General features: G+C 55.7%; 4 protein-coding genes across 8 annotated transcripts in view; 1 reads left to right on the forward strand and 3 right to left on the reverse strand.

Annotated features, from left to right (window-relative positions):
* The window catches only part of BICDL2 (BICD family like cargo adaptor 2), a 5462-nt gene extending 2887 nt beyond the window's left edge, over window positions 1-2575 (reverse strand). Inside the window, 5 exon segments of the mRNA XM_065591125.1 lie at window positions 3-149; window positions 304-420; window positions 873-1088; window positions 2061-2276; window positions 2279-2575. Of these exon segments, the coding sequence (XP_065447197.1) occupies window positions 3-149; window positions 304-420; window positions 873-1088; window positions 2061-2276; window positions 2279-2335 (753 nt within the window). The 5' untranslated portion in view covers window positions 2336-2575.
* Window positions 2576-7671: 5096 nt separating this feature from the next.
* Window positions 7672-23492, forward strand: MMP25 (matrix metallopeptidase 25). Of its 2 annotated transcripts, XM_008177733.4 has the most exons (10): window positions 7676-8221; window positions 9994-10126; window positions 10324-10459; window positions 10609-10904; window positions 12227-12400; window positions 12577-12673; window positions 12837-12919; window positions 13670-13822; window positions 22260-22520; window positions 22871-23492. In XM_008177733.4, exons 1-10 carry the CDS (start codon window positions 8120-8122, stop codon window positions 23125-23127), a joined length of 1692 nt encoding a protein of 563 aa, XP_008175955.1. In that variant the 5' UTR covers window positions 7676-8119; the 3' UTR covers window positions 23128-23492. The 2 variants fall into 2 exon arrangements, with proteins under 2 accessions (XP_023969914.1, XP_008175955.1); XM_024114146.3 differs by lacking the exon at window positions 13670-13822 and having other exon boundaries at window positions 7672-8221; window positions 22871-23410.
* Window positions 23493-25125: 1633 nt separating this feature from the next.
* LOC135982829 (caspase-14-like) lies at window positions 25126-37643 on the reverse strand. Of its 2 annotated transcripts, XM_065591126.1 has the most exons (6): window positions 36695-37643; window positions 36003-36228; window positions 32147-32266; window positions 29392-29498; window positions 26397-26513; window positions 25128-26091 (listed from the first exon to the last, which is right to left on the reverse strand). In XM_065591126.1, the coding sequence occupies exons 1-6, from the start codon at window positions 36830-36832 to the stop codon at window positions 26086-26088; spliced, it is 714 nt and encodes a 237-aa protein (XP_065447198.1). In that variant the 5' UTR covers window positions 36833-37643; the 3' UTR covers window positions 25128-26085. The 2 variants fall into 2 exon arrangements, with proteins under 2 accessions (XP_065447199.1, XP_065447198.1); XM_065591127.1 differs by lacking the exon at window positions 32147-32266 and having other exon boundaries at window positions 25126-26091.
* Window positions 37644-58488: 20845 nt separating this feature from the next.
* The window catches only part of LOC112061274 (caspase-14-like), a 12057-nt gene continuing 2415 nt past the window's right edge, over window positions 58489-68130 (reverse strand). Inside the window, exons 2-10 of one of the 3 annotated variants that reach the window (XM_065591129.1) lie at window positions 68075-68130; window positions 66589-66735; window positions 66070-66295; window positions 65809-65922; window positions 63208-63314; window positions 61338-61457; window positions 60800-60840; window positions 59980-60093; window positions 58489-59233 (exon numbers count right to left, since the gene is read on the reverse strand). The exon at window positions 68075-68130 is cut by the window's right edge and continues 70 nt beyond it. In XM_065591129.1, the coding sequence (XP_065447201.1) occupies window positions 59086-59233; window positions 59980-60093; window positions 60800-60840; window positions 61338-61457; window positions 63208-63314; window positions 65809-65922; window positions 66070-66295; window positions 66589-66735; window positions 68075-68130 (1073 nt within the window). In that variant the 3' untranslated portion in view covers window positions 58489-59085. Of the gene's footprint in view, window positions 59234-59979; window positions 60094-60799; window positions 60841-61337; window positions 62596-63207; window positions 63315-65808; window positions 65923-66069; window positions 66296-66588; window positions 66736-68074 lie in introns of those variants that run through there. The other 2 variants (XR_010600333.1, XR_010600332.1) reach the window with 2 other exon arrangements.

Below are 68130 nucleotides of genomic sequence, written 5' to 3' on the forward strand. Positions count from 1 at the left end.
ACCTGCAGCTCCTTCTCGTGCACCTCCCGGCGCAGCAGCAGCAGGTTTTCGTGCAGTGTCTCCACCAGCCCCTGCACGGCCTCCATCTCCTCCCGCAGCTGCCGGGTCTGACGCTCCAGCTCCTGCTTCCGCTCCTGCAGCATCAGGTTCTGGGGAGCGAGAGACGGGTCAGAACCGGCGCCCCCTGGAGGGGAAAGGCCCCAGGTCCCATTCTCCCCCATCCCGTCCCCCCAAGCCAGCCAGTCCCCGCCCTGGGGCCGGACCGGAGCCAGCGCCCTCTGGAGGGGAGCGTGCGTATCTCACCTCGGCCTGCAGGCTCTGGGTCCGGGCCGCGTGCTCGGCGCTGCTCATCCCCAGGGTGCGATTCTCAACCCGCAAGGCCATCAGCTCGTCCTGCAGCCGCTGCTCCAGCTGGGAGGCCTGGGGTGGGGGGGCCGGACAGATGGACAGACGTACGGGGGGGAGTGAGCTGGGGACGCAGCATCGGGGGACCTGCCTGCACTGCGAGCTGGGAGGGATACAGGGGGCTCCCTGGGACCCGGCACTGGCCCTTTAAACCCACCCACTCGGGAAATTCTCCCCCTGACCCCCCAACTCCTCCCCTCCCAGGATCCTGAACCGCTTAAGGGATTTCAGCCCAATAGGATCATGGGATACGGAGAGGATGTCCAGGCAGCCAGTACTACCCACTCCTCCCCTCCCCGCCCCGAGAACCCAGGAGGCCTGGCTCCCAGCCCCCCCGCCCCCACTCTAACCACTAGACTCCCCTCCCCTCCCAAGGAACCCAGGCGTCCTGGCTCCCAGCCCTGCCCCCTCTGCTCTGACCTCTAGGCCCCCCTCCTCTCCCAAGGAACCCAGGCATCCGGGCTGACCTGACTTAGCTGCTCGGCCAGACGCTGGTTCTGTTCTGAGAGCTCCTGCGCGACTTGGGAGCTCTCCCGGCTGGTGTCCTGCTGCTCCAGCCGCTGGTGGCCCAGCTGGGCTCGCAGGGCCGCCAGGTCCCCCTCCAGCTCCGCCCCCCGCGTCTCCCACTCGGCCACCTCCGACTCCAGCCGCCGGCGCAGCTCGTACTTCTCCTGCTCCAGCCTCTGGGGGGGGGGAAGGGGTGAGACCAGCCCTGGGCAGCCCCCCCAGCTCTCCGCCCTGGAGGGGAACCGCCCCGTGCCCCATTCCCTGCCCCCCTGAGCCAGCCGGTCCCCCCAGACAGGAACCGCCCTGTGCCCCATTCCCTGCCCCCCTGAGCCAGCCAGTCCCCCCAGGCCGGATCGGGGCCGGCGCCCCCCAGACAGGAACCGCCCCGAGCCCCATTCCCTGCCCCCCTGAGCCAGCCGGTCCCCCCCGGCCGGATTGGGGCTGGCGCCCCCCAGACAGGAACTGCCCCGAGCCCCATTCCCTGCCCCCCTGAGCCAGCCGGTCCAAGCCCTGGGGTCACCCTGGGCTCCGGTACCGGCTGCGCCCCTGGGTGGTGCTGCTGGCCGGACCAGTCGGACCGGGTGCCGGGGGGCGTCGGCCCCAGCCAGGCAGGGAGGGGGGTAATTATGGGGCAGATGAGAACGAGAGCAGGGGAGTGAAACCGAGCAAAGGAGGGCGGGAGGGTGAGTCACGGGGGGGGGGGGGGGGGAGCGGAGGAGAGAAAGTCCCAGGGACCAGCCCCCCCTGCAAGCCAGGAAGAGTGTGTGGTGATACCAGGTGGGGGTGGGGCTGGGAGCCTGGATGCCTGGGTTCTCTCCCCGCTCTAGGAGGGGAGTGGGTCTGGTGGGTGAGAGCAGGGGGGGCTGGGAGCCAGGACTCCTGGGTTCTCTCCCCGGTTCTAGGAGGGGAGTGGGGCTGGTGGGTGAGAGCAGGGGGGGCCTGGGAGCCAGGACTCCTGGGTTCTCTCCCGGCTCTGGGAGGGGAGTGGGGGCTAGTGGTTAGAGCAGGGCGGGGAGCCCGGACTCCTGGGTTCTCTCCCGGCTCGGGGAGGGGAGTGGGGTCTAGTGGGTTAGAGCAGGAGGGGCTGGGAGCCAGGACTCCTGGGTTCTCTCCCGGCTCGGGGAGGGGGTGGGGCTCCGGGGTCTCACCTCCAGGGCGCCCGCGTGGTCCCGGGCCAGCGCCTGGCAGCGCCCCCGCAGCTCCTCGTTCTGCTCCAGCAGCATCTTGCCCAGCTCGGCGGCCAGCAGCACGTCCTGCTCCTTGCGCTGCAGCAGCACCCCCAGGTCCTCGGGCTCGGGAGCCCCGGGGCCCCCCCGCCGCTCCGTGGGGAAGGGGTAGAAGCCCTCGCCCAGCGCGGGGGGGCGTCGGCAGCAAGGGGGGGCCCCCGCGCCTCCTCCTCGGGGGGCGACGGGGGGGCTGACATGGAGGGGGGGGCTGGACGCCTGGGCTCTACCTGCTCCAAGAGGGAGGGGGCGGGTTTCTGCCCGCTAGGAAGGGGGGGGGGGTCAGGACTCCTGGGTTCTCTTCCCCTCTGGCTCGGAGCAGCAGGTGCCCAGGGCTCAGTTCCTGTTTATTTCCTGATTCCTCCCCCCCCCCCCGCCCCAAAGGGGCTGGCCCAGGTGAGCGACTCCTGCCACACCTCCGCTGGCTCTGCTCCTATCCCTCCTTCGCCAGCCCTGCTCCATCCCTCCTTCCTTCCTCCCTCCTCCGGCCCTGCTCCCTTCCTCCTTCCTCCCTCCTCCGGCCCTGCTCCCTTCCTCCTTCCTCCCTCCCTCCGCTGGCCCTGCTCCATTCCCTCCTTCCTCCCTCCTCCGGCCCTGCTCCATCCCTCCTTCCTCCCTCCCTCCGCTGGCCCTGCTCCATTCCCTCCTTCCTCCCCTGCTCCGTCTCTCCTTCCTCCCTCCCTCCTCCTCCGGCCCTGCTCCATTCCCTCCTTCCTCCCCTCCGCTGGCTCTGCTCCCATCCCTCCTTCCTCCCCCGCTCCTTCCTCCCTCCTCCTCCGGCCCTGCTCCATTCCCTCCTTCCTCCCTCCTCCGGCCCTGCTCCCTTCCTCCTTCCTCTCCCGCTCCATCCCTCCTTCCTCCCCTCCGCTGGCTCTGCTCCATTCCCTCCTTCCTCCCCCGCTCCTTCCTCCCTCCATCCCTCCTCCTCCTCCTCCGGCCCTGCTCCATTCCCTCCTTCCTCCCCTGCTCCATTCCCTCCTTCCTCCCTCCTCCGGCCCTGCTCCATCCCTCCTTCCTCCCTCCCTCCGCTGGCTCTGCTCCATTCCCTCCTTCCTCCCTCCCTCCTCCGCCAGCCGTGCTCCATCCCTCCTTCCTCCCCTCCTCCAGCCCTGCTCCATCCCTCCTTCCTCCCTCCTCCGCCAGCCCTGCTCCATCCCTCCTTCCTCCCTCCTCCTCCACCAGCCCTGCTCCCATCCCTCCTTCCTCCCCTCCTCCGGCCCTGCTCCCGTCCCTCCTTCCTCCCTCCTCCTCTGCCAGCTCTGCTCCATCCCTCCTTCCTCCCTCCTCCTCCGCCAGCCGCGCTCCCATCCCTCCTTCCTCCCTCCTCCGCCAGCCCTGCTCCATCCCTCCTTCCTCCCTCCTCCTCCTCCAGCCCTGCTCCCGTCCCTCCTTCCTCCCCTCCTTCCTCCCTCCTCCTCCACCAGCCGTGCTCCCATCCCTCCTCCCTCCTCCTCCGCCAGCCCCGCTCCCGTCCCTCCTTCCTCCCCTCCTCTGGCCCTGCTCCATCCCTCCTTCCTCCCTCCCTCCTCCCCTCCTCCATCCCTCCTTCCTCCCTCCTCCTCCGCCAGCCCTGCTCCATCCCTGAAATCCACAGCCCCAATCCCCCCAGATATCTGCTTCCAGCCCCGAACCCCTGTCCCTTCACCAACAACCACAAACATGACCTGACCCCCCAAACATGTCCTAAATTCCCCCTCCTGCCCCCGCACATCGCCCTGCCCCAATGAAACCTCCAAATCCCCCCTGGCCCCACACGTGAGCCCCCAAATGCCCCCTCCCTCAAACCCCCAGCCCCAATCCTCCCAGATACCTGCTCCCAGCCCCCACAAAGCCCCGACCAACTCCCAGGCCCCCAAAGCGCTCAGCCAGGCCCCCCAACACGGCCCCCAGCCCCCCACCTCCAGCCCAGTCCCCGACCTGCCTCAGCCCCCTCCCCCCCTGGCCCGGCCCTGCCAGCTGCCAGCGCCCAGTCCATTAGTGGGGTCCCCTGGGTGCCCGCCAGCCGCGTCCGGGAAGCGACTGCATTAGGGGAGCGATCGATGGGAGCCGGCGGTGGGGGGGGAGACAGGTGTGAGGGGGGCGACCCAGAGCCGCCGGGCGCTGTCCTGGGGCCGGAGGGGGGCTGGTGCCCCCCAGAGGGGAAGGGCCCTGAGCCCCAACATGTCCCGACGGCTTCACCTGCCTCATAGCCCTCCCCCGATACCCCTGCCCTGCCTGTATACCCCTCCCCGCCTCATACCCCTCCCCCGATACCCCTCCCCTGCCTGTATACCCCTCCCCCGCCAATGCACCCCTCCCCCTCCTCATACCGCTCCCCCGCCTGTACACCTCCCCCGATACCCCTCCCCCATCTGTATACCCCTCCCCGCCTCATACCCCTCCCCCGATACCCCTCCCCTGCCTGTACACCTCCCCCGATACCCCTCCCCTGCCTGTACCCCTCCCCCGATACCCCTCCCCCGATACCCCTCCCCTGCCTGTATACCCCTCCCCCGCCAATGCACCCCTCCCCCTCCTCATACCGCTCCCCCGCCTGTACACCTCCCCCGATACCCCTCCCCCATCTGTATACCCCTCCCCGCCTCATACCCCTCCCCCGATACCCCTCCCCGCCTGCGTAGCCCTCCCCCACCTGTATACCCCTCCCACACCCAGATACCCCACCCCCACCTATACACCCCTCCCCATCCTGATACCCCTCCCACACACTCCCTGCCCCCGCAGCCACACTTACCTCCCCCGCGTGCCCCCCCGGCGTTGGGGGCGATGGGGTAACTAGCGCAGCTCCCACATCCTGTTGTTCTCCCGGTGTTGCCGAAAGAGCGGCTGTTGGGTAAACCCAAGGCCCAGCCGCAAACCTGCGAAAACGCTGCAACCCCGGCGCTGGGGGGGGGAGTGGGGACTAGTGGTTAGAGCGGGGAGGCTGGGAGCCAGGACTCCTGGGTTCTCTCCTGGCTCTGGGAGGGGAGTGGGGGCTAGTGGTTAGAGCAGGGGGGGCTGAGAGCCCGGACTCCTGGGTTCTCTCCCCGGCTCTGGGAGGGGAGTGGGGGCTCGTGGGTTAGAGCAGGGGGGCTGGGAGCCAGGACTCCTGGGTTCTCTCCCCGGCTCTGGGAGGGGAGTGGGGGCTCGTGGGTTAGAGCAGGGGGGCTGGGAGCCAGGACTCCTGGGTTCTCTCCCCGGCTCTGGGAGAGGAGTGGGGGCTGGTGGGTTAGAGCAGGGGGGTTGGGAGCCCAGACGCCTGGGTTCTCTCCCCAGCTCTGGGAGGGGAATGGGGGTTTGGTGAGTTAGAGCAGGGGGGGCTGGGAGCCAGGACTCCTGGGTTCTCTCCCCAGCTCTGGGAGGGGAATGGGGTCTGGTGGGTGAGAGCAGGGGGGGGCTGGGAGCCAGGACTCCTGGGTTCTCTCCCCAGCTCTGGGAGGGGAATGGGGTCTGGTGGGTGAGAGCAGGGGGGGGCTGGGAGCCAGGACTCCTGGGTTCTCTCCCAGCTCTGGGAGGGGAAGGGGGTGTAGTGCGGGGGCGGGGGGAGTTTGGTCTCATTGCCTTTCCCTTGTTCCCATCAGCCTCGGGCTGGGGTATTTTTATCCCCAGTAATCATTTTGGAGCCGCTGGCCCTGAGCTCCCTGCAGCCTCCAGCCTCGTAACTCGGGGAAACCTTCTTCCCAACACACTGGGGATGGGGGCCAGGGCTGGAGAAGTCAGGGAGACACCCCCCCCTTGGGATGGGGCGGAGGCTGGGCACACAGGGCCCCTCGCCGATGCAGCTGGCTCTGGGGGGGGCTGGGCACACGGGGCCCCTCGCCTGGGGCTGGGATGCAGCTGGCTCTGGGGGGGGGCTGGGCACACGGGGCCCCTCGCCCGGCACTGGGATGCGGCTGGCTCTGGGGAGAGGCTGGGCACATGGGGACCCCTCACCCGGCGCTGGGATGCGGCTGGCTCTGGGGAGAGGCTGGGCATATGGGGACCCCTCACCCGGCGCTGGGATGCGGCTGGCTCTGGGGGGGGACTGGGCACATGGGGCCCCCTTGACCCAGGGCTGAGATGCGGCTGGCTCTGGGGCGGGGCTGGCCACACGGGGCCCCTCACCCAGCCCTGGACACAGTCTGGTGGTCTCCGGCCCCTGGGGCTGTGGGGAGGAGGACGGAGCTGGATGGCAGAAGGGGGGAGGGGTCCCTGCCTTTGATCTGCCCGGCCCGGGGTTAATTTCCTGGCAGAAGCGCCTGGAAGTGGGGGGGGGGTGTCAGAGACAGCCGGGGGGGGGCTCCCCTCCCTCTCTGCTGGCTCTGCCGTCTTTAGAGGGCGCTCCCAAGCTGGGGGGCAGGGGGTGGGCATGGATCGAGGGGGGACTGGGATGGGAGTGGGGGGATTTGGGGCTGGGGAAATGGGGGAGGGTGTGGGGGGATTTGGAGGGAGCTCAGGCTGTGAGAAGCTCTAGAGGGTTTGGGGAGATTGGGGGCTGGGTAGGGGAAGCTGGGGGGCTAGAGGCAGTTCTAGGTGGTTGGGGTGTTTGGGGGGAGCTGTGGGGCTGGAGGCAGATCTAGGGGGCTGAGTGGGGAGATTTGGGGCTAGGGAAATGGGGGAGGGTGTGGGGGGATTTGGAGGGAGCTCAGGCTGTGAGAAGCTCTAGAGGGTTTGGGGAGATTGGGGGCTGGGTAGGGGAAGCTGGGGGGCTAGAGGCAGTTCTAGGTGTTTGGGGTGTTTGGGGGGAGCTGTGGGGCTGGAGGCAGATCTAGGGGGCTGGGGTGTTTGGGGGGCTGGAGCCAGATCTAGGGGGCTGGGGTATTGGGGGGCTGAGACAGATCTAGGGGGCTGGGGTGTTTGGGGGCCTGGGGACAGATCTAGGGGGCTGGGGTGTTTGGGGGGCTGGAGGCAGATCTAGGGGGCTGGGGTGTTCGGGGGCCTGGGGACAGATCTAGGGGGCTGGGGTGTTTGGGGCCTGGGGACAGATCTAGGGGGTTGGGGTGTTTGGGGGGCTGGAGGCAGATCTAGGGGGCTGGGGTGCTTGGGGCCTGGGGACAGATCTAGGGGGCTGGGGTGTTTGGGGGGCTGGAGGCAGATCTAGGGGCTGGGGTGTTTGGGGGCCTGGAGGCAGATCTAGGGGGTTGGGGTGTTTGGGGGGCTGGAGGCAGATCTAGGGGGCTGGGGTGTTTGGGGGCCTGGGGACAGATCTAGGGGGCTGGGGTGTTTGGGGGGCTGGAGGCAGATCTAGGGGGCTGGGGTGTTTGGGGCCTGGGGACAGATCTAGGGGGCTGGGGTGTTTGGGGCCTGGGGACAGGTCTAGGGGGCTGGGGTGTTTGGGGGGCTGGAGGCAGATCTAGGCGGAGGGGGTATTTGAGGTGACTTGAGTATGGGGAGAAGGTCGGGTGCAGCAGAGGGGGCACCTGGCCCTTTTAAGGGGCATGGTCTGTGGGACCCTCCATGTGACCCCCGCCTGCCGGGTGCTGGTGGGGGGCAGCCGGGTGTGACGGGAGGAAATAGAGGGAGATTAGTGGGGAAGGAGTGGGGGGATCAAAGCAGCAGGTGTGGGGGGGTGTTTCCTCCAGGGGGGCAGAGCGGCTAATTGGGGTCGGGATCTGAGAGCGAAAGAAACAGACCCCCCGCCATTCCCCCCTCCCCCCGCCGGCTCTGCGACCTGCTGACCGAATCCCCCAACCCCGAGCCTGGGGGGAGTTTGGAGAGAACCCAGGAGTCCTGGCTCCCAGCCCCCTCTGCTCTGACCCACCAGCCCCCACTCCCCTCCCCGAGCCAGGGAGAGAACCCAGGAGTCCTGGCTCCCAGCCCCTCCTGCTCTGACCCACCAGCCCCCACTCCCCTCCCCGAGCCAGGGAGAGAACCCAGGAGTCCGGGCTGCTGTGTGTGGATTGATGCAGGCTGGGGCGGAGCCAGACGGGGGGGGGGGGGCTGGTATATAGGGCAGACGAGCTCGCTGGGCAGCATCACACCCTCAGCGCCCCCTGGGGTGGAGAGAGCCTCCCCGCCCCCCCGCGATGCTGCGGCTCCCGGCCCTATGGCTCGGGCTAGGGACCCTGCTCTGTCTGCCCCACAGCCCGGCCGGCCGGCCCAGCACCCAGCGGCTCAGCAAAGGCGTGGTGAGTGCCCGGACGCCTGGGTTCTCTGGGAGGGCAGTAGGTTGGATGAGGGGAGCCAGGACACCTGGGTCCCCTGGAAGGGCAGGGGGAGCCGGGACGCCTGGATCCCCTGGAAGGGCAGTAGGGTGGAGGAGGGGCGCCGGGACGCCTGGGTCCCCTGGAAGGGCAGTAGGGTGGAGGAGGGGCGCCGGGACGCCTGGGTCCCCTGGAAGGGCAGTAGGGTGGGGGAGGGCAGCCGGGACGCCCGGGTCCCCTGGAAGGGCAGTAGGGTGGAGGAAGGGCGCCGGGACGCCTGGGTCCCCTGGAAGGGCAGTAGGGTGGAGGAGGGGCGCCGGGACGCCTGGGTCCCCTGGAAGGGCAGTAGGGTGGAGGAGGGGCGCCGGGACGCCTGGGTCCCCTGGAAGGGCAGTAGGGTGGAGGAGGGGCGCCCCAGTCTCTGCCAGATGCTCTGGGCCGGGAATCGACCGGCGGTTCGAGTCACTCCTCACCGCAGGCGCCGGCAGACTGGAGGCGAGAAACCCATTAACTCCTGGCTGCTTCCTCTCCCCTCCCCCCTCCCCCGGGAGAGACCCACTGGATCCCAGATCCCCCGGGATCCAATCCACGACCCTGCCCGGGGAGGCTCCCAGCAGCCACACACCCCTCGGGATCCGGTCTGCTTCCGCCAGTCACCTGGGAAAGGACCGACTGGATCCCACAGCTGTGGGTAGATCCCAGTGGATCCTGCTTCCACCTGCCTCAGCAGAGGGATCGGCTAGGTCCCATGTTTATTTGCTGCCCTAGGTGATCCGCTGGGTGGCTGCTTTGTTTGGCTCTTGTGGGGATCTCCTAGATCCCACCATATGAGGGATCCCCTCTGTGTCCAAATGGTCAAGGGGATCGACTCGATCTGATCTGTATCATGGGTGGGATCAACTGGATCCCAGCACTTATTGCCTGGCTCTGTGGGGAAGATCCCCTTGATCCTGTACCCCGCACGCCACCCCCTGGGAAAGCCCCAATGGGTCCCAGACCCCAGTGGGGAGAATCGACAAGATCCCGCTCACCTCCATCGGGTCACATTGCCCCCTGACTCCCGTGGCTGGGATCAACTGGATCCAACAACCCCCCAATCCCGGGTCTGCCTCGGAGCGTGGACCCACTCAATCCCACCTTCGCCCATGGCGGGAAGGATTGACTGGGCTCCCATATTGTTTGCGCCTTGGGAGGGATCTGGTGGATTCGAGTGGGTCTCCGGTGGGTGGATCAATCGGTCTCTGGTGGGAAGGATCCATCGACTCTCAGCTGTCAGATCCCAGCTCCAGGTGCAAGGGACCCTGCTTGGGTCAGGGGTTTTTTTGGGGGGGGGGTCGATTGGTTCCCAGGATTCCCGAGTGATCCTTCTCTCTGGGAAGGGATCCACTAGGTCCCGTCCCCCTGTGCCTTGCAACTGGGCCGGGTCGTTCACCCCGTTCCCTTCCCCGCCCCCCATCCAGCAGCAAGCTGGGGTTGGGGGGAGGCAGAGGAAATGGGGGGGGGCAGGGAAACCCGGGGGCGTCTGTTTGATCTTCGCTTGCCTCTGGCTGAACAATGGGAGCTCTGAGCCCACGACCGGATGGGGGGGTGCAGGGAGCGAGAGCCCCCCCACAGTACCCCTCCCTCTCCCCACAGTACCCCTCCCTCTCCCCACAGTGCCCCCTGCTGGGAGAGGCCAGGACTGGAGGAGCTGGGAGCTGCCCCCTCCTCTCAGGCTTTTAACCCTTTCCTTGCTATCCCCCCCGCCTGTCCCCCAGGACTGGCTGACCCGCTACGGGTACCTGCCCCCCCCAGACCCCATGCAGGCCCGACTCCAGACCGAGGAAGGGCTGCATGACGCCGTCAGAATGATGCAGAAATTTGCGGGACTGCAGGAGACGGGAATTCTGGGTAGGTGTGGCAGGACGCCTGGGTTCTCTTCCTGGGTCAGGAAGGGGAGTGGGGTCTAGCGGTTAGAGCGAGGGGGCTGGGAGCCCGGACTCCTGGGTTCTCTCCCGGCTCTGGGAGGGGAATGGGGTTTAGTGGGCTAGAGGGTGGGGAGGGCTGGGAGCCCGGATGCCTGGGATCTATCCCTGCTCTCTCTGCAGACGACAGGACCCTGGTGATGATGGACCAGCCGCGCTGCTCTCTCCCCGACATCATCGGCACCTCGGAGCTGATGCGCCGGCGGAAGCGTTACGCCCACAGCGGCAGCGTCTGGCCTGTCAAGGAGCTGACCTGGAAGTAAGCACCGGACACCTGGGTTCTTTTCTTGGTTTTCTCCTCTCTGGTCCCGTTTTCTCCTTCACCCCCTTGTTCTCCTCTCGCCCTCAGTCTCGTCTTCTCCCCGGTTTCTCATTCCCTCCTTTTCCTTCTCGCCCTCCCCCCGACAGGGTCCGTTCCTACCCCCAGGCCTCCAGCCTGTCCCCGGACCTCGTCCGCACCCTGCTTTTCTACGCCCTGCAGGCCTGGGGCAACGCCTCGGCCCTGACCTTCCGCGAGGCGCCCGGCGCCGGCGCCGACATCCTGGTGGATTTCAGCCGCTCCTTCCACGAGGACGGGTACCCCTTTGATGGGCCGGGCAGCACCCTGGCCCACGCCTTCTTCCCTGGGGAGCACCCCATCTCCGGAGACACCCACTTCGACGACGAGGAGACCTGGATCTACGACCCCCAGGCCAAGCAGCAGGGTCAGCAGGGAGTGGGGGGAGGGTTAGCAGGGGGCACTGTGGGGCAGGTAGTGGCGTGGGGGGCAGCAGGTGGCTCTGTGGGGTGGGGAGCATCCTGGAGGGCAGTGGGGGGCACCAAGGGGCACTGTGGGGTGGGTAGCTTCTCCCCCCTACCCCCCACACCACTACCCACCCCACAGTGCCCCCTGCTTCTCCCCCCTGCCCCCCACACCACTACCCGCCCCCCGGCACCCCCTGCGGTGTGGGAGGAAGCAGGGGGCACTACGACTAGGTAGCAGTGTGGGCAGGGCAGCAGGGTCGCTGTGGGGCGGGAAGTGGTGCGGGGGGCAGCAGGGGGTACTGTGGGGCAGGTAGCAGCGTGGGGGCAGTGGGCGGCAGCGTGGGGCACTGTGGAGCAGGTAGCGATGTGGGGGGCAGTGGGGGGAAGCAGGGGGCGCTGTGGGGTGGGTAGCAGCACGGAGGCAGTGGAGAGCAGCAGGGGAAACTGGTGGGGCAGGTAGTGGTGTGGAGGGAGTTGGGGGCACCGTGGGCCAGGCAGCGCCCGGGGAGGCATCAGGGGGCGCTGTGGGGTGGGTGGCAGTGTGGGGGGAGTGGGGGGCATCAGGGGGCGCTGTGGGGTGGGTAGCAGTGTGGAGGCAGTGTGGGGGAAGCAGGGGGTGCTGCGGGGCGGATAGCGGTGGGGGGGGCAGCAGAGGGTGCTGTGGGGTGGGTAGCAATGTGGTGGGGCATCAGGGGGCATTGTGGGGTGGGTAGCGGTGTGGAGGCAGTGTGGGGGAAGCAGGGGGTGCTGTGGGGTGGGTAGCGATGTGGTGGGGCAGCAGGGGGCATTGTGGGGTGGGTAGTGATGTGGAGGCAGTGTGGGGGAAGCAGGGGGTGCTGTGGGGCGGGTAGTGGCACGGGGGGGTGCTGTGGGGCGGGTAGCGGCACGGGGGGCAGCAGGGGGTGCTGTGGGGCGGGTAGTGGCACGGGGGGGTGCTGTGGGGCGGGTAGCGGCACGGGGGGCAGCAGGGGGTGCTGTGGGGCAGGTAGTGGCACGGGGGGGTGCTGTGGGGTGGGTAGCGGCACGGGGGGCAGCAGGGGGTGCTGTGGGGAGGGTAGTGGCACGGAGGGAAGCAGGGGGTGCTGTGGGGCGGGTAGCGGCACGGGAGGAATGGGGGCAGCAGGGGACTTTTGGGGGGGTAGCGACGTGGGGAGCAGCAGGGGGCGCTGTGGGGCAGGGAGCAGCGTGGAGGCAGTGGGGGGCGCTGTGGGGCGGGTAGTACCGGGGAGGGGCGGGCGTAGTGTCTCTCTTTCACTGTCATCCTCCCACCCCCTCCCCCCAGGTGCCGGCACCGATCTCTTCGCCGTGGCGGTTCACGAGTTCGGTCACGCCCTGGGCCTGGCCCACTCCTCCACCAAGGAGTCCATCATGATGCCCTATTACCAGGGCCCTGTGGGGCTGCCCCACCTCTACCAGCTGCCCCCCGACGACGCCCTGGGCATCCAGACCCTGTACGGTGAGCAGTTCCCCTCCTCCCCGTCCTCCTCTCTTCCTCCACTGATCCTTTCCCCTTCTCTCGTTCCTTCCCGCTTCCATCCCTTCTTCCCAGGCCTCGTTCCTTCGTTCGTCAGTTATTGGCTCGTTGATTCTTTCCCCTTCGTTCGTTCACTCCCTCGTTCTCGCCCCCTCCAGGGAGGAGACGACTTCGCCCGGGAGAGGATTCGCCGGCGCGGCCCATCCCCACCCAGCCCCGCATCCCCAATCTACCACCCCACAGACCCACCCAGCAGTGAGTATCGGCTCCCTGGCCACACGTCCCTTCTCCCCTCCCGCCTGCCCCCTTCCTCCTTCGCCCCATCACTCCCCAGTGCACTGAGTCTCCTTCCCCCCCGTGCCTGCCGGGGCCGTCCAGCGCATCCCATTTGTGTTGGTCTGTCTGTCTGTCCCCGCAGGCCCCGCCCGCCGGCTCCCGATCGCTGTCAGGCCCATTTTGACGCCATCGCCAACATCCGCGGGGAGGTTTTCTTCTTCAAGAGTGAGTCGCTTCCCCCCTGCCCCACAACCTGATTTCATGTGGCAGGGAGTCCCGTGGGTTAACCGCCCCCCCCCCCCCGGGGTCTCCTCTCAGAGGGGCATCACGGGAGTCGGTTCAATGTCATTATAATCCCATGTAGCATGGAGTCCCATTGGGTAACAACACCTTTTTGTAGCAATCTCGCTCTGATTTCATGAGGCAGGGAGTCCCACTGGCTAACAGTGCATGGTTTGGCATGGCTCGGATTCCCCTTGGCACCACTGTTTTCTGGGCATCTGTCAAACTGGTCTCTTGGTTAGCAGCACAACCTAATTAGGGCACATTTCCTGTGGTGGGGATTTCAGCGAGTTACAGGTGTATTTTTTTTATGTTGGTCATAGTCCAACATCCAGTGGCAGGAAGTGAAAAGAATCGTTGCAAATTTGTGGTTAATATTTTTGTAGCTCATTGTACATTTCCTGCGGGGGGAAGTTCCGCAGATGAATGCAATTTCTCCACAGCCCCAGGGGGAGGGGGGGTGTTTCTTGGAGGAGGCTTGGGGAGGGGAGAGTTTGGCAGGATAATAGCCCCTCTATGCCGCCTGCAATGGGAGGTTGCTCTGGAGGGGTGTCCCACAGGCTAAGTTCACTTGAATGTCCAAATTCATGTAGCGTGGAGGTCCATAGGGTAACGCCGCTTTCTGAGCCCTTTGGGCAGTGGGAGGAGGTCATTTATGCCCCCCCCAATGTCTGGGTCCCCCCTCCCTGACAGAGAAGCATTTCTGGAGGATGCAGCCAGCCCGTAACCTGGTTTCCCTGGAGCCAGCGCAGACGCAACGCTTCTGGATGGGGCTCCCCCCGGATTTTGGGGCGATCGATGCCGTCTATGAGCGGAGTAATGACAGCAAGATCATCTTCTTCATTGGTGAGGGGGGGGTGACCCCCACATTACACCTCGACCTCCTTGTATCTCCAGCCTGGCCCACATAACGCTGTATCCCATAAACCCTTCAAAAATCCCATATGACCACACAGCCTGCCCCACAATGTAGCACTGCACCCCATAACCCTCCTAGCCTGACCCCTATAGCCCCCCCAGCCTGCTCCACTGCACCCCATAGCCCCCAGCCTGCCCTGTATAACAGCACCCATAGCCCCCCCCCCCCCCCCGATGGGATTCCCAGGGTGCAGCCTGGGACCGGGGTACCGCTAACTCTCCAGCCTGGGCCCTCTCACAATGCAATGCCAGTGACATGCAGCAAACCCCTCCAGGCGCTGGGATCACTCAGCCGCCAGCCTGTGGAGCCCCACGCCCGGCTAGATGGCGTGAATGCTCCCAGAGCCGCTCCTGAATCACACCGAGAGGCACCAGCCAATTCCCCCAGCTCCCAGCCTTGCACCCCAGAAATCTTCCACCCGACACTGAGCTCGACTTGCTTAGTTCCCCTCCTCATCAGAGGCGAGGGGACACGCCCAGCCTTTGTAACCCGAGCTGAGATTCCCCCGAGCGCTTCGACCCGAAACCACCGCTCTAGATACAGCGCAAACGTGTAGTCACGACAGGAAGACAAGAGTTTGATGAGACGTCGCAGGCGCTGGCAAACCGCGAACTCCAGCTACCGCAGCTCCACGGCGCGCTCGGGTTCTTTCTCCTCGGTGCACTTTGTGCAACGCTAAACTGGAAACTGCCCCCCCCCCCCCTCGCTCGGCTTTCTGCTTTTTCTGTTCCTCCTTCCCGGTCCCCAAACCAGCAACCGGAAAATAACCAACCGGCTCTCGGCTGTTCCCAGCCACCGCACTTAAACCCTCTCTTAAAATCTCCACACCGGTGTAGGAAGTGCAAATCTCGCTCGGTACGACAAGCTGTGCGTTTCACCCCACTCGCTGCGGCACTGTTGTCAATACACCGGCTGGATTCCCTCCCCGCCTGGGACCAGTCTCCCCAGATCAAAGTCTGTGTCTTCCAGCCCAGCTTCCAGGTCTTGAGACGGGGAAGGAGAGAGGCCAAGTGATGATCCCTCCGTCCCTCCTTTATACTTTCTTCCAGCTGCTAGAAAGCTCCTGGCTGGGACTCGGGGTTGAGCAGCCCCCGTTGGGTCCATGGCCTCCCCAAGGAGTCCCTTGGAGAATGGATTCTTCTCGAGGGGCTGTCACCACCCGTCTGGCCAGAGACAGCTGCTCCTTTGTCGCTCCTGAAAGTCTGCTTGTGGGGGTCCCAACCTCACAACGTATTTCAGTCACACACACATGGAGCAAAACTTCCTAACTCCCCATCCAGTGACAGCTCACACCATCCAACAGGGAGTTCATGTTCAGCAGATCAGGACTTTTAAAACCATCCCTTACAAGGCAGGCTTTGTACAACCCCCGTCACCCTCACCTCACAGTGGTGAACACGGGGTTGGTTCCCAGGGTGTTATTTTAAGGTACGCCATCACACCTCCGCCCTCTGCAGGGGTGTGAATCACTGACTAATGCGGAGGCTGTGGGCTCAAGGTCCACTTTAGGTTTTGACCATACAACTCCCAAGCGTCGCTAAACATTGTGGTGTTACCCACAGGTGCCCTTGCAAAGTCTGTTAACACTTCGTGGCTCCTCTCCGGTGATCTCACAAGCTAGTGTGTGTGTCTTCCCTGGGTGGGTAGAGAACATCTCTAGATAGATCTGTGTTAACCAAACTCTTTATCACAGCTCAGTCTTTGCTAGTATCTTGGTCAGATCTGTTTAGACAGTGGGGTTTGCTCAATACCCATCGTGTCTCTGAACTCCTCCGCGAGCCTCAGCATTGGCTCCATTCCTGGGCTTTTTCCCTTCAGCGGGGTCCTCCATCCGCTCATCGCCGTGGGGCCGCGGGGGGTGTCAGGGGACTTTGCGTGTTGGCTAACCCCCTGCGGCGCTGTCTCTCATCCGCAGGGTTATGCACATGCAAATATTCCAGCTATTAATAAGTGAGTTCTTGCCAAACAACATGCTATTAAACTAAGTTTTCTTTTACATCTTTTAGGCTCTTCCCTTTCTCTAAAGGGGACGGGAATATCAGGACAGGATTGTGTTCCTAACAGCCCAAGAGCACCGTGTCACGAGTTTGAAATGTACAAATGTAACCGTTCACTTCTCAGCTTCCTCTGCTCTTAGCCAAAGGCCTCGGCCTCTCCCAGGGTGAGACGGCTCTGACACCGATTCTCTCTTTTCTATCTCTGACTAGCTAAACGACAAACAGAGACCTACATTCTTAAAGTCTAAGCCTTTGCAGGCAGGTCTGCCTATCTCTATCCTAACCCCCTTTCCCTGCGGGTCCCAGCAGAACGCTCCTTCTTGCTGTGGGCAGACACCTTAACAGCCTGAGCGAGGGGAGGAAATCATTACCAATGGGGATATCGTCACCACTCCCACCTTTAATTCCCTTTCCAGCCCACCAGTTCCCATGTGCATTTTGGCCAAAGGCACAAGAATCCTGCCACCTCCTCCTAACGAGAGCTCTGCGTCCGTCCCGGCTGCATGCCGCCTTCCTGAATTACACTCGGCTTCGCCACAGACATCTCTGCACCCGTATCTTCCCATATCCCCTGCCACTCACCCTGACCACCTTGATGGGCTCCGGGTTTGGTTCTGCAGAGCCTAATCCCCCAAACCCGTCTGATGAGGGACAGGCGCCCGAGGGGCAGTGACGTTAACTGCCGGCTTCCTCCTAGCCCAGGGCGTTTCGTCTCAGATGCTCAGTGGAATTACGCTGATAGCACCTTCTGGGCTCTTCTCTTTCCACAGGAGATTTGGGATGGGGGTGAGAGGAATGGCTTTGGGGAGGTGTGTGCCCAGCCTCCCAGACACCCTCTTTCTTCCCAGGGGTAAAGTGGACCCCCCCTTCTGGGATGGGTTGGACCCCCCCTTCTGGGATGCCACCTGATGTACTGGGGTTTCACTGAGCCCCTCCTGCTCCACCAGCCTGGGTTCCCTCCCCGTTTTGCTGAATTAGGCTCTCTGGCCTCTTGCAGCCCACACACGTAGGGCCACACCCCGCTGCAGACACAGACTGAAGTCAGCTCTGTGTGAGAGGATTCCCCCAGCACTCACGTGCACACCCCTTTTGGGGAATAAACCCCAAATAATACTGTCTGGCGCTGTATAGACAAATTTGCACAGCGCAAGCTCATAAAAATCCACCCTCTCCCTCAATGTGAAGAGAGATGTGCACTGCTTCTCCCCGCCCCCATTACAAATGGCACAAACTGGGTTTAATAATAAACAAAACAAGTTTATTACCTATAAGAGGCAGATTTTAAGTGATTACAAGGGACAGCAAACAGAACAAAGCGGATCACTGAGCACGTAAAACAAAACATGCAAACGAAGCTCGATTCACTAAAGAAACAGGTTACAAAACGTAACTCCTCAGGCTAAATGTTGAATTAGGCGGGATGCAGAGTTGCTGTCGCTCAGAGTTCCAGTTAGTTCTTCTTACAGCCTGGCCCCCTGTCTCCATCTGGACTCACCCCTGCCTTTCCCCTCAGGTTCGTTCCCTTGTCCCTCCAGGTCCTTTCAGCAGTCCCTCTTCTTGGGTAGGTCATGGAGGAGAGTCCCGATCAACTCCCTCCCCAGCCCTTAAAAAGGATTTTCCTAAGGCTGGAATCCTTTGTTTGATCCCAGGGGAAAAGCACCAGCCGTGTGCAAGGGGGTATTTTGCATCAGGTGACGTTATCAGTGTCAAAGCAGCATCCCAGGAAGCACCTCACTAAGGTGGGAGATTAGTGTCTCCAGAGCTCTCGTGTCCTCCTTAAATGGCCCCTTGCGGCTGATGGTCTGGTGGGCGCCCCCCCAGGTACGCTCACAGTTGTAATTGTTACACAGTCAATATCCCTAAGTCCAGCTACCGGAATGATACGTGCGTACAAATTAGATAATCACATTCCGTAAATCAGAACCTCTCCAATGATCTCTCGCATGAGCCATCTTGCATCGACTGTATCTCAGTTATGCCATATTCCGATCAGAGCCATCTTTCTCTGAACACTGGGGTGTGAGATCATCCCCTGCTTCCCACCAGCTTTCAGTCCCTCTCTGTGCTTTACTCGCAATAGACGCCGGGTCCGCCGAAAGGCGGCGGCGAGAGATGCCGTCTCCTCCAGAGGCTGCACATTTTTGTCCCATAGACACCGCGTCACATCATCTTTACATACGCTCGGGAAATGCAGATCAAAACGTTCAACCCCTTTTCCCCTCACTCATTTTCCCATTGGCTCGTTCACCCGGTTTGCACCCTGTCCCCATCCCGGCCTCTTCTTCGGATTTCTAAACTTCGCCTGCTACGTGTCAGGTGGAATCTGAAATCACTTGAAAACCGTGTCTTTGAATTTACAGTGATGGGACGCAGCCTGAGCCGGCATTTCATGGACTCTATTCAGAGCGTTGCCGGTTAACTTTGCAATGCGGGCGGGGCCTCTCCTGCATCACACACATGGCATCTGAAGAAGTGGGGTTTTACCCACAAAAGCTTATGCCCAAAGAAATCCGTGAGTCTCTAAGGTCTCATCACACACAGCCTCTCAAAAGCAGTAAAATATTCGGTGCCATCATCTGTCTCCTTGTCTGCGGGACACGACGGTTCCCAGGGATGGATGTTTGGAGAGGAGGGAATTTGTGGGGCGGGAAGGGTCTGGTCCTGCTTTTCTAGCAAGTCCAATAGACGTCTCTCTCTCTCTCTCTCTCTCTCTTTCTTCAGCATCTTCGGCTTGCAGCTCTGTTGAGGGGCGGCGAGTTATATGGGCCCGTGGTGCCCGGGCTCCAGCAAATTCAGGGCCCCCGGGGCCCGGTTCCACCAATGTTCGGGGCCGGGTCTCTCCCTCGGCCCCGCCTGCTACGTCCGCGCACCTCCTCCACCGAGCATCTCCTCCCCCACGCGTCCCTGCCTGCCCCGGGCGGCTGTCCCCTGCAGCTCCCTTGCTGACCGCTGCCGGCTACAAGTCCGGGGCCACCCCCTTCTCTTCCCCTTGGGGCAGCGCCTTGGCTAAGCTGTGGGGCACAGTGCTGTGTCCATTTCGATACTGCAGCAAGATCAGGAATAAGGAAACTCCTTTCTTGACTCCCATCGTAATCCCGCATCCTGCAAACCTCATTCAGCCCCTGGAGTCACTGGGGTTCCTGCTCCTAGTGTGAGTTTATTTCGAAGCTTCTTTGTCTTTTTATCATTTTTAATTTTCACAGTGGTGGGAAATTATTGGGGGGGGGGTCAGATCAGTTTTTAATGACAGTAAAGTTGAGATTCAAAGCGTTCAAGGCTGTGAAGACACAAACAGAGAGACAAGGTGTGGGAGGTAGTATCTCTGTTTGGACCAGCCTTGGTTGGTGAACGAGACAAGCCCTTTGGAGCTCCGCAGACCAGAGAAGAGCTCGGGGAATTCGAAAGCTTGTCTCTTTCGCCAACCAACGTGGGTCCAATTAACGATATTACCTCCCGCACCGTGTGGCTCTCGTATCCCGGTACCAACGTGGCCCCAACAAACCAGCACAAACCACTACGTGTCACCACCACATGTCAAGAGCTACAAAATAACGATCCGAAAACCCGCAGGGACTTGTTGATTTCACTCTTCGTTCCCTGTCCACGTGTAACCAGCCCAGCTCCGAAGTTTCTCTCACTGAATTTTGACTCTAACAAGTTCTCAAGCAGCGTTTTTCTTGCTTTCCCGAGCTGTGAGTAATGTAATGGTTACGGACGGAAATATCTATGGATTTGTGTGTATAGTGAAATCAACAACAGCTAATTTCTAAGTTATCCATACATAAAAAACCCTGGAGTTTTCACTACAGCCCCCCCCCCCAGCACCCACCGACTTCAACTCAAAGGTGTCAAAATACAAGTTCGCCCAGGGCACCATTTTCCTTAAGCCGGCCCTGCGGCTGCTGCCCCGGCAGAGGTGCAAGGCAGCCCCTCCCCCACCCGACAGACGACTTCCAGGGGGCGGCTGGGATGGGGGACCCCCTTCCCTGGAGCATGCTGCTACCGGTGGGGAGAGGGCTGGGGGAGTCCTCATCTCTGGCCCCCCCAACCCAGCCCCGGGGCAGCCTCACACCCCGCACCCCCTCCCGCACCCCCTCCTGCACCCCAAATCCCTTCCTGCACCCCCTCCTACACCCCAGCCCAGCCCAGAACCCGCACCCCTCCTGCACCCAAACTCCCTCCCAGAGCCCACATGCAGCACCCACACCCCCTCCTGCACCCCAACCCTCTGTCCCAGCCCAGAGCCTGCACCCAGCACCACAAACCCCTCCTGCACCCCAACCCCCTCTTGCACCCCCTCCTACACCCCAACCCCGTCCCAGCCCAGAGCCCCCTCAGAGCCTGACCCCAGCACCCAAATTCCCTCCCAGAGCCCACATGCAGCACCCAAACCCTCTCCTGCACCCCTCCCCTCCCACATCCCAAACCTCTGTCCCAGCCCAGAGCCAGCACCCAACCCCCTCCCAGAGCCTTAGGCAGGTGTGGGGGATGGGGGTGGCGGGACTTGGACCCGTTCTGAGCAGGGCCGGCTTCAGGGTTTTTGCCGCCCCAAGCAGCCCCCCCCCCAAAAGCCGCGATTGCGATCTGCGGCACTTTGGCGGCAATTCGGCGGGAGGTCCTTCGCTCCGAGCGGGAGTGAGGGACCCTCCGCTGAATAGCTGGACGTGCCGCCCCTCTCCGGAGTGGCCGCCCCAAGTACCTGCTTGCTAAGCTGGTGCCTGGAGCCGGCCCTGGTTCTGAGCACCAAAAATGCTACAAACCTGCCGCCCCGGCCCTATTGCCCGGTGAAGTGCTGCTCCCTCTGATGGGCCAACCCCTCGGCTTGTTCCCGGGCCCCTCGCTCCAGCTCTGTGTGCGGCTTCCCCTTTGGCCTTTCTGCTTCCCTCTCTGAGCTCGCTGGTAACCCCCACCTCCAGCTGCTGCGCTCCACGGCGCGCTCGGTTCCTTCTCCTCGAGGCGGTTTGTGCAGCGCTACACCGGGAACTGCATCCCCCTCGCTCGGCTTTCTGCTTTCTCTGTTCCTCCTTCCCGGGCCCGAAACCAGCGACCGGCCTCTCAGCCACCGCACTTAAACCTCACTTAAAATCTCCACACCAGTGTAGGAAGCGCAAATCTCGCTCGGGACGACAAGCTGTGCGTTTCACCCCACTCGCTGCGCCACTGGGACCCCCGGGGTGCAGCCCGGGGCTGTGGGACAGCCGTGCCCCCTGAACTCTCCAGCCTGGGCCGTCTCTCACAATGCAATGCCAGTGACACGCAGCAAACCCCTCCAGGCGCTGCGATCACTCAGCCGTCAGCATGTGGAGCCCCACGCCCAGCTGCATTGCATGAATGCTCCCGGGAGCGGCACCAGCCAAACCCCCCAGCCTTGCACCCCAGAAATATACCGTCCGACACTGCTCCAGACTCCCTTGGACAGTGCAAGCTCGTTAATTAGTTCATCAGAGGAAAGTGGACACGCACCGGCCTTTGTAACCGGAGCTGAGATTCCCCCGAGCACCTCAACCAAAACCCACTGTTCTAGGTAAAACATCAAACAGGTTCATTAACGACAGGAAGATAAGTTTCCACAGCCTAAACAGGATTTGAACCAAGCTGTCTCTGACCCTAAAGAATGGTCCAGGCAGTACGTCGGCTGGATTCCCTTCCCGCCTGGGACCAGTCTCCCCAGTTCAAAGTCGGTGTCCTCCAGCCCAGCTTCCAGGTGTTGAGATGGGGAAGGAGAGAGGCCAAGTGATGATCCCTCCGTCCCTCCTTTATACTTTCTTCCAGCTGCTAGAAAGTTCCTGGCTGGACTCGGGGTGGAGCAGCCCCGTTGGCTCCATGACCTCTCCAAGGAGTCCCCGAAGAGCCGATTCTCCTTGAGGGGCCGTCACCACCCATCCGGCCAGAGACAGCTGCTCTCTTGTCGCTCCTGAAAGTCTGGTTGTGGGGTTCCCAACCTCACAACGTATTTCAGTCAAACACACATGGAGCAAAACTTCCTAACTCCCCATCCAGTGACAGCTCACACCATCCAACAGGGAGTTTGTGTTCAACAGATCAAGGCTTTTAAAACCATCTTCACAAGGCAGGCTTTGTACAACCCCCATCACAGTGATGCATAGGGGGGTTCCCGGGGTGCGGTTTTGAGATAGTGTCAGACCCCCCACAGCCTGATCTCCCAAAAAAACCCCAGCTTGTCCCACAGAACACTGCACCCCATAACCACCCCAGCCTGCCTCCTACTCCCAGCCTGCCCTACATACCACTGCACCCCATAACCACCCCCAGCATGCCCCTCTGCATCCAATAACCCCCCAACGTGACTCCCCAGCCTGCCCCCCACTCCGCCGCCCTCCATACTGACTCTCCACCCTCTCCACAGGGCAGCATTTCTGGGTCTTCACTGATACCCGGGTGGATCCAGGGTCTCCCCGCCCCATCACCGACCTGGGGCTGCCCCAGGGGGTCACAGTGGAGGCGGCCTTCGTCTGGGGGCACAACGGCAAGACCTACCTCTTCGAGAGCTCCCACTACTGGCGCTTCGATGACCGAGCTGGAAACGTGGAGCCTGGGTACCCCAGACCGTTGACCCTCTGGAAGGGGGTGCCCCCTGGGCTGGATGACATCATCAGCTGGAACGATGGTAGGTGGCATTCCCAGTGGTGGGGAGTTCCCCAGGTTAACAGTGCTCCTCCAGCAGCGTTTCAAGTGGCAAGGAGTTCCCCAGGCTAGCAGAGTTTCTCTGGAAGCATTCCCAGTGTGGGCGGGAGTCCCCTAGGCTAACAATGCATCAGCGGCAGTTTTCCCAGTGGCAGGCAGTTCCCCAGGCTAACGCTGCTGCTCAGGCGGGCCTCCTTTGCTAACACCGAGCTGGGCAGCCTGGTGTCAAGCTCCCTCTTGTGGCACAGAGTGGTACTGCGGTGCCACCCGTCTGAAGTGACCCCTGCAGTGAGTGCCCCGTTTCTCATCTCTCTCTCGCTCTCTCCTCTGCAGGAAGCACCTACTTTTTCAAGGGCACCCAGTACTGGCGGTTTCTGGGGGGCAGCGTGGAGGCCGAGAGTGGGTACCCCAGGTCAGCCCCCCAGGACTGGATGTACTGCCAGGGCTCCCCCACTGCATCGCCGGCCCCAGGGCCCCGGGGAAGAAGCGGGGAGCCTGGAGGTGGCCAGTGTCTCTGCAGTGGGGCTCTGCCGGGCCCCCTGCCGGCCTTCCTGACTTGGACCCTGGCTCTGGCATGGGCCCTGCGGTGACACCTGCCGTGCTGCGCCAATGCACTTTACGCCCCACCGTATCCCACCGCTGGCACCAGAGGGCAGCTGTGTGCACAGAGGCGGTTGTCTGTGTGCAGTATCCCACTTCTGCCACCAGAGGGTGCAGCATGCCCAGGCGAACAGGAGAGAGAGTGTGTGTGTGTGTGTGTGTGTGTGTGTGTGTGTGGGATGTCTGTCAGAGTTATTGCTTGCTTGCCCCGTTTGCTGGGTGACTGTGCTGGGGGAGAGGGGGGCACCGCAGGTTAATGGGGAGACCGGGCCGGGGGGCAGCGAGGGGAGGGGGATTGAGGGGAGCCCGTGAAATTGTATGACCCAGAGTTTTCTAATAAAAGCCAATGGAAACAGCTGGCTGGTGTCTGGATGAGGGGGGGTTGGACTGGGGGCACATGGGGAGCCAGGAGGGGGGCAAATGGCAGAGCTGGGCCAGCTGGTGGGTGTGAGTGCAGGGCCCGCTGCACTGCCCACCCCCACATCTCCCCATCCCTATCCCCCCCAATCTCCTCCAACCACCCATCCCCTCCATCCCCCCTCCCACACCCTGATCCCTGCCCTCCTTCCCCATTCCCCACCCCTCCAACCACCCATCTTGCCCCACACACACCCCTGCCCCCAGCCAGCCGGAGAACCCAGGGATCCAGCTCGAGGTGCTAAAATCTGTCTTGGGCAGGGGGTCTTTTTGTTTTGTTTATTCTGGGGGGGGCACACTTGCTGGGAGGGGCACTGGGGAAAGGGGGTTCAGGCACATTAAGTGGTGGGGGGATAGGGAGATGGAGGGGAAGGACAGGCCAGTAGGAAGAGGCAGAGAACAGGGCCTGAGGTACCCATGGGCATGCCAGGATCGGGGAGGGGGGGTCTGAGCCCCCTCCCTGCCCCCCTGCGAGCCAGGATACGGGGCTGGGTGGAGCTGAACCAGGCCCCAAGAACTCACTGGGGTGAGGAGCTGAGACCAGGCGCTCTCGCTGCATGTCCTGGGCTCCCCAGGAACGGCTCATTCCACTGCTTCGAGCCCGACTGAATCTCCGTGCGGGGGGGGGGGGGGGGAGCAGGTCAAGGTGGGGCGCAGCTGGGGCCCCCCCAGGCCTCGATTGCTGGGGGTCTCGCTCATTTTCTTCACCCACCGCTGCTGGTTACACTTGCTGCTGTTTATTAATTAGGTCATTAGCCATTAATTGTTCATGCAGTTTGTTACTGGCGGGGGGCACAGGCCAGAGCGAGGGTCTGGCCGACAGGGGATTGATGGATTTCGTCAGGCCCGTTTTCAGGGTGGCCCAGATATTTCTTCCGACAAAACTTCCCTGCCCCGGAGAAGCTGTCTGCCGCGGCGGGTTCGGGCAGCTGTTGTAGGAGGCCCATTTAAAATCTAAAACCCAACAGCGTTAGAGAGACTGCCCTTCTGGCGTCTGTCTAGTTACCTTGAAGAGGGTTAAGGGATGACTTGATCCCGATCTATCGCTACATGGGGAATATTTAACAACAGGCTGGGAATTATCTGGGGGCCGTTCTCTGGCCTGTGTCATCCAGGGGGTGTCAGACCAGATGATCACAATAGTCCTTGGACTCTATGAATCATTAAGACTCAATAATGACGACGCCTAACTATATATCAGAAGGTTTCAGAGTTAACACCACATTGAGTGACACTCCCCAACCCTGAGAAATTGTTTCAGGCAAATTGGAAGGGGTGCATAAAAAAACAAAAAAAGATTTGATGGCGGGAGAAAATGCTTCTGGTGACAGACTTAAAGAGATTACTCTGTTGAACTTCCCAAAAAGAAAATTGAGAAGTGACTTGATCGTGTGTACAAACGCCTGCCCAGGGAGAAAATCCCTGGCACTGAAGAGCTTTTTCATGAACGGAGAAAGACAGAACATGAGCAACGGCCGGAAATGAAAGTCCAACACATTCAAATTAGAAAGGCGGACCCCTCGCAGAATTCAGTTTTTATGTTTCCATAATTTCGATAGAGAACAGCAATGATGATTTTTTAAAGTATTTTTTTTATTAGTGATTTAAATTTTCATACTTGTGCAAAATGCTGGGGGTGCAAGCAAGGGGAGACAGACAATATTATTTAATGCCAGCGGCCACTGAAATTCAAAGTTAACACACACATTGTCAATGTCCCACATCAAAACCTTCTGAGTCAATATCCATAAAACAAACGCTCAGATGTTCTCAAGCAGCGTTTTTCTTACCTTGCCTACCTGCAGTGGCGGATTAGCCCTGGGGAAAATGGGCACCTCCGCGCCCCAACCCGCTCCGGCCGCCCGGCGCTCCTGCTGGGGAGCTGGGGAAGCCCCCGCGCCCCCACCCCATATCCCTGGCAGGCGCGTTGGTGGGGGGAGCACTTGCTCTGGCCCAGGGCCCCCCAAAAGAGTAATCCACCTCTGCCTACCTGTACATTTCGATGATTGTCAATGGAAATGCTTTTTGCTGGTTTGTGCATAGATGGGGAGAGCGAGTTTAACACATAAAAATCTAACCTTTCCCAGCCTAGAAATCAGGTCGAGTTTTAACAGCACGGGTGACTAGCCACTGGGACAAACTCACCAGGGAAGAGGTGGTTTCTACGTCTCTTGCCAGGCTTCATCTCCAGCCAGGTTGCCTTTCTGGAAGATGCTTTAGCCAAACAAGCTGTCGGGCTCAGTGCCTGGGTAACGGGGTGACGTTTTCGGTCCTGTATCAGTCACACTTAGACCAGCGGCGCCCTCTGACCCCATTTTCTCTGGTTCTCGGCAGACGTGAGAGCTGGAGACTTGGTTGTCTCAAGTGAAGGCTGTGGGTCTGGATGCTTGGAGTGTTTGTCTGAATGCGCTAAGAGTCGGAGGCGCAGGGGTATTGGTGCAAAGACTGGGTTGGATGGGCGGAAAGTCTCATTGGGCACAACGGGACAGGAGAAGCTGTGTTAGACAGGCCCAGGGAGTGATCGGTGAGTCTTACTTCTGGGGGAAAACAACAAAATGTATGTTGACCATGGAACAGTATAGGGAATACATCCAGGCTAGGGAGAGAACCCAGGTGTCCTGACTCTCAGTCCCCCCCCCGGACTCCACTCCTCTTCCAGAGCCAGGGTTAGAACCCAGGAGTCCTGAGTTCTCAGGCCAGTGCTCTACCGGTTGATCAGAAGGACAGGCAGAATGGGTGCTGCTTTCTTTTACCTTTGGCGCTCTGAGATTGATGGTGGAGTTAGCTGTGTGAAATGTACGTTTCACAAACCAGCGGGAAAACGGTTAAGATTCCGACTTACCTTCAAATAGAGCTTTTTTGTTAGAGTGGACGTTATTTCCGGGTGAGTTATTCTGGTTTCCCTTTGGTTTTCTTTGTCCTCCATCATGAACTCTCTCTTAGAAATCATGTCCGTTACCTAGAAGAGGATCGAGTCATTTGAAAATACAAATCTATCAGGGGAAAGATGGTCCTGTGGCAATAACTTAACCCCCGCACAGTCGGGGGGTGTAACGTGAAGAGAAGTAGGCTGAAGACAAAACAAACTCAGTGAAATACCCGTCTTCCCTTTGTATACGCTGTGTAACTGCTGCATGCCTCTGGCTAACGTAGGAGCAAAACCAAACTGTAAAATGGAATTGCCGGTCCGTGAATTGGGACCAAAACCCCCAAACAAACAAACCAAACAAATATTATTTTTGCAGACTGAAGAGTTCTGAAAAGTCAAGACACAAAGTAAGATCGTCTGCTCCTTGGGCATCTGTTTTTCTGTGTCTGCACAGAACCTGACACAGCGGGGTCTGGGCCAGGATTGAGTGCCTAGGCACGACTGTAATACACCTCACGTACAGCGCCTGGCACAATGGGGTTCTGGGCCATGACTGAGCTCCTAGGCACTAAGACTTTGCCTGCCTTGTCTCTTTAAAAAAGGGAGCTTTGTATCTGTTTTCTGGGACAGGCAGGGAAGCTTATAGGGTCACACCTTGTAGGAGGTCACGTGAGAGGGGGTTCGATTGTTCTGCAGAAGGGGTTTGAGGTGGGACATTAAGGGGTAGGAGACAGGTGGGGGTTACAGGTTGTTGCAAGGAGCCAGTGTCCCTATTAAGCCCACGTGTTGAACTGTCTAGCAGCGTTATGACATAGTTCCCAGGCTGGCCTTTGGGCGCGTTTCCTTGGAGGGGGCGGACTGACCATTGTCATTTGAAAGCTTGTCCCTTGGTCCAATAGAAGATATGACCTCCCGCATCTTGTCACGTTAATCTCCTGGGACCCACAAGGCAACAACCCAGCAAACAACTGGGGAAGGCATCGTTTTGGGGGGAAGTTCATGATTTTTAAGCCAGGCTCAGGAGTTTGGAGGCCTGATCCCTGAACACAATGTGACGTTACACCCCATATTCTTCATGGAAATATGGTTATGATACGAATATGGTATGACTAAGATGTACTTTATGCAAGATGGTTCATGTGAGGTCTCATTGGAAAGGTTACGATTTACTGAATGTGTTTATCCAATTTGTATGCATGTATCATTTCTGTATCTGAAGCTGGGAATATTGACCATGCCTCTGTATTTATCACAGAATCTCAGGGTTGGAAGGGACCTCAGGAGGTATCTAGTCCAACCCCCTGCTCAAAGCAGGAATGAGCTATGTTGGATGAGGCCAAACAATGTTAGTGGCTGATGGAAGAAATGCACAGAAGCACAAGGATTACCCCAGGAACTGTGTGCAATAGAAACCTCTCAGAGATATTGCTACACACTGGGAACTGTTTGACCCAGGTCACAGCAAAACAGCTTTCCAGCTATAAAAGAAGGACAATGACAACATGAGGGGTCGTCACTCTCCCTACAACAACACACCTGAAGAACAAAGACTGAACTGTGAGATGTGATGGTCCCAGGCTAAGATCTTTAGCCTGTGTATGAAAACCTGGGAAAGCCACGGCACCTTGTGCTTTAAGAATCTGCCAGCCTGTTTACCACTCAGGGTGAGAATTTGCTAATTTGTATCCTACCTATCTAGTGTGTTAAGTTCAGTCTGTGGCTTTTGTTTATTTACTAAGGTCATCTCTTTAAATTCACCTTTTGTCATTAATAAACTTATTTCTGGTTTAGAATAAAACTCAGTTTATGTAGTTTCTAACCAGGGGGTGGGGGGAGCAAGAAGCAGTGCACGTCTCTCTTCACATTGAGGGAGAGGGTGGATTTTTATGACCTTGCACTGTGCAGATTTGTCTATACAGCGCCAGACAGTATTATTTGGGGTTTATTCCCCAAAAGGGGTGAGCACGTGAGTGCTGGGGGAATCCTCTCACACAGAGCCGACTTCAGTCTGTGTCTGCAGCGGGGTGTGGCCCTACGTGTGTGGGCTGCAAGAGGCCAGAGAGCCTAATTCAGCAAAACGGGGAGGGAACCCAGGCTGGTGGAGCAGGAGGGGCTCAGTGAAACCCCAGTACATCAAGTGGCATCCTGACAGGGGGGGGGGGGGGTCCAACCCATCACACACACACACACACACACACACACACACACACACGGTTTCCTCATCTGTAAAATGGGGTTAATGATACAGCCTTCCTTTGAAAAGTGCTTTGTCATCTACTGCTGAGACAAGTGCTAGATAAGCACTAGGGATTATAATGTATCTATGTTTTATATTTATACCCACATACTTTATACATCTTATGTAATACAAAATATATATTTTGTGTATAAATAATATATTCTTTGTTAGAATTTTATAAAATATAGAAAAGGTGGGTATACATAATATATTTTATATTTCTACACACATTTGTCTGTATAACGCATATGTGCATATACACAAATACAGAGGTAGCTGTATTGTATCTACAGTATATTTGTGTGAGTGTGTTATATAAATGCACACGTATAACAGTTAAACATCGTTGCACCCGTTTCACTCTGTAGCACCCTAACAACTGTTCCCACTCGACTTAAAATGGCCTGGAATAAGCCAGGTTGAAATTGAATGAAGCGTGCTGGGTTTGCACCACTTTGATAGGTCAGTTTAAATTCCCACCTTATGTTATACTGGTGCTGATAAGCCCTTAATGCCCCTTAGAAACAGTCTTCCTGTGGGCCGGCCACATGCTGTAAAAGCACCAGCAATTCATTAAACCACACAGAGCCTTGGGCAGCTGGGATTTGAACTCTGCTGCATCTCCAGAAACAAAGCGGCTAGGGAGATCTCCCTTTGCCGGGCTCAGCAGCCGGTCACTTATCCTCCCACTTGATAGCAACAGAACCTCTCCAGAAGCCATGCGTTTACCGTGGTGAATAGCTCCATGATGTCCCAGCAGGGGTACTTAGTGAATACATCCACCATGGTCTGAATCAGCCAAGAGCCTGTGATTGCATTTCTAATTGAGTAAAAACCTGCGGACGAAGGAGGGAGAGTCATTAAAACCACAGACCCACACAGGACTTCACTGCCTCCCAGCCTGAAGCTGCTGGAGTCAGGGTGAGACCAGACACTTGGATTCACTGAACAAAGATACCTCAGGATGTGCCAGACGGCTAGAGCTTCCAATAGCAAGACTGCGCTGTCAGGGACAAGTTTTGCAGAACAATACTAATAGACCCCATTATTCCCCCAGAGCTGGGAGAGAACCCAGGAGTCCTGGCTCCCAGCCCCCCCTGCTCTAACCACTAGACCTCCCTCCCCTCCCAGAGCTGGGGATACAACCCAGGAGTCCTGGCTCCCAGCCCCTCCTGCTCTAACCACTAGACCCCACTCCCCTCCCAGAGCCAGGGATAGAACCCTGCTCTAACCCAGGGGCAGAGGAGCGAATGGGGGACAGGGCCTCAGGGGGAAGAGGCGGGGGAGGGGAGGTTTTTAAATATTACAAAGTTGGCAACTAAGGCTGTCAAACGATTAAAAATTAAATCATGATTAATCGCAGTTTTAAATCGCACTGTTAAACAATAGAATACCAGATACAACATTCGTATGCCCCTTCATGCTTCAGCCACCATTCCAGAGGACATGCGTCCATGCTGATGACGCTCATTAAAAAAAAAAAAAAAGCGTTAATTAAATTCGTGACTGAGAACTGAGGGAGAATTGTATGTCTCCTGTTCTGTTTTCCCCGCATTCTGCCATATATTTCATGTTAAAGCAATCTTGGATGATGACCCAGCACATGTTGTTCGTTTTAAGAACACTTTCACTTCATATGTGACAAAACACAAAGAAGGCACCAATGTGAGATTTCTAAAGATAGCTACACCACTCGACCAAAGGTTTAAGAATCTGAAGTGCCTTCCAAATCTGAGAGGGACGAGGTGTGGCGCATGCTTTCAGAAGTCTTAAAAGAGCAACCCTCTGATGCGGAAACTACAGAACTGAACCCCCAAAAAGAAAATCAACCTTCTGCTGGTGGCATCTGACTCAAATGATGGAAATGAACATGCGTCGTTCGTACTGCTTTGGATTGTTATCAAACAGAACCCATCATCAGCATGGACGCGTGTCCTCGGGAAGGCTGGTTGAAGCATGAAGGGACCTATGAATCTTGAGCGCATCTGGCACGTAAATATCTTTCAGGTGACATTGTAAACAAGAAGCGGGCAGCATTATTTCCTGCAAATGTAAACAAACTTGTTTGTCTGAGCGATTGGCTGAACAAGAAGTAGGACTGAGTGGACTTTGTAGGACAAAGTTTTGCATTATTTTGGAGTGCAGTTATGTAACAAAAACATTTTTACATTTGTAAGTTGCACTTTCCCGATAAAGAGATTGCACCACAGTACTTGTATGAGGTGAACTGAAAAAATACGATTTCTTTGTTTATCTTTTTTACAGTGCAAATATTTGTACAGTAATCAAAAATAATAATATAAAGTGAGCACTGTACACTTCGTATTCTGTGTTGTAATTGAAATCAATATATTTGAAAGTGTAGAAAACATCCAAAATATTTATAATAAATTTCAGTTGGTATTCTATTACTGTTTAACAGTGTGATTAAAACCACAATTAATTTTTTAATCATGTTAATTTGTTTTGAGTTAATTGCTTGAGTTAACTGTGATTGACAGCCTTATTGGCAACCCTATAACCCAGGAGTTCTGGCTCCCAGCTCCCCTGCTCTGACCCACTGCACCCCACTCCTCTTCCACAGCCAGGGGCAGAACCCAGGAGTCCTGATCTCCCCCTTATAACAAAAGTGTAATGAGCCAAGTTCAGTAACTCCCCACTTAACGTCCTCTTGCTTAACGTTGTTTCGATCTTACGTCCCTGCTCAATTACAGAACATGCTCCATTTAAAGTTGTGCAGTGCTTTGCTATAACGCCGTTTGGCTGCCTGCTTTGTCCACAGCTGGCAGCTCCCCATCAGCTCCCCTATGCCCCCCACCAGCGCCTCCCGCCCGCCAGTAGACCCCGCGGATTACCGCCTTCCCCCTCCTCCCCCCGCCTCTTGCCCACGGCAATCAGCTGGCTTGCGGCGTTCAGGAGGGAGTGGGGAGGAGCGAGGACTCGGCGCGCAGGCTCCCCCGCCCTCCCCTGCCTCCCGAACCCCGCAAGCCAGCTGATTGCCACGGGCAGGAGGCAGGGGAGGGAGCGGGGAGGAGCGAGGACGCGGCTTGCGGAGTAAAGGGGGAAGAAGAGGCGGGTTAAGGGTGGAGGCTTGGGGGAAGGGGTGGCGTGGGCGGGCTTAGGGTTGAGCCCCCGCCCCTGGTGCTTGCAGAGTAGGGGAAGCTGCCGCTGCACAACGTGCTTCTCCGAACCTACAGCACCTTCAGCCTCCTTGCCTGCCTCACTGTCTGCAGTGCCAGTGGGCTGTGCCTGTGTGGGGTAAGGCGGGGGCACCTCCCCACTAGAGTACTGTACTGTACTGTCTGGCAAAAACAAATTTCCCTGGAACCTAACCCCTCCATTTACATCCATTCTTATGGGGAAATTGGATTCACTTAACGTCGCTTCGCTTAAAGTCGCATTTTTCAGGAGCAGAACTACAGCACCAGGCTGTAGCTTCAGCTACTTTGATACAAGCAGGGTGGGAACAGGTTCACGTCGGTACCGTTTTTGGATGAAAAGACGAAGAGGCAGTCGGTGTGCGTAGGAATCCGCCTGCGATGGACCTGGTTGACCGAGTCACTTACAAGCCTATCACATTGAAGCACACCTGGGTCTCCTCTTCCTAAAGCATAAAATAACTTCCTTTCAGAAACAGCAATGAGAATGGAGCAGAGTCACACACACTTAGCGAGTGGTTGCTAGATCCAGCACATGTAACATCTCATAAAACAAGCCTTAGAAGGACATCATTTAAAACCGATGCAAGGGAACATGGTTTCCATACAAAGCATAATTAGCCTGTGGAACTCCCCGCCACAAGATGCTTCTGAAACCCAAATGTTCTCAGCAAGTTACAAGTTGCAGTTTAAAGCCAAAATTTGGCCATTTTAAGAAGAGGGGATTTTTATTGTTTTCTGCTTTTGGTTTCATTTCAGAGTTGATTCCTCTCCCTGCCTAACTGTCCATTTTGATGTGCATGTGGGGGGTGGGGATTCCAGAGAACAGGGTCAATTTAAAACAAAAATTCAGCAAAAAATTCAAAGTGGGGATGCGGCGCTGTCAGCTGGTTAGCAGGTAAAGACCTTAAAGTGTTCCATTCACTTGTTTGCTAAATGTGGAGGTTAGTGTCTTTATTTGTTTGTGACGGGTTGAATGCCATTTGCATTGTACATATACCCTGTCTGATGTGTACTAGTGTAACTAAATCAGGGGTGGGCAAACTTTTTGGCCCAAGGGCCACATCGGGGTGTGAAATTGTATGGAGGGCTGGGTAGGGAAGGCTGTGCCCCCCCAAACAGCCTGGCCCCTGCCCCTTATCTGCCCCCTCCCACTTCCTGTCCCCTGACTGCTCCCCTCAGAACCCCTGACCCATCCAACCCCCCCTACTCCTTGTCCCCTAACCATACCCCTGGAATCCCACCCCCTATCCAACCCCCCATGCTCCCTGTCCCCTGACTGCCCCACCCCCTATCCACACCCCTGCCCCTGACAGCCCCCCCGGGACTCCCACCCCCTATCCAACCCCCCCATGTCTCTGTCCCCCGACTGCCCCGACCTCTACCCACACCCCCGCCCCCTGGGACTCCCATGCCTATCCAACCCCCCCGACCCCTGACAACACCCTGCCCCAGAACCTCCGCCCCATCCAACTGCTCCCTGTCCCCTGACTGCCCCCCGGGACTCCCACGCTTATCAAACCGCCCCTGCTCCCCGTCTTCTGACCACCACCCCCCGAACCTCCACCACATCCAACCGCCTTTGCTCCTTGTCCCCTGACTGCCCCCCGGGACCTCCTGCCTCTTATCTAACCCCCCCACTCCCCACCTCCTTACCATGCTGCTCAGAGCAGCAGGACTGGCTTATTGGAAAGCCTGTGAGGTGCCCGCACGGGAGCGTAGCTCCAAGGGAGGGGGAAAGCTGGGGAGGGGCCGGGGACTAGCCTCCCCGGCTGGGAGCTCAAGGGCCAGACAGGACGGTCCCGCGGGCCCACCCCTGAACTAAATTAACCTGTTGTTGCAATGTCCTTTTCCACGTCTGTATCCTGTGCTTAATTAGCCTTAAATCAAAGAGGCGACTAAGGGGAGATATGATTGAGGTCTATAAAATCATAACTGGTGTGGAGAAAGTAAATAGGAAGTGTTGTTTACTCCTCCCCATAACACAAGAACTAGGGGTCACCCAATGAAAGTAATAGGCAGCAGGTTTAAAACAAACCAAAGGAAGTATTTCTTCACACAACACAGAGTCAACCTGTGGAACTCCTTGCCAGAGGATGTTGTGAAGGCCAAGACTATAACGGGGTTCAAAAAAGAACTAGATAAGTTCATGGAGGATAGGTCCATCACTAGCTATTATCCAGGCTGGGCAGGGATTGTGTCCCAGCCTCTGTTTGCCAGGAGCTGGGAATGGGCGACAGGGGATGGATCACTTGATGATGACCTGTTCTGTTCATTCCCTCTGGGGCACCTGGCACTGGCCGCGGTTGGCAGACAGGACACTGGGCTAGATGGACCTTTGGTCTGACCCAGTCTGGCCGTGCTCATGTTCTGATGATGTATTAGCATTTAGATGAAGATTTACTTAATGCACGAATAGTAATGAATGATACCTGAAATGTTTCCACTTCTCTGGCCCTACTAGAACGAACGGCCGGCAATTACATTTTGTACATCACTGGCACTGGGTCACTTGTGTACGATAGGAAGTAGAACGTTAACTCCAAAGCCATGGTGGAAGCCCACAGACAGTCTGCACAGGCGATCCGTCAGAGCCCATGGTGGGATGAAGGCGCCTGTGAGCAAGATCTATAAAATACTGGATCCTGGGAGTGATTCTCGGGACTGCTTGGGTTCTGCCCGGGGGAAACTGGTGCCATTGGGCTACAGGCTTTAATTCAACTAACATGTGCCCTACTTTCTCAGTCTGCCCTGAGGCTGGCATTCTCAGCTGGGAGCCGCTCGGGGAATGAAAAGGAGCCACTCTTTAAAAGTGTGGCCACTGCTACTTTTTGACTGGCTCTTAGCTGTAAGATCTGCGGGGCAGGGCCTGTGTCTCTTTCACTGTGTTGCTGTGATGCCTCCTGTACATTTCTGAGTTGCTCCAAAAAGAAATCACCATCAAGTCATTATTAATTATGTGTCTTAGACTCCCCTGTGCTAGGTGCTGTGCATTTTCTATTCTGTGTATTATGGGATATGCTAGGAGCCTAGTTATGGCCCATGACCCCGTTGCGCCAGGCGCTGCACAGACCCAGAACAAGCCATGATCCCTGCCCCGAGGAGCCAACAATATTGGTGTAAGCCAAAAGAGCCAATGGAAGACAGGCAGACGGAGGAGCCCAAGGGAGCAATGAGACCAAACTGACCAGTAACTGGAGGGGTCCCAGCCTGCGTGACTGCTGGTGAGTTTTTTGCAGGCCTTGTGGCACACCAGTGTTTGGAGAAGGAGAATGAGGAAGTGACCCCCTGTCAGTTTCTCTTACCCTACACAGTTTTCTACCTTGAGTTAATTGGTCATCAGTTAAGTTGATGTAAAACTCAAGTTAAGCCAAATGCCACCTTTCCGCTGGTAGGGAAGGGCCTGTGTGCAGGGTGAGGAATGAGTGGGGTTGTGTGTTATATACTGAGCTGGGACTGCTGCCTGTACTTCAGGCTGTTGGACACAACAGGGCAGAGTTAAGGTTGCAGGGGCATCCTTAATTCTGGCCTTCCCTAACTTTTCAGTGCTCGACTTTGCAACTTCAGTGTTCTTCAAACGCAGTTTGCATGTGAGATACAAAGGAGAAGGGGATGACTACGCTGGGGTTTGCTTAAATGGGTGTTACAATCTGAGTGTGAAGAAAAGGAAATTGTAGCTGTAACCCACATTAGCTGGGAGCTTGGGGTTACCTCCCTTAGCTAACACATGGGGGGTTGGGGAGGGGCAGGAAAAGGTAGTAGATTTTACCCCGGGTGTGACCAGGTTTGCCTCTGCAGCTCCCCTTGGGGCTCAGCAGGGCACAACTCACTTGGCCACGTGGTCTCTGCAGTTTGGCCACTGTCTCTTGCAGGGTCTGATGTAAACCTCCAGGCCAGGCCCTCGTGGGGTGGGGAGTCCAAAAACTGGGGGGGGGGGGGGGGGGGGAGGGGAGAAACACCTCAGCTCTAAACAGAGTCATGGGCTGACACTCTCTTCTAAGGAGATCCCCCAGCCCCTTGCTCAGGCTCCCACGCTCTGCTTGTCCGTTCTGCCAGGAGGCTCACCCGCCCGGCGAGCCACTCTGTGTAGACGTGGCCAGGGAGGAGGGGTCGGAATGAAAGAATTAAATCTGGTGCTGGGTTCCCCACTCAAAGGAGGGGGGATCTGAGCCGCGGACTCACCCCCCCGGCAGGCCTGGATGATGAAGACCTTGGGTTTGCCACACAGGGCTTGGCAGGTCTCGTTGGTCATCTCTGCAAACAGCTCCTCCAGGTTCACGTACTCTCCATCGGCCGCCTTGACAACTCCGCTGTCCCCATGCGCCATGATGACCACGAAGCTGCAGCTGACCGGGCCTCGGATTTGGTTTATCCGCTCTCGGAAGCTCACCAGCTCAGTCCGGAATTGCTTCGGGATGAAATTGTGACGGTCAGGAAAGCAATGACAGGGAGTGCACCAGCCCCATGGCGTTGTGTGAACAGCTAATACGGGCAAAGCCTCCTTCCCATGTCCCCGGGGCTGGGATTCTGTTTGCTTCCACCATACTCAGGCAAATGGGCCTGCAAGGACATGGTTTGCAAATAAACAGACCACCTCAAAGAACAGACCCGACTCCTAGCAGCAAAGTCTCCCCCTAAGGGGAGCAGGCTGGGAAGGCCCCGAACATCGGCGAACTGCTGGGGCCAGTGATATGGTGGGGTGGGGAACATGAAGGGGGGTCACCAGGGCGGACTGACTATGGGCAGACTCTGCATGATTTGAAAGGGGACTGCACTCGAGTGACCCAGCTGGAGGGCCTTTAGGGAAACTGAGGCAGGGTTGTGGCAGAACCAGCCCCATGCCACCAGGGCGCCCTGGTTACAGTGCTATTTACGGATGCAGTCGGGTCCTTGACCAGCGTGTTCTGAAATTCAAAAGTCGTATACATCCTGTCCAGCGCCTTGATGTCATTCTCCGCGCCCGGCCGATCTTTCAGCACGCAGAGCGTCAGGGCCCGCCGCGCCCCACTCATGTTGTACTCCTGCAGCAGGGAGTGAGGGTTTTACACCTAGCAGCCCTGGGGCGCCCCCGTTTCCCAGACACGTGGCAGGGGACGACCAGCTGGGCATATAGGGGTGTGAAACCAGACCGAGCCCAGAGCCCAGGACTCCCAAACTGCGGCAGGAAACCAGGTGTCTGTGGGGGCAGAAGCTAAATTCCCAACTACCCAACAGGACTGGCCCAAAGGGAAGCATCTGCTATGATAAATACCCAAAGTGCTTTCTGGTCAGTGGGTATCCAGGGACCCCTCGTCTGGCGCTGGGACGCAGCCCCTCTGGGGTGGGGCACAGGAACTGGTTATACAGGGACCCCTTGGCAAGGCGGTGAGATGCGGCCACCTCTGGGGTGGGGCACAAGAACTGTTTATACAGGGGCCCCTCGCCTGGAGCTGGGATGCGGACCCTCTGGGCACAGGAACTGGTTATACAGGGACCCCTTGGTCAGGCGGTGAGATGCGGCCACCTCTGGGGTGGGGAAGCTGTTCATAGGACACTGGCAATACCTGGGAATAAATGCTTCTATCAGGGCCCCCTAGTACTGCAACAAGGCCAGAACTGACTGCCAGTGGAGAGCCGCCCCGCCGAGCCCCCCCCTCGCCCTACTCGGCACAGCGCCCCCACTGAGCCCCCGCCCCCTGCTCCCCGGCACCCCGTGCTGAGCCCCAAGCCCTCTACCCATGGCATGGCACCCCCTAGGACCACACTGGAGCTTTGGGGAGCAGTACTCATTACAAAGGAAGAAGGACCCCGGCATTTCCACTGTCTATCACCATCACTAACCTGTCCCCGCTCCGCTCTCCGTCTGGACTGCGGTGACTCATTTCCAGGGACCAAGGAGGTGTGCGGAGGGGCCAGCCTGTATACCCAAAGCTGAGGCCCCGGCCAGCCGGTGCAAAGGAATTCCAGACAGAGACGGTTCATGTACAAATGCTAATCTGTGCACAGCCCACCCCCATGCTCAACACACATACCCCCGCACCCCCCAGCACGGCCAGCCAGAGCCACCCCAACCCAGGCCAAGCAGCAGGGCCATCCGTGCCACCGGGATGTTTTGTGGCATTTCACTGGTGCGGGCCCCCTAAATTCAGTGTGGGGACACACGGGCTGGGCCAGGCAGCAGCCGCCCTGCTCCCGGGGTCAGGTGATTTGGGGTGGGGGGTTGATTCCCTTTCTCCCACCGTTATAGTGACAGTCTGGAGCGTGCTGCTGATGTCTGCGCTGACCACACCACAGAGCACGTCATGGACTGGGAAGGGGCTGGTCTGCGTGGCCTGATCTCAGCCGGGGTCTGTGCAGCACCTGGCACAATGGGGAACCTAATCTGGTTAACCTGGTTTGACGTGACTGTGCATTAGTTGGGGGGAGCCCAGGGCTGGGCTGGCAGGGGCTGCGGGACGGGAGTGAGGGGCACCGGCAGAGCGGGGGGCGGCAGGGCTGGGCTGGCAGGGGCTGCGGGACGGGAGTGAGGGGCACCGGCAGAGCTGGGGGAGGCAGGGCTGGGCTGGCAGGGGCTGCGGGACGGGAGCGAGGGGCACCGGCAGAGCGGGGGGGGGGGGGCTGGGCTGGGCTGGCAGGGGCTGCGGGTCGGGAGTGAGGGGCACTGGCAGAGCTGGAGGGGGACAGGGCTGGGCTAGCAGGGGGCTGCGGGTCGGGAGTGAGGGGCACCGGCAGAGCTGGGGGGGTGCAGGGCTGGGCTAGCAGGGGCTGCGGGTCAGGAGTGAGGGGCACCGGCAGAGCTGGGGGGTCAGGGCTGGGCTGGCAGGGGCTGCGGGTCAGGAGTGAGGGGCACTGGCAGAGCTGGGGGGGGCAGGGCTGGGCTGGCAGGGGCTGTGGGTCGGGAGTGAGGGGCACCGGCAGAGCTGGGGGGGCAGGGCTGGGCTGGCAGGGGCTGCGGGTCGGGAGTGAGGGGCACCGGCAGAGCTGGGGGAGGCAGGGCTGGGCTGGCAGGGGCTGCGGGTCGGGAGTGAGGGGCACTGGCAGAGCTGGGGGGGGCAGGGCTGGGCTGGCAGGGGCTGCGGGTCGGGAGTGAGGGGCACCGGCAGAGCTGGGGGGAGGGACAGGGCTGGGCTAGCAGGGGCTGTGGGTTGGGAGTGAGGGGCACCGGCAGAGCTGGGGGGGCAGGGCTGGGCTGGCAGGGGCTGCGGGTCGGGAGTGAGGGGCACCGGCAGAGCTGGGGGGAGGGGGCAGGGCTGGGTTAGCAGGGGCTGCGGGTTGGGAGTGAGGGGCACCGGCAGAGCTGGGGGGGGCAGGGCTGGGCTGGCAGGGGCTGTGGGTCGGGAGTGAGGGGCACCGGCAGAGCTGGGGGGGCAGGGCTGGGTTAGCAGGGGGCTGCGGGTCGGGAGTGAGGGGCACCGGCAGAGCTGGGGGGGGGCAGGGCTGGGCTGGCAGGGGCTGTGGGTCGGGAGTGAGGGGCACTGGCAGAGCTGGGGGGGCAGGGCTGGGTTAGCAGGGGGCTGCGGGTTGGGAGTGAGGGGCACCGGCAGAGCTGGGGGGGATCCCAGGGCTGGGCTGGCAGGGGCTGTGGGTCGGGAGTGAGGGGCACCGGCAGAGCTGGGGGGGGTACAGAGGGAGAAGACAGAGGCCAGCAATGCAGATACTCACAGCATACAGTGTGCCTGCCAAGCCCAAACCCAATATGAACCAGAGGGGTACTAGAGCTGGGGCAGGGCTGTGAAGAGGCTCCCCAGCGCCGACCTGCCGGTAGGGAAACACACAGGGCAGAAGCAGGACCAGTGTATCCGGACTGCGGGGACAAGGCCTAGGTCTGTCTCCCGTTCTCCGGCTTTCCCCAGCCCTTATCACCCCACAGCCTGAAAGGGCTTCCCAGGTAACTCCCTCCAGCCCAGCCCGAGGGTCACTCCCCTGCCCATACACACAGTGGTGGGTCACTTTACAGATGCAAATAAAGCAAATGAGAAAGGAATTGTATAAGAGACCAGAACCCAGAAGTCCTGGCTCCCAGCCCAACCCAGCCCCTGCACTCTAACCACTAGACCCCACTCCCCTTCCAGAGCTGGGGAGAGAACCCAGGAGTCCGGGCTCCCAGCCCCCCTGCTCTAACCACTAGACCCCACTCCCCTCCCAGAGCTGGGGAGAGAACCCAGGCGTCCGGGCTCCCAGCCCCCCTGCTCTAAGCTCTCTGCCCTTATGACATCCTCATGTCCAATACCCACACATTTCTGATGGGAAAATTAAAAATTTCAAGGCGGCTCCTGATTCCTGGCTTCCTCCCTCCATCTGTCCCGCCTGGACCCTGATTAGCCAATTGCCCCCACACCCACCTCCCCAAGTTCCCCACTCCGTACCCCCCGGACAGGCTCCCAGGGGCCAGCCTGCATCGCCTCCTCCAGGGCGGCGTCCACCTGCAGCTGCCTCTTGGCGCTTAGCTGTGTCCCACGTCGCGGTAAGCCCTGCACTCTGTGGGGAGGGAAGCGGAGGGATCCCATCAGAGGGGTTGGACTCAGACCACACAGCCCACCCCATGCCCCCCGTGACGCTGTACGGAATACGTGAGACACTTTAGGATAGTACTATTATAAAATTGCAAGGAATCGTGCCAGATATGGCCTATAAGGTATCAGTGGAAAAGTTATAATTCGCTAAATAGGATAATCACCTTTCTATGTTTGTATCACCTTTGTACGGTGAGTTACAGGTAGGTGCGGTGTCTCTGTATTTCCAAACCTGTGCTGTGTGTCTGGGTGACACCCCCGGACAGATTGGCAGCAGCACGGCCTGGCCTGCTCCATGGCCCATCAAGGGTCGTCAGCTGTACCATGGACCCATGGAGAGAGGCCAAGGGATGCACCTAGGAGCCAGCAGCACATGTAGGGACAGGCCTGTGCACAGGGGCTGCGAGGCGTCTCCAGGCCCATGTGCTGCGAGCTCCTGTTTGGGACGAGGATGTACGAGCCGCAATGCAAAGGAAAGAAAAATGTAGCTGCAGCTTCCCTATGTTGTCTCCAATCCTGCTTCCCACCTCTGGAGTCACTTTCCTCTGAGCAAGGACTGACTGACCCATCCCAGCGGTGGGTGACTCCAGAGGGACTTTCTAGCCAGCAACCTCACCAGCACTGCTAACAACCTGATCTATGGACTTGGAAATCGCTGTAGGTCTCTGAGGGCTTTACCATTTCACATCGCGCTTCCTGGTCTCTCTTTTCTAACAAACCGTTAGTTTTAGACACTAAAGGACTGGCCGGCAGGTTGGTATTTTGGGTAAGATCCAAACTAATATCGACCTGGTAACGTGGCTGGCCGTTTGGGGTCAGAAGAACATTTTGTATATATTGAGCAGAGTTTTTAGATAACTTCTCACCTTACCAGTGCTGATTGGGAGCCAGAGAACTGGAATGCAGTAAAGGGGTCATGGGTGGTTGGTGAACCCCCTTTTGGGGAGGCTAGCCCCTGGCCCCACCCTTTCTGCCCAAGGCCCCACCCCCACCGGCTTCAGGGGAGAGGGGGAGCAAGGGTGGTGCCATGGGGCAGAGCATGAGCGGGGCCACAACCTGGGTTAGGGGAGGCTTAGCCTCCCCTGGCCTTCAATACCCACCAGCAATGAAAGGGGGCTGTGTGATTTCTTTTTTGCTTTTTGATAACCGGCGCGGGGTGGGTGGGGGGTGAGAAGCTCAGTTTGTGACGCGTTGGTGAGTCTAACTTCAATGTGAACCTCCAGTTTGGGGAGAATCTTCTGCTCTCCTTTTCGCAGCCTGCCCTGACCTTGGCGTTTTCAGTGAGAGCTGCCCCAGTCACCTCGAGTCACACCCCCAACGTTTCCAGCCCCACACACCTCACCAGCACAGGCGACGTGCTGTTGAATCCATTCTGGCCTTGCAGCCCAGGCTGCGTTGGGTCCAGGGGAAGGAGATCGCCATACCGAATCAGCGGTACCTAGCGGACACAAAGGGTTAATGCCAAGGGAATACAGATCTATGTGCCCCACAACCCATAGGGAGTGCTGGCTGTGGGGGGAGCGCCCGGCTACTCCAGCCCAGCCTCTCCCAGCGGGAGCATTGTGCAGCTCTAATAACCCAGCTATAGTGAAACAGGTGCGGTTATTCCAGTACACAGACACTGGTCTAATCTCAATCTATCCGAAAGCCCTTGCCAAGCGCCGTACACTCCATTGAAAACAGCCGCGGCTCCACAACAAACGTAGTGTCCCCCCCATATACTGGGATAATTGGACCAGTTGCATCTTAAGTTATGGTGAGAACACTCCCCTGTGTAGACAAGACCCGGGAGGGGAAAGCATTGTGGTCAGACTGTTTAAAACACTGTTTCTTTCCAGTTAGCGCTGATTTAACTCCAATGACCACTGAGCTCTTGGGAGAAATAAAGTCCCCGAGCCGGGAGAGAACCCAGGAGTCCTTCCTCCCTGCCCCAACCCCCCTATACCCCTCTCCCCTCACAGAGCTGGGGAGAGAACCCAGGAGTCCTTAATGATAGGAAACATTTATACTATGGTAACACTTGAATACCCCAATTGCTCCCTGGTTCCCTGCTTTCACTTTATAATTTGCAGGAATTGGTGGTGAGTAACTGAGGCGCAAAAGTGCTTCCCAGTCAGCCGGAGTGTCCTGATGTTAGTGTCTGAGGATGGGATGGACACTCACCGCTGCTTGGCTGACGTGCTGCACTGTAGACATCTGAGCCTGGGAGATGGTGACCAGGGCGGCCAGCCAGAGAGGCTGCGACATCTTGGAACTGGGGGGAGAAAGAGAAATCAAACTGTAGTTCTGCCAGACCAAGCGGTGTACAAATAAAGCCAAACACAGCCAGCCCGATGGGGACTTTCCCAGCCTTTAACAAGGAAATCCAAGGCAGATATGACAAATAATACAACTATTAAAACAGACCCTCATCAGTTTATAATCTTGTTGCTCCACATGCCTGAGATTTTTGCTGAAGTTTGGGCTGTTCCGCCCCCCCCAAAAAAATCCCTGTAACAATGCAACACATAGGGGAAAGTGAGACCCACCCAGGGGTCATACAAATATTGCAGAACATTCCCACTTTGTCACACTCAGAAATCCCCACGCCTGCCCCTCTAGCAGGCTCTGTGTCCCAAGAAGCCCCATCTCTGCTTCCTCCCAAGGTCGCACTCACAACTGCTTCTCTTGGCTCTCAGCCTCCGACACGCACAGCCTGCAGCCGATTTCCAAGCCTCTGCATTTGCAACCAGTGAACCCCGGCCCCCATGGCTCGGCTCTGACGGGCCCTGCAGCCTTGTGCCTTGGACAGTTGCTACTATAGCCTTAAAGTTTGGAAATTAAGGAAAACTTTCTATCTAAATCTCCCTCATTGCAAACTAAGCCCATTCTTCTTGCTCTCCCCTCGCTGGACACAGAGATCAATCGATCTCTGTCCTCTTTAGTGTTGTACTTAAAGTACTGCACAGGATCTTTTCAGGGGGGATTAGGCAAAGCAACACGTTTATTAGTAATACATGTATCAATCCACACTGTCTCATATGCATATGATCTATATTATACTCATGCGCTCACACACAAACATACCTTTGTATTATGCTTCTATTTTCATACAACTTTGTATCAGATCCTTATCTAGAAAACTTTGTATTGAGCCTTGGGATAATGTTAAAAACATGGCTTTTTGCTAGTAGTAGAATAAGATCTGTCCCCCGCACCTCACCCCATTTAATCAATTGCCCTGTTGAATGAATAAGGTGTGGATGAGCAAGGCATGGAAGACAAGCACCTGCAGACAGCCTCAACTGTTGGAGAGGGGCTGGGAGCCAGACCCAAGGACAATAAAACGTGTCAAGTGGGCTCATTAAAGACAAGCAGACATACTGACGGCCTCAGGGGTTAGAAGCAAGCACCTTCTTTTGGAAACACCCTCTTTGCAGCATTGGGACAACACCCAAAGGAAGCAGCACAAAGGACCAATGGACACAGACACAGAGTTTGAATCTGGTCTAGATTTGCATAAGAGGAAAGCTGCTATAAAAGTGAGGTGTCTTGCAGAGGACCCCGGGTCTCGTCTTGTCAACATGGGAGCATCGATCCGGATCGGCAGAAGCCCGGCTCCACCCCCTCCCCCATCTAACTCACCTGGCCAGTGAAGTTAAGGGGAGCAACTAATTGGTAACAACAAGACGGAGTGTGTTTGTGTGTGTGTGTGTGAGTGTAAGTGTAATATATTATATGCATATGATACAGTGTTAAGGAATACATGTATCACTAATAAATGTGGCGTTTTGCCTTATTCCCCCTGAAAAGATCCTGTGCAGTACTTTAAGTACAACATTAGAACAACCCTTGACAAGTCTGAAGTTTGTTCTCAAGTCCTCCCTCAGCCTTCTCTTCTCTAGAAGAACCATGCCCGGTTCTTCCCACCTGAGGGGGTGTAGTGAGGGATGGATACAAGTTTAAATACACCCTTGCACTCACTCTAATGTATAGATCAGCGTGGCAGAATTCAGTATTTGTGCATAATTGTGACAGATTATCTTGATTTATTTTTTAACGTTTTTTCCCCCATTAATCTATTTAAATTTTCACAGTTACGGGAAGTAATGTGGGAGGTCAGACAATTAGCTAATGACAGTAGATGCTGAGATTCAAAAAGTTAAAGCTTTATCTTACTTTGCCTAGCTGTGAATTCGGATCATCATCAATGGAAATATTTGTCAATTTGGGAGGGAGGGGGTTGAAATCAACATTTACCAATAACTGTGACGAACTGGGACTGTTCTTACTGTGGTCTGTGAATGCTGACAGGGGAGTGTGGCTAGGATAGTCTGCATTGGGGGATGGGAATCTGCCCGAAGGCGAATACCTGGGCGTGTAACATGAGAACCCAGGAAGGGGTTGGAGGCCAGGTGACACCTTGGCCCGGGAAACTGAACAAAGGCTGTGGGAGGGGTCGCTGAAGGCAGAGTGCTGGAAGCGGGCTGGAGAGATGGCTGGGAGGCAGAGATGGCTCTGACCCCCCAAAGGGGGGGGGGCTGGGATGCCCTGGGACCCCAAGCTGGACCTAACTGAGGGGGGCCCTGTGGTCTGTGCCTGCAAGACCTGTCTTGGACTGTGTTCCTGTCATCCAAATAAACCTTCTGCTTTACTGGCTGGCTGAGAGTCATGGTGAATCGCAGGAAGCCGGGGGTGCAGGGCCCTGAGTTCCCCAATACTCCGTGACAATAACATTCTGCTCCCCCAGCCCCCCCCATCTTTTAAGGAAATACAAAGCTTTAAAGCTTTGTGTGAAAAGAGAAACAACTTTATTTCCCTTGTAAGTTGGGTTTTGCGGCTGCCTGTAGTCACCAGCTCTCACAGAAACCGTCAGTTTCTGTTTAGCATAAAAGCTCTTCCTTAAGGCTTGACTGAAAGCGCATTTTGCTCTGTGTTGGTTCCAGGATGTGAAAGAGACAAGGTGGGTGAGATAATATCTTCTATTGGACCAACATCTGTTGCCTCTCGCGTGTCTCTCTCAAAGCATGCTTCCCATTTAAAACAAGCCAAAACATAAGGGCTCAGTTGCAGTGGCTGGGAGAAAGGATCAGACCTTTGTATGGTAACTCACTTGCCCCCAGGGACAGCTCCAGCATTTCTGCCGCCCCAAGCAAAAAAAAAAAAAAAAAAAGCCACGATCGGCGGCGTCAGTTCAGCGGCAGATCCTTCGCTCCTAGAGGGAGTGAGGGACCTGCCGCCCCCGAATTGCCGCAGGTGCCGCCCCTCTCCCTTGGCCGCCCCAAGCACCTGCTTGTTAAGCTGGTGCCTGGAGCCGGCCCTGCTTGCCCCACCAGGATCCTCACCACTACGGGCTTTTATCCGCTGTCTATTTCTTCTTTCACAGCTTGCTACTGTCCAATGGTGACCGGTCACTTCAACCGGCTTCCCTCAGATATAAATTCATGCACCATGGAGGGATGACGTTGAACTATTCCTGTTCTAGATTAACAGGAAACACAGGAAAAGAGTCCTGGACGCTATGGACAGCTCCTTGAAGATCTATGCTCACAGGATGGTCCTGGGCGAGAGGGCTGGACTTCCTCAATGACCTCTCAATGTCCCTCCCAGCCCTGCATTTCTCAGGTATGTTTTCCAACCCTTGTACAGTTTGGTTGCTCTCCTCTGGACTCTCTCCAGTTTGTCCACATCTTTATTCAAGTGTGGTTCTCAGACTGGACACAGTCCCCCAGCTGAGGGCTCCCCAGCTGGCTGGTTACCTCCAGTCTCACAAAGGACACCCCAGAATAGCATTTCCCTTTTGCACAACAGCATTAACTCACATTCGCACCAGAACGCTGGCTGCGTGGGGGAGACCTTCAAGCCGAATGGGTACAAAGTGTTATCAAATATAAAAACTGAATACAGGGGGACTTGTTCCTTGCTGATCTCTTGGCTAGGATAATTGTAAGGGATGCTTGTAATTAAAGCAGGGAAAATAAATTCAGATATAGGGATTTAAAAAACAAACAAACAAAAAAAACCCTTTAATGCAACCAAGAAAGATAATTTAAATGCACCTGAACCATGAAACCGCCAAAATAATCCTAATGTGAAATCCTGACCTGCCAGACATCACAAAACCAAACAGTTTTAGATTTAATTTCATTGGTGTTCAATCTGCACCTCTAGAGGAAAGGGGGCTGGGAGCCAGGACTCCTGAGTTCTCTCCCCGGCTCTGGGAGGGGGGTGGGGGCTAGTGGGTTAAAGGAGGGGGTCTGGGTTCCAGGATTCCTAGGTGCTATGCTCGGAGAGGGGAGTGGGGTCTAGGGGTTAGAGCAGGGGGGCTGGGAGCCAGAACTCCTGGGTTCTCTCCCCAGCTCTGGGAGAGGAGTGGGGGTCTAGTGGTTAGAGCAGGGGGGCTGGGAGCCAGGACTCCTGGGTTCTCTCCCCAGCTCTGTGAGGGGAGGGGGAGCTAGTGGGTTAGAGTGGGGGGGCTGGGAGCCAGGACTCCTGGGTTCTCTCCCCAGCTCTGGGAGGGGGGTGGGGGTTAGTGGGTTAAAGGAGGGGGTCTGGGTTCCAGGATTCCTAGGTGCTATGCTCGGAGAGGGGAGTGGGGTCTAGGGGTTAGTGTGGGGGAGGGTCTGGGAGCCAGGACTCCTGGGTCTATCGCTGCCTGCCTGCACTTGCCCAGTTGAAAGGTTGGTTTCAGACTCAGCCAGAAAATGGACCTGCCCCACCCACGTATCAGTGCGCTCAGACTGTTTGGCCCCAGCCACTGACCCTCGGCCACCCAGACCATTTTCAGCCTTACTTTTCCAAACACACAGACAGGGATTTCTCTACCCCCACCCCCACCCCCGTGTAGATCCCCCCTGAACCCCCCGATTGCTCCCCCCATTGACACTGCATGATGCAAGTGGTCAACTACTTACATCATGCAGTGTTGCCAATGTAAGCATTTTCCAACCCCTGCTTGGAAATTCAAACAGCCTCTAGTTTCCATTCCTGGGGGACGTCCTGAGACACGGACACAGAGAAAAGCTTTACCTGGAGCCCACCGCGGGCTGTGTTCCCTCGGCTGGGAGCAGTGAAGAGAAATCCCTTTCCCTTGGGTGGGGACCGAAGACAGGGTTTCCTGGAACCGAAAATAAAAGTAGAAGAGTTGGAAATCACATGAGTACAAAAAGGTCAAGAGCTGCTTTACCAGGGGAAACCGAGCAGGGAGGGGACTAGGGTTGTGATGAAATCTCCAGGATTGGCAATGTCACACAGCAAATCGGGAGAAATGGGGAGAACCCAGGAGTCCTGGCTCTCCTTCTCTCACCCACCAGGCCCCACTCCCCTCCCAGAGCCAGGGAGAGAACCCAGGAGTCCTGGCTCCCAGCCCCCTCTGCTCTAACCACCAGACTCCACTCCCCTCCCAGAGCCGGGGAGAGAACCCAGGAGTCCTGGCTCCCAGCCTCCCCCCCCCCCCCCCCGCACGCTCTAACCACTAGACCCCACTCCCCTCCCAGAGCCGGGGAGAGAACCCAGGAGTCCTGGCTCCCAGCCCCTACCCTGCTCTAACCACTAGACCCCATGGTTTACATTCTTGTGTGGTTTTCCACTGTTTCTCACACACTGCTGAAGCCTGGATACTAAATGGACCGAGGCCTAAAGTGGGAGACAAAGGAGATTTGGCAGATGAAGAGCTCATTTTTCAGCTAGTAGGAAAATAGCATTGCTTTATTGATCCCAGTAGAGCTATGGCCTCCAAAGAAGGAGACTCCACCACCTCCCTAGGGAACCCATTCCAGTGCTTTACCACCCTCCTAGTGAAATAGTGTTTCCTAATATCCAATCTAGCCCTCCCCCACTGCAACTTGAGACCCTTGCTCCTTGTTCTGTCATCTGCCACCACTGAGAACAGCCGAGCTCCATCCTCTTTGGAACCCCCTTTCAGGTAGTTGAAAGCAGCTATCAAATCCCCCCTCATTCTTCTCTTCTGCAGACTAAACAATCCCAGTTCCCTCAGCCTCTCCTCATAACTCATGTGCTCCAGCCCCCTCATCATTTTTGTTACCCTCCGCTGGACTCTTTCCAATTTTTTCACATCCTTCTTGTAGTGTGGGGCCCAAAACCGGACACAGTACTCCAGGTGAGGCCTCACCAATGTTGAATAGAGGGGAATGATCACGTCCCTCGATCTGCTGGCAATGCCCCTACTTATACAGCCCAAAATGCTGTTGGCCTTCTTGGCAACAAGAGCACACTGTTGACTCATGTCCAGCTTCTCGTCCACTGTGACCCCTAGGTCCTTTTCTGCAGAACTGCTGCCTAGCCACTCGGTCCCTAGTCTGTAGCAGTGCATGGGATTCTTCCGTCCTAAGTGCAGGACTCTGCACTTGTCCTTGTTGAACCTCATCAGGTTTCTTTTGGCCCAATCCTCTAATTTGTCTACGTCCCTCTGTATCCCATCCCTACCCTCCAGCGTATCTACCAATCCTCCCAGTTTAGTGTCATCTGCAAACTTGCTGAGGGTGCAATCCACGCCATCCTCCAGATCATTAATGAAGATATTGAACAAAACCGGCCCCAGGACCGACCCTTGGGGCACTCCGCTTGAAACCGGCTGCCAACTAGACATGGAGCCGTTGATCACTACCCGTTGAGCCCGACGATCTAGCCAGCTTTCTATCCACCTTATAGTCCATTCATCCAGCCCATACTTCTTTAACTTGCTGGCAAGAATACTGTGGGAGACCGTATCAAAAGCTTTGCTAAAGTCAAGGAATAACACATCCACTGCTTTCCCCTCATCCACAGAGCCAGTTATCTCCTCATAGAAGGCAATTAGGTTAGTCAGGCATGACTTGCCCTTGATGAATCCATGCTGACTGTTCCTGATCACTTTCCTCTCCTCTAAGTGCTTCAGAATTGATTCCTTGAGGACCTGCTCCATGATTTTTCCAGGGACTGAGGTGAGGCTGACTGGCCTGTAGTTCCCCGGATCCTCCTCCTTCCCTTTTTTAAAGCTGGGCACTACATTAGCCTTTTCCAGTCATCCGGGACCTCCCCCGATCGCCATGAGTTTTCAAAGATAATGGTCAATGGCTCCGCAATCACATCCGCCAACTCCTTTAGCACCCTCAGATGCAGCGCATCTGGCCCCATGGACTTGTGCTTGTCCAGCTTTTCTAAATAGTCCCGAACCACTTCTTTCTCCACAGAGGGCTGGTCACCTCCTCCCCATGCTGTGCTGCCCAGTGCAGCAATCTGGGAGCCGACTTTGTGCGTGAAGACAGAGGCAAAAAAATCATTGAGTACATTAGCTTTTTCCACATCCGCTGTCACTAGGTTGCCTCCCCCATTCAGTAAGGGGCCCACACTTTCCTTGACTTTCTTCTAAGGCCTCCTCGCCTGGGGACTCTCAGGGTCTTCCTCGCCCTTCTGGTCCCTACCAGCAACTGACCTACTCATCCCCTCCTGTGCCTTTTAAATGAACCTGCTGCGCTCTGATTGGCTGCCTCCCTGCAGCCTCTCTAGGCAGGCCTGGAGGAACCACCTTCACTGCTCCTTCTCGGGAGGGGGGGGGGGGTTGGGGTGGTAGGACTGCAAGGCCCCCAGCAAGGGGGGCCTCAAAGGGCCTGGTTCACCCAGTGACCGCCCCACCATGTCTCCCCAACATCCCCCTCAGACACTCCCAATATCCCCCCTCAGAAACCCCCCAATATCCTCTTCAGAGACCCCCAATATCTGCCCAACATCCCCCCAGAGGATCCCAATATCCTCCAGAGACCCCAATATCTCCCAACCTCCCCCCTCAGAGACCCTCAACCTCCCACCTCAGAGACCCCCCAACATCCCTCCTCACAGACCCCCAATATCTCCCCAGCATCCCCCTCAGAGACTCCCCAATATCTGCCCAACATCCCCCCAGAGAATTCCCAATATCCCCCAGAGTCCTCAATATCTCCCAACATCCCGCCTCAGAAACCCCCAACCTCCCCTCTCAGAGACCCCCCAAAATACCCCTCAGAGACCCCCAATATCTCCCCAATATCCCCCTTAGAGACCCCCCTACATCCACCCTCAGAGACCCCCAATATCCCCCTCATAGACCCCCCAATATCTCCCCAACCTCCCTCCTCAGAGACCCCCCAGGAGATTCTGTGGGGCTCGTGGAGTTGGTGACCAGTATCGAGGACAGGGAAAGGGGGTCACCAGTGAACGGGGTGCAGATGGGGGAAGGTAAAGAGCGAGAGAAAGAATCAGGGAAGCGGGGAGGGACAGGAGAGAGTCAGACAATGATGTTTGAATGGGGTGTATTTATTCCTCATTTTTACTGGGAGTGAGGGCTGGTGGGTTAGAACGGGGGGGAGGGGGGCTGGAAGTCAGGACTCCTGGGTTCTATTTTGTTCTCTGCCATTGTCATTAGCCCCCTTCTATTCTCTGTGTTTCAGTTTTTCCATCCATAACAACCAGTGGGGCCCCTGGACGATCGAGATACAAAGGGAGCGCTTAAAGACGATAAAGTCATTGCGGAGAAACTAAATGGATTCTTTGCTTCAGTCTTCATGGCTGAGGGTGTTAGGGAGATTCCCAAACCTGAGCCGGCTTTTGTAGGTGACAAATCTGAGGAACTGTCACGGATTGAAGTGTCACGAGAGGAGGTTTTGGAATTAACGGATAAACGTAACAGTAACAAGTCACTGGGACCAGATGGCATTCACCCAAGAGTTCTGAAAGAACTCAAATGTGAAGTTGCGGAACTGTTAACTAAGGTTTGTAACCTGTCCTTTGAATCGGCTTCTGTACCCAATGACTGGAAGTTAGCTAATGTAATGCCAATATTTAAAAAGGGCTCTAGAGGTGATCCCGGCAATTACAGACCAGTAAGTCTAACGTCTGTACCGGGCAAATTAGTCGAAACAAAATAGATAAGAATAAAATTGTCAGACACATAGAAAAACATAAACTGTTGAGCAATAGTCAACATGGTTTCTGTAAAGGGAAATTGTGTCTTACTAATCTATTAGAGTTCTTTGAAGGGGTCAACAAACATGTGGACAAGGGGGATCCGGTGGACATAGTGTATGTAGATTTCCAGAAAGCCTTTGACAAGGTCCCTCACCAAAGGCTCTTAAGTAAAGTAAGTTGTCATGGAATAAAAGGGAAGGTCCTTTCATGGATTGAGAACTGGTTAAAAGACCGGGAACAAAGTTTGCAGATGATACTAAACTGCTCAAGATAGTTAAGACCAAAGCAGACTGTGATGAACTTCAAAAAGATCTCACAAAACTAAGTGATTGGGCAACAAAATGGCAAATGAAATGTAATGTGGATAAATGTAAAGTAATGCACATTGGAAAAAATAACCCCAACTATACATACAATATGATGGGAGCTAATTTAGCTACAACAAGTCAGGAAAAAGATCTTGGAGTCATCGTGGATAGTTCTCTGAAGATGTCCGCGCAGTGTGCAGAGGCGGTCAAAAAAGCAAACAGGATGTTAGGAATCATTAAAAAGGGGATAGAGAATAAGACTGAGAATATCTTATTGCCCTTATATAAATCGATGGTATGCCCTCATCTCGAATACTGCGTACAGATGTGGTCTCCTCATCTCAAAAAAGATATACTGTCACTAGAAAAGGTTCAGAGAAGGGCAACTAAAATGATGAGGGGTTTGGAACGGGTCCCATATGAGGAGAGATTAAAGAGGCTAGGACTCTTCAGCTTGGAAAAGAGGAGACTAAGGGGGGATATAATAGAGGTCTATAAAATCATGAGTGATGTGGAGAAAGTGGATAAGGAAAAGTTATTTACTTATTCTCATAATACAAGAACTAGGGGTCACCAAATGAAATTAATAGGCAGCAGGTTTAAAACAAATAAAAGGAAGTTCTTCTTCACGCAGCGCACAGTCAACTTGTGGAACTCCTTGCCTGAGGAGGTTGTGACGGCTAGGACTATAACAGTGTTTAAAAGAGAACTGGATAAATTCATGGCAGTTAAGTCCATTAATGGCTATTAGCCAGGACGGGTAAGGAATGGTGTCCCTAGCCTCTGTCTGTCAGAGGGTGGAGATGGATGGCAGGAGAGAGATCACTTGATCATTGCTGTTAAGTTCACTCCCTCTGGGGCACCTGGCATTGGCCACTGTCGGTAGACAGGATACTAGGCTAGATGGACCTTTGGTCTGACCTGGTACGGCCATTCTTATGTTCTTATGTTCTTATAGCCTGGGGAGAATATTGCCCACCTTGGTAAAGGGCTTTTGGAAAATGCTGCAATTATTAGTGTTACGCAGTTGCACAAGGTAGCTGGTCCCTGTGAGCAGCCCAGTCCCAGCTCCCCCGTGTCATTGGTCCGGTTTTAAACCAGGCAGTCCTGCTTTTCTAATGTTTGTCCCCCAGCCGGAGGTGGCTTTGTCGGGTATCGGATGGGGGGACACCATTTGGAAGAGGGCGCTGCTCTGCCCCGGCTTGCGTGAACTTGCACACACCGTGCAGGCGCGGTCACACCGGCAGGGGGCAGGCCCACGCCGTTCTGGGAAGTACCCTGTGCGGGATTCTGGGACTGCCTGAGTGGCCAGCCTAGAGCAGGTGGGTCCAATTGAGCCAATTAAAGAGGGCAGGCCTCACCTAGGGCCGAGCTGCTGTAAAGGTCTGTCAGAGGGAGGAAGACGGGTCTGTTTCGCCATGGAGGCTGGGAATGGGGGCCCAACAGCTCTAGGAGGAAAGACCCACCGAGGGAAGATGCCCTATTGGAGGGGGCAGAAGGGGACAGCAGGCAGGACGGTGGGTTACAGGTTAGCAAAGAGCAAAGGGGGGATCTGCCGGGTCCAGAGGATGGAGCAGTGAGAAGGGGCACAGGAATGAGCCGCAGAGAAAACTTTACCCTAGTAAAGGAGATGAAGAGAGGGAATAGCAGCCTCCTGAGAGCAGATCAAAAACTGTGCTGGTGCTGTAGTAAGAGCTAGGAAACTGCAGGGATGTCCGGGACCTGCTTTTCTATGCCCCACAGACCTGGAGCAACGCGTCAGCGCTGATTTTCCATGAGGCGCCCGGCGCCAGCGCCAACATCCTGGTGGATTTCAGCCGCTCCTTCCACCAGGACGGGTATCCCTTCGACGGGCCGGGCAGCACCCTGGCCCACGCCTTCTTCCCTGGGGAGCACCCCATCTCCGGAGACACCCACTTCGACAACGAGGAGACCTGGATCTACGACCCCCAGGCCAAGGTGCAGGATCAGGGAGTGAGGGCAGGAGGGGTGACGCTGTATAGACAGAAAGTATACGCTAAGGTATCACCACTGTTGCATAACTGCGATAAATCTCGTACAAAGTAGGCCTTGTAAGGTATCATTGGGAAAGTAGTAATCCGTTGAATATTATTAGGTGGTGTAAAGGCATGTAGCATCATTGCATATGAAGTTATGAAACTTTGCTATGTGTTTGTCTCTTGATTGTGTTGTGTTTCTGGGTAACTCCCTCCAGACAGATTTACATCCAGACTAGCCAGCCACGTGTTGATGGCCCATTAAGGAGAATCAACTCTGCAGTGAGCCCCTCCTGAGGATGTCTCAAGGCACAGAGACAGTGGATGCCCCATGACTCAGCGATGGCATGTAAGGACATGTGATCCAAGACTCCATGTTTGTGCCAGTAACTTTCCGTGCACATGGGCTGAGGATATAAATGTGGAGAGCATTAGACATCACATCACTTCTTTGCCTCTTTTTTGCTCCCCATCTCTGGATTGGGATTTCTAACAAAAGAGCTTTGAATTGTTAGGCCCAAAAAGAAAATTGTAGAGCAGTTATGCCAACCCAACCAGAATTAGGCCAACAGAGGTTTCTGGGTAGTCCCCGGGCAGAATCGAAGACATAGGTGTTTAAGCTGAAAAAGTGAGATAAGGGGGGAATTGCATTGCTGTACCAGGTGTGCTAAGAACAGTGTGCTCAGAAGACAGAGTAGGAGACATACTGCCTCCACTCCCTGTTTCTGTTCTTTGTATGTTCTTAACTCCCCCTGTCTCCTAGTTCTGCTGCTTGTTAACCGTGCTGGTAAGAAAGTTGCTGAGACCTTATGAATTGCTTAAGGCTGCTTGTATAGGGGGATAGGTATCCATGAATACTAGACGTTTCTTGCTAACAAAGGGGGGTGAGTTGTTTTAACTATGACGCGATGGAACTGTCTATATAACCCTACTAGTTGTTAAAACCGTGGCTGGTTCTCTCTGGAGACGGGCCGCTCTCTACTGTTGTGTGCACTCCTCAATAAAGAGCTTGTCACTGGACCTTGCTGGTGTTGCCTGTCTCTCTCTGCGGTCAGACAACGAACCGTGCCGTCTGGGCTTGAGTCCCCGACAGAATGATTGACTGAGGGCCCCAATATTTGGGATGAACCAGAGAGACTAATTGCAAACTAGCAGATTTAACATCACTGCTATTAACCAGACCTACAAACTCTGAAATCAACTGCAACGTACATGATTCATTTTAACCTCTTAATAACTCCCTTCCTTTTTTTATATATTAATAAACTTTTCGTTTTTAGTTACTAAAGGATTGGCTACCCCCAGTCTGGTTTTTGGTAAGGTCTGGAGCATATTTTGACCTGGGGTGGGTGTCTGGTTCTTTGGAACTGGAAGAACCAAATACATGTGGATTCCGGTTTTAATAATCACGGAAGTCGGGTTTGTCTGGGTGGTGCCTGAGGGGCTAGAGGGCGTGAAGGGGATTGTCTGTGGCTTCGTAATAACTAGTCCAGTATTTTGGAAGCACACATTTGCTACTGGCTTGGTGAAATCTTATGATAGAGTATGCCACCGTTTTGGGGTACATGCCACCGTGTTTTGGCAGTGTGACCTGAGACTGGCACTCATTGCTCTGTCCCATAGCAGGTGGCATGACAGGGGGATTGGCGGGGGTGCCATGCCGCAGGGAGTTGGGGGGGGAGGGGAGCTTGGCATCTTGCCGTGGGGCCTGTCAGCAGCGAGATGAGTGATGAGCAAGGTCTGTGGGTTTAATGAAGGGGGAGTGAAAGCAGAGTGTGAGAGACATCGTCGTGCATACAGGGGAAGGGGCAGTAAAAGGGATTGTACCATTAGCAGCTGCCGTGACCCCGGGGACCGAGATCAGAACCTGGCCCTGACATTGCAGTCAGGGGGTGTCACCTGCCTCAGTGGGTCACAGCTGAGGATGCCCGATTCAAGACAAACTGCTGAGAAATGGGGCAGACTCACCCCCAAACTGGTAAGTATTCTTCCATAAGATATACCAAGCCAGTAACAAAAGTAAACTTCGGTCTCACCACACTGCCTTCTTGAATTCTTGTTAACCAATCTCCTTAGGTATTCCAGCCCTCATTTCATCACTCAGACATGAGACTTTATGAGGAGTGGTTATTTAAAACCAATTTCATCAAACAAAAGGTCCTTCTAATCCCAAAAGATCAGGCACACCCCCAGGTCAATCTCTAACTCAGATCTCACCCAATAATCGCGCTGTTGCCAATCCTTTAGCGTCTAATATCTAAAGATTTATGTATAAGGGAGAAGAAAGAGGAGAGAGTTAAACTGGGCAAAGCAATCACACACACACATGCGTCTGACGAAGTGGATATTCACCCACGAAAGCTCATGCTCCAATACGTCTGTTAGTCTATAAGGTGCCACAGGACTCTCTGTCGCTTCACACACATACAGTCATTGCCGCTGCAAATCTGATCCAAGAAACTTGCGATGAAATAAACTGCTGGCTTGTCAGGTCTCTGGTGGCTTCCAGAAGATTGGAAGGTCCTCGGTCCATGGGTTGGAATGCTCCTTTTAGTGTAAGTCCAGAGATCAGAGAGCAGGAAAGAGGCCACGTGGAGATGCTTCCCCAGGGCTTTTTATACTTTCTCCCATGTGGAGGGACTGCTCTCAGAAAATTACAGGCACCAGATGGAGTCACATGAGTAAGTCACATGCCCGTGCATGCTTTGATGACCCATAGAAGCAGCCATTGCCCATAATCTGACTAAAATGGCCATGGGGCAGAAACACGCTTCTTCTATTGTGTGGGCTGTGTCCTTTAATGGGCCATCAACTTGATTAGTCCATTCACTATGGGCTGGCCAGACTGGCTGTAAATACCTTGTAGGTGTTACCCCAGGAGCGAACACATTTGAAATACGGGTAGATAGTCAATGTTCATAACTTCTTCAGGGACAAAAATGATGCCCGCCTATAAACAGGATAATCATATTTGATGGATTGTAACTTTTCCATTGATATGGACCTACTTCGTATAAGGGTTGTTACAATTGTATATCAGTGGTAGCAACAGTGATATACACGGTCATATTTTAATCATGTAAAATCACCAGGGGCAACGCTAGTTTGACCCAGTGTGACATTATGAGTGTAATATAATCTCTCATTGAAAGGTGACACAGGGTCAGAAAGAGTTAATTAACTCATAGACTGACCTGACCCATAGCCGAACTGTAGTGACTGGTTAGGAAGATCTGTAAATGAATAGAGATTTGAAATGCAGCCGGCATTGTTAGAGAAAGAAGGCGAGATGTTTGCTCAGGGCTTGTGATGTAAGCAAACAAGTCTTGTCTATTGCTAGAGCTTTGATTCAAAGATCAAAAAAGGAGTATTAATATTTAGGAAGACACTTGAGGGAAATAGTATTATTGTCTCTGTCTCTTTGAAGGTTGTGATAACCTGGATCTGAACTGTTTAATGGATAAATGACCCTGTGCTAATTGCCAGGATGTTTGGAAGGAGAATTAAGCCTATTGTTTTCTCAGGCCGAAAGGCTGCTGGAAATGTATAAGACCCTGGGACACGATCCTGCTTCATCTCAGATCTGCTTTGGGTTTCAAGAGGGGGAAACCTTAAGCCACAAGGATTGAGATCCCCAGTCACTGACTGGAGCCACCCTGAATATGGACATTGGACTATAACCTCTGGACTATTTCTAAAAGGACTTTTGGCAACGACAAGCTCACCTCTGCTGTGTCTGAACCTCAAGAATTGAATTCAAGTCTGTCTGTAGATTGATCTTTGAACCAACACTCTCTCGCTTTTCTTTTTTAATACATTTTAGCTTAGTTAATAAGAATTGACTATAGCGTGTATTTTGGGTAAGATCTAAGGCTAGGTCTACACTACCCGCCTGAATCGGCGGGTAGAAATCGACCTCTCGGGGATCGATTTGTCGCGTCCCGTTGGGACGCGACAATCGATCCCCAAATCGACGCTCTAACTCCACCAGCGGAGGTGGGAGTAAGCGCCGTCGACGGGAAGCCGCAGAGGTCGATTTTGCCGCCGTCCCTACAGCGGGGTAAGTCGGCTGCGATACGTCGAATTCAGCTACGCTATTCACGTAGCTGAATTTGCATATCTTAAATCGACCCCCCCCCGTAGTGTAGATGTAGCCTAAGTTATAATTGGACCTGGGTGTGTGGCTGATCCTTTGGGGTTGGAAGAACCTTTTCTTTTATATGATGAGATCAGATTGTCAGTAACATCATCATATCTGACGTGTGTCCGGACGGAGGCCGGACGCTGGGCACTTTAAGGGAACTGTGTTGGTTGGACTCTGAGTAACCAGTGAGGTAATACAGAGGCTGGTTGGGAAATCTAAGTATTGGAAGATCCACCAGCGTTTGGGGTTTGGCTGCCCCGTTCTGTTTGCAGTTCACCCGGATTGAGTGACCTCAGCTGGCTCCCACGGGCAGCACCGTCACAGCCAGGAAGAGATGAAAATCTGGCCCTGGTCCCGCTGCAGTCAGGTGATGGCTTTAGACTGACCCCGGGAGAGCTGCATTGAAATGACTCAGCTAGTTGCTATTTACGGATAACTTGAATTTCGCGCCCTTTTTCCTCCAATCCTGCAGGAATCCAGTGGGTGGAACAGAAACCAAGGAGCATGTGCGGGGGAACAGCTCATGTTTTAGTGCCAGGAGAGCCACATCACCAGCCAGCTCCTGAAACTCTCCCTTCAGCCACCCCTCCCACAGCCTTTGTTCAGTTTCCCGGGCAAAGGTGTCACCTGGCCTCTAACCCCTTCCTGGGTTCTCATGTTACACGCTCAGGTATTCTCCCTTGGTCAGTCTCCCATCCCCCCATGCAGACCATCCTAGCCACACTCCCCTCTCAGCATTCAAAGACCACAGTCAGAACAGTCCCATTTCGTCACACCTTGGAAGCTGACAAAAACCCAGAAAGCAAATCAAAGGAATCAAACATTTATTCTGTTTTTAAAATTTTGTTATTTTAGGAGTAGCTCTCATGATTTTGGTGGTGACTAATTTTTGATTTTTGAGTGCTTGGGGTTGGTAAGACAGTTTCCCCTTCATAACCAGTGCAACCTCGTGCATCCAATGTTGACAGGGTGCTAACAGGATGGACATTTCAGTAGAAGGTAAGGGGTAGAAAGCGAGAATCATCATAGCCACACGGAAAGAGGTCTAGAAAGGGGTACAGGGGGCCTTCAAAGGTGGCCTGGATGATGTGGATCAGTTTGTCAGGATTATCGGCATTGTAGAAGGACACCTCCCCGTTCTCGTAGTCTACAAAGACCATCACTTTCTGAGGACAATGCTTGATTTGAATGGTGCATGGGGATGTCCCACCTACTTGATAACATTCTTCTCCCATCTCTTTATTGTATCTGATAAGCCAACACCCTTTGGTCTCTAGCGTATCTACTGATGTAAGGTTCAAGGCCCTTCCTTCCCATGCTGTGGTTGAGATGAGGCCCAGCTGCCACTGGGCTTTCTTGCCCACAGACACTTCCCAGTGGTGCTGCCCCTGGCCGAAGCTCTGCTCAGACCGAACGCCGTAACAAGAAGTGTTGTTCAGATTTGAGTAGAGGAAAACGAATCTGTTCTTCCTGAGTCTTGCAGCTTTGCCATCCTTGAATATCTCCAGGGTGGGATGCACCGTGTGTGGATCCAGAGTTAAATCTTCTTTCTCTGCAATACACAGAGAGGAGGTATTTTCCCCTATCCCTCATCATGCCTGCTTAAGTCTGACACACAAACACTTGTGTTTCTTTATTCGGCATTGGGGAAAGAGAGCAAGGAATGCTCTTCCACTGGGCAGCATGTGCACACGCGCGCACACACACACACACACCAGGGCTCATCCTCTCCAGCAGAGGACAGCAGACAGACATGCAGCATACAGAGGAGGGCTTATTCCCTCCTGCAGGGGGCAGTAGGGACACACGCGCACACACCCTCTGGAGTGGAATTTGGTCTCTGTTGCCTGTTCAGCGCTTGGCCTCTCTGCTGACGCTGGCAGGAGGGGCTCAGTCAAGGCCAATGGGAAGGGGGGCAGCGGGTGCTGAATGATGGATGCAGATCATGATACCCATTAAATTCACTGCATATGAGGGTCATGGGAGTGGCAAGAGATTAGAAGTGGTGCCCCCTAGGGCAAAGACCACATGTCCCATCACTCACCCCACTGAGCCAGCCAGTCCCTCACCCTGGGGTCAGATTACAGCCAGCGCCCCCTGGAGGGGAAAGACTCTGTGTCCCAATCCCCACCCCCTGAGCCAGCCAGTCCCTGCCCTGGGACTGGATTGGAGCCAGCGCCCCCTGGAGGGAAAAGGCCCCATGCCCCATTCCTTGGTGTGATTGTAATTGTTGGCATGGTAAGTTTAGAGGGATCAGCTAGTGGACACGGCATGTACTTTGAAATAATTGTAGCTTACCTCGGAGGGCCTCTCATTGGCATCCTCCACATTTTCATATCCAAGTTCTCTGGAACGGGTATGGACTTAGGCTTGGTGGAAGTTTTCTTCTGTGATTGCTGATCAAGGCGTTTCCTAAATGATAAGGCGCCGGTGATGAGGGGACGAGAGAGGGAGAAAGACGGAGAGATAAGGCTCCTGCTATGCACAGACTGGAACATTTTAATCTCAGACCAGGGAGCCAAGTCAGGCACCGACAATGCAGGGAGCTGAGCCAATCAGCCAGTGGTTGTTACTTATTTCTATCTCTTCAAAATAGGCAGATCATACTTGTCTCACTGTTACCCTGTCTGCCTGGTGCCTTGCACCTTGGACATAGATTGTAAGATCTTTGGGGGCAAGGACTGTTATATATTGGAGAGTTGGCTAGCACAAGATCTTATCTATCTACCCATCTATTCCCATTCCTCCATCTATCTCATATGTATCCCTCTTGATCATCTTTTTAAACAACATAATGTAGCAGTGAGTTCCACTGGTTAATTGTCTATCGTGTGAGTATATATCTACTTTGATCAGTTTCAATGTCATTCACTGTCCCATTGGATTATTCCAATCTACTTTCTTGGTACCATTTTATATACCTCTATCAAGTTCCAGACTCCAGAGAAAAAAACAAACAAAACCAATGATGATAAAATTTGGGGGGGTGGGGTCTGTTCAAGTGTCTGACATCCACCTATTGACTACCCCTGGAATAGAGGTTTGAAGATCTGTAAATTTTATTTAAATCCCCTAAGAGAGGGAAGAAGAGCTTGTAATCCATTTTTTATTCTTCTACCTTTTGAAGGTGGCTCGCCTTCCAGTTCCTTGCTCACCAACCTAGGAGGAAACAAAGAAGAGTATGGCTGAGACTTTGAAAGCCAGACCTATGCATCCAGTTCTCTTAGAGGACTTTGAAATCTCAGTGAATATGTAAATTGGTAACTGGTGTAGTTTTACATGTCAGTGGGGAGTTGTGGGTCGGGATTGAGGGGCACTGGCAGAGCTGTGAGTGGGAGTTTATACAGTGCCTACTCACTGAAGCAATCTTAAGAAATGTTTTAAATAACCACATTAGTAACATGGTGCTAACGGTTATTGGAAATCTAACCAGGGTCAAGAAATGTAGTTAGGTCTGTTACATTTTTCCCTTTCTGTCCAGTTATTTTGTCCCAGTTTGACTCCATCTCTGTTCTTTCCTAGTCAGGGTTTTGGCCATCTTAGCTGGTACCCAATGGCACTTTGGTTAATGGACTCTGAGAGAATTTCATTTTCCCTTTTGATTTAAACTAATGGAGAAGTGAAGGGGGTTTCTGTTTGATGTATCAGAAACTTACACTCGACTTGCTTGCGTTCAGGAACAACAGCTTTGTCAGAGAGTCCTTGAAAACGGCATTTGTCTTAAATTTCACCTTTCCGGTTTGCGGGATTTTTTTCCCAGAAAGAATTTGATTTACCTGAAAGAGCGGGGAACTCATTCACCAGTGTTGTTCTGGCAGGAGGCCACCAGCTAGCTGTGTTATACATAGCCTTACAAGTTCTTTTTGCTTAGCAGTGTGTAGTCTTGAAAGACAAGCTGCACTGCACTGCTGGTGGAGTGGGGTGGTTCTTTGTTTTGTGTGTGTGATGGAGCTGCTTTTGCAGGGAATCACTGCAAACAGCATACACCTTTACCCCGATATAACACAAATTTGGATAGAACGCGGTAAAGCAGGGCTCTGGGGGGGAGGGGCTGCGCACTCTGGTGGCTCAAAGCAAGTTCGATATAACGCGGTTTCACCTATAACGCGGTACGATTTTTTGGCTCCCAAGGACAGCGTTATATCGGGGTAGAGGTGTAGTTTTCTGCTATCCCCTTCTTTTCTCCATCCTATTCCCTTTCCCCATTGTCTCTTCCCCCTTCCACTCCCCTCCACCCCATTCACCTGCCCCTCCGCCCCCGACGGGCACTCATCATTGTACAGGAAACAGGATGGTGGCTGTGCAGGGTGCCCAGCACACATAGAAGGGGAAGATGACAGGCACTAGGACTCAGGAGGCAGTGTCCAGCTGCAGAATCAGTGAGCCGGAGTGGCCAGACAGGAGAGAAGCTGTAGCATTTTGCCCCCTCTGCTCCCTGCCCAGACCCAGTTGTGGGAAGAGGGGCTGAGTGAGCTGGAAACTTGTTGGGGGGAGGTGCAGCATGGGAACAGCACAGCCTCCCTCTCCTCCGGCAGGCCGGGCAGAACAAGCCCTGGGCTGCTTGGCACTGGCAGAAATGAGGGAACACAGTGGCACATGACCATGTGTGCCCCTACCACACCTTACCTTTGTTTGGGGGGCAATGTCCCCCCCCAAAACTACACCCCTGGACACTGTGGCTTTTTATATCATCTTCTGGGATGAGTGTCCGCGAGCGAATGGCTGTAGCTGAAGGGCCTGACTCATGGTGAAACATGCTGATTTCTCCCGCAGGACCCCCAGCTCAGGCTGTGGTTGTCCAGGTGTGCAGTTCTGGCTGCTGCTCTGAAGTTGCTCCTGTGAAAACTGCTGCATGATTGAATGCTGCGAGGTGTTACTGACAAGGGCTGTGTGCTTCCATCTGACTAGTGACACCTATTCAGATAGAAGCACCTCGGGGAGATGAGTTAGTGCAGGCTCAGGAGAGCTAGTTGTCTCTTACCCGGCTGCAGGAGGCTGGCATTTGGAGAGTGGAAAATCCCAAACACAGGACAAAAACCCAAGGTGTTGATGCCAGCCTTTCAAACCCACAGAGGTTGGGTGTGTCTGGGGCAGCTTCATGGAGCTGCTTTAGGCATGAGTGGGGAAGAGGGTCCTGGAGGTCTGGGAGAGGATAGGTTCGAGCTGCAGGGAAGCCGGAGGGGTCAGCACTAATCCCAGTGGCTGGACTGCAGGGTCTCAGCTCTTGGGTGGGCAGGGCTAGACAGGAGACCCCGCAAGACCTGAGCAGTGCCTGGATTCTGCTCAGACTTGGGAGGCTTGACGCACACAGGATTCCATCCCAGCAGCCAGAGTACCCCAAGGGCACTGGCCTGGCCTGTGACACAGGGGCATGTTGGGGCCGGCTTTATGGGCAGAATTGGGCCTTTACAGGGGCGGCTCCAGGCACCAGCGCAGCAAGTGCGTGCCTGGGGCGGCAAGCCGCAGGGGGCGGCCTGCCAGTCGCCGTGAGGGCAGCAATCCGTTAGACGCGCTTGTATTGTTTACCTTAGTAAGCAGCTGGTGTATTTCAAACCGTGGAAACTTAGAGAATACATCCACCATGGTCTGAATTAACAAGGAGCCGTGCTCTTTGCTTCGATAGGCCACATAACCTGAGGAGGAACCAGAGGATTTCATTAACGGCACAGAACCGCTTGGGTGAGAAGATCATTTGAACCTGTCCACTGCATCAGACATAAGCATGTGAGTTGGAAGCAGATCGTTAATGGAAGATTGATTTGGTGCAGATCAAACCATACAAATGTAAGCGGGGGAATGGTCCCGCTATTGCGGGGAACTTCCATGCCTTATACGCTACCCCGGTGAAGTGGGCTAGTGAAAGGATCTGAATCCTCGCTCCCACCCCCTTTACCCAGAGGCCTCCCTGCCCTCGTGGGCTCCCCTTCCACTCTCCTGGGGGGAAGAGTCCTTGTAACTCCAACAAGGCTGGGCCCAGGATTCCTGGGGGGGGGCTCGACCCCCAACCTTGTCATGGTCACTTAGGGCAGGGGCTAGGGTGTCCCCACTCCGGGGGGCTCTCTCTGCTCTGGGTGCTTCCCTGGCCCACTGATCATTACATATAGTTCAAAGCAAATACAATGTATTAAACAGCCATCAATGTTTAAAAAAAACCTGGGAAAGGTGAAAGGAAAACCCGTCACCCCGCTCTGTGGCCCGGGGACATCACAACCAGCATCTCTGGAACGTCCGGGCAGTTCAGTTTGTTCCTCACACAGCCCAGGCCCCTGCCCGGGTCCTGGCTGTACTGCGGGGACGCTGCGGGTTGGACACTTGCTCTGGTGGTGGCCCCACGCTCTCAGGCTCTAGGTGGTCGGGGTTATGATCCCCCTCCAAGTCTGGCCGGCAGAGCCTCTTGGCTGAGGTGTCTCCCTGTGCTGGGCCCACTGCCCAGGGTCCCCCTCCTCTCCCCAGCTGCTCCCCGCACCCGGCTCCGGACGGCTCCCTGGGCTGCGCTTCTGGTTCTCTCTGTCTCTGGCTGGCCCGGCCCTGCGCCCCAGCTTAGTCCAGGCCCCTGCTCTCTCCTTAGCTTGGCCCCCACTCTGGCCCAGGCAGTTCCAACTTCCCCAGAAGGACAGGGGCTCCCCGGCCTCCTGACTCCCTGATTAGCTGCCCGCCCTGTCCATCAGGCTGATCTGGAGCATTGGCCTCTCCCCATTGCCCCTGGGGACTGTCAGTCTCAGGCCCCTGATTTCCCATCGACCCCTCCCCTTTTAGTGCTGGGAGCAGCCACCAACCCCCCCCCACTGAGTGTTAGTACGGGGGCAACAGTCCCCTTACACAAATATAACTGTAACAACATTATTTATTATAGGGTTACCATATCTCATAAATAAAAAAAGAGGACCCTCCACGGGCCATGGCCCCGCCCATTTCCCCGCCCCTAGCCCCGCCCCAACTCCACCCCTTCCCCCACCCTAACTCCGCCCCCTCCTCCCTCCCACTCCCAGCCAGGGGGAAAGGGCTGCCCCAGCGCTACCGGCTTCACGGTTTCCCGGGCAGCCCCCAGACCCTGCGCCCCCGGCCGGCGCTTCCCCAGCGCAGCTGGAGCCCGGGAGCGGATGCGCCCAGCCGGGGGCGCAGGGTCTGGAGGCTGCCCGGCAAACCGTTAAGCCGGTAGCGCTCGGGCTTTGGGCAGCCCCCATGCCTCCGGACCCTGCGCCCCCAGCCGGGCACTTCCCCTGCCGGGCTCCGGCGGCGCAGGGTCCGGAGGCATGGGGGCTGCCCAAAGCTGGTAGCGCTCGGGCAGCCCAGCTCTTAAACAGAGCCAAAGAGTCGGGGAGGAGCAGAGCCGCCATTTTCCCGGACATGTTCGGCTTTTTGGCAATTCCCCCCGGACGGGGGTTTGACTGCCGAAAAGCCGGACATGTCCGGGAAAAAGAGGATGTATGGCAACCCTATTTATTATCTGTATTATTGTAGGGCCTAGGACCCCATTGTGCAAGGTGCTGCACGAACACCGAACAAAGAGACGGTCCCTGTCCCAAAGTGCTTCCAGTCGAAGTGTGAGATAAGAGACAATCGATGGAGACAGGCAGAGCACAAGGAAACAACGAGACAGTATTGGTCAGCATCACAGCGATGGTCTCCGCACACCAGCAGCCTAACCATTGTCAAGCATAAGGGGCACAGAGGTACTTGTTGGGCAATATAACAAGCAGGCGATGGAGACTGGCAGCAAGGCACCAGGAGGTGGGAGTTGACATCTTGATAGTCAATGAGAGACAATAGATTGGGAGGGGAACTAACCATTGGAACAACGTCCCAAGGGCTGTGCTGGGTTCCCCATCACTGGCAGTTTTTAAATCAAGACGGGATGTTTTTCTGAAAGCTCTGCTCCAGTTCAACCAGGAGTTAATGGACAGCCGTTCTCTGGCCTGTGTGACCCAGGAGGCATAGCTGTAGTTTGACTTCTGTAGTCGGGGGGGGGGGGTCCAGCCAGACCAATGGGGCTGTGCGTGTGGGGCAAATTCCATGCCTGCCCAAGGCTTGCAGTTTGGGGGGGCAACGCTCTCCCCCTTACTCCTGCAAACTACGCCCATGCCAGGAAGTCAGCCTAGATGCTGTCAGTGGTCCCTTCTGACCTACCTTCTTCTGCCGCATACATGAACAGCCTGTCGGTATGAGTGGGAATCAAGTCAGGTTTGTTATCCGCAGCAGGTCCCATCGAATCGGTTTCAAGAACGCCCGGGCCTTCCTTCTCTAGAGTTCCACAGACAATCATGGCACGTTACAACATTCGGAGGTGACTCAGCGCGGCTTCTGCCGGCTGGGCCCAGGGGTGGGGATGAGGCGGAGGGGGATGCAGGAGTTAGCCGAAGTTCTCCAGGCTCTTGGTCCAGCACTCACCGCCTCGGCAGGCCTGGATGATGAAGACTTTGGGTTTGCCCCGCAGGGCTCGGCAGGTCTCGTTGGTCATCTCTGCGAACAGCTCCTCCAGCGACACCTGTTCTCCATCAGCTCCCTTCACTAACCCATGGCTGCCGTGGGCCATGAGGACAATGAAGCAGCAACTGATTGGACCTTCTCGGGCATCCAGGTCATTTCGAAACTTCACTAGCGCCTGCTGGAAATCCTTTGATGGGATGTAAGGGACTTTGGTCAGCGGCTGACTTTCTCTAAACACCATGAAAGGTCTTGGCTCCTGACATCAACCCACTCTTTCTACAAGCTTATAGAGGGGACAGTGTTGTCTAAGGGCTTTGGGGAGGGGGCTTCCCAGGGCTGGGTGGGGGAGCAGCATTGGCTGACTGGGTCTCACCCGGGGTCAGAGGGACTATACCAATTAACCTTAAGTAATTATAGCCAAAAGGCTGGAACCACAACATTAGTGAATCCTCTTTTCCCTTGAGAACCAACTCCCTTTACCTGCGCTGCAGGGTCCTTGATCAGCATGTTCTCAAACTGCAGAGCTTCATACATCTTCTCCAGCGCCTCGATGTCTTTATCTGCTCCTGGCCGATCTTTCAGCACGCAGAGAGTCAGGGCCAACCGGGCTCCTGACATGTCGTATGCCTACAAGACAGACCCACGCTGCTAATTTCTGCTTTCGGATCATTGCATGTGACATAGCAAGACCCTAATAGCTATCTATATGCCTGTCTGTTTATCTAGCTATAGACAGACAATCTCTGTCTGTCTAGCTAGCTACACTACCGATCTCAGGTGGCATAGCTATGTCAGGTCAGGGGCATGAATAGATGTGGTCCTTGCCCTATGTAGCTGTGCCAGTAGAGATCTGTAGTGTAGATGCACCTGTACTAGCAAAAATATATAGATATCCTTTGGCTGGTACAGCGTATTTCCCTAAGGGAACTGGTTAAACTGCACTTTCAAAAGGAAGTGTCTTGCTGGTGTAAGATAAACAGAATTTTCCTAAAAACCAGAGAGGGAGAGAATTGATTTTCAGTTAAAAAAATTTTTAATTTTCTTTCCACTGAAAAGCTAAGCACTGCAACACAAGATAGCAGCCACGTAAGTTGCCAAACCAATGTGCAAACAGGCCCAATTCAACTTCTGGGTACATTATTTCCTGTATTTCTACCCTGCGATCCTGTACGCTGGCCCCTACCCTGGAAAGGGTTTTCCTTCTTTAAACAAAAACATTCCAATTTACAATGCCCAGAATGTTTAGTTTTTTCATAAACCCCCTAAGCAAATTTCCATGAACATTTTCTTAAAAGACCAAACAACTCCCCCCAATTTTTATTTTTTTGGGTGCGTGCATGTGTGCATTTTTCCAGCCAGCTCTACTCTATACCTGGTGTAACAACCAGAGTGGGACACAAGAACTGCAGTGTGTTATTAAGGGCTTGCCAACATGGGGAAGTTTACTGGCATAGCTATCCAGGGTAATTTATACTGCATTTCCCATGTGCACGCTCTAGTCAGTAATAAAAGTGGCTGTGTTTTGATATGCTTACTCAGTTTTGGTATAATTACGGTTTCCTAAGTGGAGTAATTATACAAACATTGGTATTTTATTTATAGGCACTTATTCTGGAATGGGGTCAGCATTATATCAGTCAACGTAGCTACAGCATGGTGTGATCGCTGCCCATCGTGCCGATCAATATTCGCTCACTGCTGTTGTTCGGGCAGTCTATTTCCTTGTGCAGAAAAGTCCTTTGAGCAATCTACACGGAAAAAACAAACCCCAGCATTTCTGATGTGTCTGGATATTTCTAGGCGTGTGTTTTTACCTGGCATTAACTGATCAAGGTAGGGAACACTAATAAATGCTACTTTCGGCACTTCCCAAACACTTCTTCCAGGCAACACACGTTTCTCGTTTGCCCTAGGTATTGCATCCCGTTTGAAAGAAACCCACCAGCACGGTACTCAGAGCACTCACTTCATTCAGTTCGCCAGCATTTTCTTTTTCCGCCTGTGAGGACGAGGCTATTGGCT

Source organism: Chrysemys picta, chromosome 4 (genome assembly GCF_011386835.1).
Source record: "Chrysemys picta bellii isolate R12L10 chromosome 4, ASM1138683v2, whole genome shotgun sequence".
Lineage (NCBI taxonomy): Eukaryota > Metazoa > Chordata > Testudines > Emydidae > Chrysemys > Chrysemys picta.

Coding starts and splice junctions, on each gene's coding strand:
- MMP25 (XM_008177733.4), top strand. CDS start 8,120: ATGCTGCGGCTCCCGGCCCTATGGCTCGGGCTAGGGACCCTGCTCTGT. Junction 10,127..10,323: donor GCAGGAGACGGGAATTCTGG/GTAGGTGTGGCA, acceptor CTCTCTCTGCAG/ACGACAGGACCCTGGTGATG. Junction 10,460..10,608: donor GTCAAGGAGCTGACCTGGAA/GTAAGCACCGGA, acceptor TCCCCCCGACAG/GGTCCGTTCCTACCCCCAGG.
- LOC135982829 (XM_065591126.1), bottom strand. CDS start 36,832: ATGAGTGGGGCGCGGCGGGCCCTGACGCTCTGCGTGCTGAAAGATCGG. Junction 36,229..36,694: donor TCAAGGACCCGACTGCATCC/GTAAATAGCACT, acceptor TTCATCCCGAAG/CAATTCCGGACTGAGCTGGT. Junction 26,514..29,391: donor TCATGGAGCTATTCACCACG/GTAAACGCATGG, acceptor ATCCTCTTCTAG/GTAACGGACATGATTTCTAA.